Raw genomic sequence first — 72089 nt, 5'->3', positions numbered from 1 at the left:
TCAAATTTCTTCTATAACTATAGCTGACTTGTATTAAAACAATCGTTTGCATGATGACGTAATTAATTAGCTAGAATAAAAAATATAATATATTATAACTATATTTGTATATAAGAATGATAAATATTTTTAGTGAAGCCTGAATATATATAAATTTCCTTTTGCTAATATCCTCTTGGGATGGCGTGTGTCGTATATGACACGCAATTTTCCTTCCAAAGAATGAGATGCAGCTCTGCTTTTTTGCTTGCTAAACAATTATATTAGTGATACATTTTGTCATTAGAGTTTAGTGAAGCTTATTAGACCAAATGCATTCCACTGTGACAGAAACAAAGGAAAATATAAGTGATTGTCTGAGCATGTTTTTAAAAATGATCATAAGTATGACTGCTTGATGTCATTATTCAGTTTTTCTCTATTTCTATTGATTATAATTTTACAATTTATACATGTTTTTGTTGAGAAGACTTCTAAGATTATATAAGAGTATTTTTTAAAAACTATATTAATAACAATATTTTATGAGCAATGTTCTCTCTAAGCTGCGCGGCCGCGCACTGCTCAAATTATTCCCGCGCACGAGAATTTATGTGCCACATAGGCGAGCATGCACACCGATTTGAATTGTTGTTTACTTATTTCTCACTCTGTCTGCAACATGATTATTGCTACGTATATTTCAATTATATACATTAAATCATTGACAAGAGATAATAATTTGTATAAAAGTATGTTTTAAAATGAATTTTAATTTCTACTTTATAATTAATCATTTTAATTTTTATAGAATAAAATAAGATTTTATATATGTATATGCTCAGAAAAATTGTTTTCTCAGAATCTGCTCAGCAAAAATTTTTTTTTGCTCAGAGAAGTATATGTTCCGCTCATCGACAAAAAAAAATTAGAGGGAACATTGTTCATGAGATCAGCTAACTTTTCAACGTGTCGTATATGACACATTGGGTCTCTATGTTACAATAATTACATTACAGTGTATGAACTGTTTTCGTATTTGCGAGTTATTTACTTTTATAGATATTTGGTTATTATGACCTCAATATGTATTCTATTATTTATTATCCTTTCTTATTCAATTTTGTATCTGGACTGCTGTATGTTACTATGTATATAATTCGTCTCTGTAATTTAAAAGGTTTTTGGTAGACGGACTCACAGCAAAACTTTTAGTTAGGAACTCACTTTTATTCTTTAAAATATGTCATTTTTTAAAGAATAAAAGTGAGTTCCTAACTTAAAGTTTTGCTGTGAGACCGTCTACCAAAAACCTTTCGGATTACAGAGACGAATTATATACATAATTTCTTATTCAATTAATTTATTAATAAAAATAATAATTTTTTTTATTCATCACAAATTTCTGTGATTTGTTTTTGTCTACTTATTTTTTTTTTGGTCTGCAAGATTTTTTTTATTAAAAACTTATAAATTATTAATATCATAAATCACATATTTATAATAAATGTCAATGATTTAGTTTTAATTTATCATTGTCAACAGTGAAAATAAAAAAGAAACATGATAGGACACATGATATTGATAGAAATTTGTCTGAACTGAAATGCTGGTTCAGTGATAAAGAAATGACCAAACACTTGTTCTTTGAGCAGACTGTCCTGGAGAGTTTAAGTCATTAGTCTGCTCAAAGAACAAATTAAAAAAGTGTCAAAATCGCTATCACATTCAGATAGTACAGGCAATAAGAAAAAAGGGATCAATAAAAATGACTAAAAAAAGAAAATCATACAAAAATACTTCAACTTTGCATCCCAATGAATTACAATGCAAAAGTGAAGCAAAACACATGCCAGAAACCATAGTAAATTGCAAAAATTAACTTGGCCCAATGGAAGAATGTAAAAGTGTATGAGCTACAGTGTACTGTATCAACTCCAAAATACATCTGTGCCTTGGTAAAATAAAGTTTGTTTCAAAGCATATCATATGTAAATACAGTATAAAATGTCAAATAATGTACAAAAACAGTTAAATAAACCATTTTTACATGAATGGAAAAGTTTACATTTTGTATAGGTAGAGAACCATTGTGTCAAATATGACACGTACCATTTCTTAATGACCAGAACAAAAAAATTTTAGAAAAATGACAATTTGCTAATAAGTGACACCTAAAGGTCAAAAGCATAACAAAACTTCAATAAAAAAATAGTTTTTTTCAGTAGTGGATCTCAAGAGGATATGTAGGAAGGTCAAACGATGGGCGATGATGAATTAGCGAATGAGTGAGTGAGTCATTCAGTCAGTCAGGACAAGCAATTTTATATATTTAGATAAGTCAATGAACTTTACTAAACATAAACTTGTAAATTTTTCGAAGATTTACTCTTATCTAGAGCTAAATCAAAGTCAAACTTTTTGTCAAAAACAAACTTTTAAATAAAAATACTTACTTTCTAAAGATGATGATCTTGTATAAAAGGTTCTTGCAAAAGATCTCGGCGAGGTATCAAACCAGTCTCTTATATGCAGTATTTATACCATTTCTTGACTCAAAAACAGAGGAAAAGGGATATTTCAAATTAGCAACTATGAAAAACAAAAGTTATATATATAAATACAAAAACGAAATTCTTATATATATAGTACAAAAATTAAAAAAGTTTCTTATCGCATAGTAAAGTAAATAAAAAGTATAGAAATATTTAACACTTTTATGTATTACTCAACAGATATGATGATAACTGTTGATATTGGCATGTAACTCCACTACATCAACTTTAAAAACTCCATAATTATTCTGTAAAGTCAAATAAATGCTGAATAAAACTGCCTTCTATTTATTCAATTTGAAGTATTTTTTAAATTTTTCACGGAAGTAGATTTATACTTTTCTTTAAACTAGTAAAATGCTTTATAATTTCACATTTATTCTGTGATATTTCTGTGCCAGCTTCTGTATTTCAGTTCAAATTTCTTCTATAACTATAGCTGACTTGTATTAAAACAATCGTTTGCATGATGACGTAATTAATTAGCTAGAATAAAAAATATAATATATTATAACTATATTTGTATATAAGAATGATAAATATTTTTAGTGAAGCCTGAATATATATAAATTTCCTTTTGCTAATATCCTCTTGGGATGGCGTGTGTCGTATATGACACGCAATTTTCCTTCCAAAGAATGAGATGCAGCTCTGCTTTTTTGCTTGCTAAACAATTATATTAGTGATACATTTTGTCATTAGAGTTTAGTGAAGCTTATTAGACCAAATGCATTCCACTGTGACAGAAACAAAGGAAAATATAAGTGATTGTCTGAGCATGTTTTTAAAAATGATCATAAGTATGACTGCTTGATGTCATTATTCAGTTTTTCTCTATTTCTATTGATTATAATTTTACAATTTATACATGTTTTTGTTGAGAAGACTTCTAAGATTATATAAGAGTATTTTTTAAAAACTATATTAATAACAATATTTTATGAGCAATGTTCTCTCTAAGCTGCGCGGCCGCGCACTGCTCAAATTATTCCCGCGCACGAGAATTTATGTGCCACATAGGCGAGCATGCACACCGATTTGAATTGTTGTTTACTTATTTCTCACTCTGTCTGCAACATGATTATTGCTACGTATATTTCAATTATATACATTAAATCATTGACAAGAGATAATAATTTGTATAAAAGTATGTTTTAAAATGAATTTTAATTTCTACTTTATAATTAATCATTTTAATTTTTATAGAATAAAATAAGATTTTATATATGTATATGCTCAGAAAAATTGTTTTCTCAGAATCTGCTCAGCAAAAATTTTTTTTTGCTCAGAGAAGTATATGTTCCGCTCATCGACAAAAAAAAATTAGAGGGAACATTGTTCATGAGATCAGCTAACTTTTCAACGTGTCGTATATGACACATTGGGTCTCTATGTTACAATAATTACATTACAGTGTATGAACTGTTTTCGTATTTGCGAGTTATTTACTTTTATAGATATTTGGTTATTATGACCTCAATATGTATTCTATTATTTATTATCCTTTCTTATTCAATTTTGTATCTGGACTGCTGTATGTTACTATGTATATAATTCGTCTCTGTAATTTAAAAGGTTTTTGGTAGACGGACTCACAGCAAAACTTTTAGTTAGGAACTCACTTTTATTCTTTAAAATATGTCATTTTTTAAAGAATAAAAGTGAGTTCCTAACTTAAAGTTTTGCTGTGAGACCGTCTACCAAAAACCTTTCGGATTACAGAGACGAATTATATACATAATTTCTTATTCAATTAATTTATTAATAAAAATAATAATTTTTTTTATTCATCACAAATTTCTGTGATTTGTTTTTGTCTACTTATTTTTTTTTTTGGTCTGCAAGATTTTTTTTATTAAAAACTTATAAATTATTAATATCATAAATCACATATTTATAATAAATGTCAATGATTTAGTTTTAATTTATCATTGTCAACAGTGAAAATAAAAAAGAAACATGATAGGACACATGATATTGATAGAAATTTGTCTGAACTGAAATGCTGGTTCAGTGATAAAGAAATGACCAAACACTTGTTCTTTGAGCAGACTGTCCTGGAGAGTTTAAGTCATTAGTCTGCTCAAAGAACAAATTAAAAAAGTGTCAAAATCGCTATCACATTCAGATAGTACAGGCAATAAGAAAAAAGGGATCAATAAAAATGACTAAAAAAAGAAAATCATACAAAAATACTTCAACTTTGCATCCCAATGAATTACAATGCAAAAGTGAAGCAAAACACATGCCAGAAACCATAGTAAATTGCAAAAATTAACTTGGCCCAATGGAAGAATGTAAAAGTGTATGAGCTACAGTGTACTGTATCAACTCCAAAATACATCTGTGCCTTGGTAAAATAAAGTTTGTTTCAAAGCATATCATATGTAAATACAGTATAAAATGTCAAATAATGTACAAAAACAGTTAAATAAACCATTTTTACATGAATGGAAAAGTTTACATTTTGTATAGGTAGAGAACCATTGTGTCAAATATGACACGTACCATTTCTTAATGACCAGAACAAAAAAATTTTAGAAAAATGACAATTTGCTAATAAGTGACACCTAAAGGTCAAAAGCATAACAAAACTTCAATAAAAAAATAGTTTTTTTCAGTAGTGGATCTCAAGAGGATATGTAGGAAGGTCAAACGATGGGCGATGATGAATTAGCGAATGAGTGAGTGAGTCATTCAGTCAGTCAGGACAAGCAATTTTATATATTTAGATAAGTCAATGAACTTTACTAAACATAAACTTGTAAATTTTTCGAAGATTTACTCTTATCTAGAGCTAAATCAAAGTCAAACTTTTTGTCAAAAACAAACTTTTAAATAAAAATACTTACTTTCTAAAGATGATGATCTTGTATAAAAGGTTCTTGCAAAAGATCTCGGCGAGGTATCAAACCAGTCTCTTATATGCAGTATTTATACCATTTCTTGACTCAAAAACAGAGGAAAAGGGATATTTCAAATTAGCAACTATGAAAAACAAAAGTTATATATATAAATACAAAAACGAAATTCTTATATATATATTAATATCTTTAGACCGTACCTTGAATAATAGGATATTTAAAAATGAATCGAAAACAGTTAATTTCCGATAATATATTAATATCTTTAGACCGTACCTTCAATAACAAAATATTTAAAAATGAATTGAAAACAGTTAATTTTCAATAATAATTTAAAAATATAAGAATTTCGTTTTTGTACTTATTGCTAATTTGAAATATTATTTTTCCTCTGTTGTTGAGTCAAGAGATGGTATAAATACTGCGTATAAGAGACTGGTTTGATACCTCGCCGAGAACTTCTTTTGCAAGAACCTCTTATAGAAGATCATCATCTTCAGAAAGTAAGTATTTTTATTTAAAAGTTCGCCTTTGACAAAAAGTTTGACTTAAACGTAACTCTAGATAAGAGTAAATCTTCGAAAAATTTACAAGTTTAACATCAAATTATTATTCTAATATATACGTAACTTTTTTCATATAACTTTTTTTAAAAGTATTTATTATATTAAAAATGATCTTGAAATATTACTGAATTAGTTTCATATGATATAGAATTCTGTTTCAATAAATTTTGATGGTAAGTATTTATTATTAGTATTACTTTAATATGAGTGATTATTAATTTTGAGGCATTTGCAATGCAATACAATAAAAATCTCTGCTTAACACACTATTCAGGGGACTTAGGTTTGTAGCAGAACATTCGAAAGAGTTTGGTAAACTGATTTTTATAATGAATCTATTTTTTTTTAATTTAACAGTTAGACATAAAAAATCAACAAGACTTGACAATTATTTGCATGGTTTATATCTATCATATGAAATACAAATTTTAAGGAATTACAGAGTTTCGTTTTCTTGGAGTTTAATATTCTTTAAACTCTTCCTTAATTATATTTAAATAAATACTCAGTAATATAAATTTAAATGTATAGAAATTAATTAAAATGATAATATTATTGATAGTGTTCAATTTTATTATGTTTTTAGTTAACTTAATTAAATAAGTTATTTTTAAAATAAATTACCTTACTGTTGTAAAATTTATTCTTAAAGTTTATTGATATCTCACCTCGATTTAAATTATTATATGAGTTCATAATTAAAAAAAACGAAAATGTATATAATCAGAGTTTCATTTTATAAATTTAATATCTTTAATTATAGTTTATTAGTTAAACCATATAGTAATTCAAAGATTAATGAGTTTGTTTGATCACACAGTTTAAATTTGATTCGAAGAAAGACACTTCTTTAATATTATTATTATTGCTACTGTACAATTTGAGTTAAATTCTTATACTTTATAATTTTTTTACTTTCATTTCATTTTAGTAACAAAATTTTTTTAATTTTAAAAACATAAGTTTCATTTCAATTCAATTACAATATAAATTTTAAGAATTATATTTTTACAGATTTCACATTAACAATGATAAAATGGATGAAATAATTGAATATAATCGTGTTATAATATCAAAAATAGGAAGACAAGACGTTTGGTATATCAATAAACATTCAATATGATTAGTAAAAATAATTATGTATGAAATCTTTTCGTTATTTTCTTATTAAATATAAAATAAAACTAATCCTAATTTTTATTGATATAAAATTGCAGAATGCGATTCTAATAGATTTTGAAGCATTTCAAATGAAAGAGCATGAAATTATTTACCGACAGTTGGCCATAAAAGCATGACACAGTCTTATAGAAGCTGTAATAGACATTTATATAGATTCTGCTAAAATATATCAATTATAGGCGAAAGATAAATGGCAAGTCAATTTTACTAGCAAAAAATTCATGGATTAAATTTTGTAGATGGAAAACGTCAGATATAACTGGTTGGATTAAACATAGTAATTTACAAAAAGTTATTAAACCATTTCACAATGTATAACGAATTATTTTTATTTATAGGTGGATAAATAGGAAAAAGAAATCTTTTTAAAAACTGGAGCTACAGTTATTTAGACATCGAACTTCTTCGGTGTCAAACTACAGATAATATTTAAAAAATTGTTATTGCCACAAATATTATAAAAAGCATTGTTCTCTTTGCGATATTTAATAAATAAGTAACAAATATAATTTAAACGATTGATTCGTTGTTACTGATAGACAAATTTGATAACTTAAATTACTAATTTACGTTCAAATACTCTTTTCACCTCAGAATTTTCAACATTTCAGCCACTTTTCTGGAATCGTTAGTACAGACCTATCTTTATAAAAAGATTTTTGCTAAATTACACTTANAATATTTTTAGTGAAGCCTGAATATATATAAATTTTCTTTTGCTAATATGTAGGAAGGTCAAACGTAATTATATAATTTATTTGCCTAATTTTCAAGCAAATTATAATAATTGTACGTAATATATTTTTCATATATTAATAGTTACTATATATTTTTCACATTTTATAAGATTCGCAAGCTTTCTATATAGATTATTTGTTTTCTTATATTTCAACAACAATAAAACGATTGAGTCGTTGTTACTGATAGACAAATTTGATAACTTAAATTACTAATTTACGTTCAAATACTCTTTTCACATCAGAATTTTCAACATTTCAGCCACTTTTCTGGAATCGTTAGTTCAGACCTATCTTTATAGAAAGATTTTTGCTAAATTACACTTATCAAACTACAATTGGACAGTTGCATTTTAAGTTAAGAGAGGATTCGTCAGCATAAAAACAATGCAAAATTCTAATATCAATAACATATTAAAACATTATCATAGCCTATTATATTTTTGTTTATATATGAATAATGTACTTAATTAATAAACTTTGTAAATAAGAAATACATCAGCTTGTCCGTCATCAAACAAGTTATATACAGACAATACTATATAATATATATCTTATATTAATAACATATCGGTTTAATTAAACTTACCTTTATAATGAACATCTTATTTAAAATAAAGAACTTGTTACAACTCATTCCATCTTTCGAATTAATCTGCATTTGAAGCATGTTTAACACCTATATTAAAGTTTCAAATTTTAAACTCATTTAATTTAATGTCATTAATTTTAACATACAAAACCAATCTAACCGTTAATTCTGAATTACTATCGAAAACTTTAAAATAGAGTGACATCAACAAATTCCACATCGTCGATAACTGTACAAACAATAATATTGTATCAATATATTGTATCAAATATTTATAAGTTCAATAAATTATAGAAATATTAATACTTACTTCCACTGATAAAGGAACAAAGAGTGAGATAAAAAACACTAATGAGAAAAACAATGTAAGAAAAATAATACAACCAACAAATAAAGCGTAATTGGGTACATGCATAAAAAGAACTGCGTATAAAATAATAATAGCTTCTGTTGAAATAGCCAGTGGTACTTCCATGATAATAATACCGCTCGTACGATCAACAGTTTTGATTAGATTATATAACATTATTCCTTTCTTGTGTATAATGCAGACATCTCTGGTTGTTGTTAATTTTCTTTCTTGTATTTCAGTTAAAAAGGAATGTTTAATTTGCATAAGACAACAAATTATCGTGTATCCGATATAGGCCAGTATCACTATAATGCCCAAACCATATCCAATAATAACAGCGATGTAACAGCAACAAAAAATATCAAAATCTTCCCATATCTGTTTATTTTTGTATCTTAAATATATATACGCATTTAATAGAAGCAAGTAAACAGTTATATAACTGAATAAGCAATAGTATATTGCTCTTTTATGATATTTCGGATCATCTAATTTTATGTTAGGTGATGAACGAGCAAACAATTTCAGTGTGTTTAAACATATAATGAAATTTTGAACGAAGTCGCCGGAATTAAAGAGATATAGGGAAATCAATACAGTAATTATCATGCGAAAAACGAGTAAATGCAGAACTTTTGATATATTTTGAGGAAAAGAAACTACACAATAATGAATTTCGTTTTCTGATTTATCCATCACTGTCTGTATAGTTTGATATAGAAATGAACTTAACGTTATATATATTATAAGGCTATATAATTTTTTATATACGATTCTTGCAGAATTTTTTGTTATGTTAATTCCGAACAATTGAGCCGTATTGAAAATTTCTAATGAATAGTTACCAAAGATATCTCTTATTTTTTCTCGATTCATTTCTGTAGATGACATTCTATGAAATAGCTGTTGTACTTATCAATGCGATTACTTCCAGAGACAGAAAAGCTCTTACCACTATTAGGATTGATATCTTATTTTTTTTACGACTACAAACTTACGAATGTAAACAATTCATTAGATTACATTTACTTAATGAATTTCAGACTGATTTATGATTATGTAAATATCGTTTAAAAGCACTCTATGTAATAGCTTTAAATATCTCTTAATTCTTGTCGTATCATTTCAAAGTACGAAACTGATCTATGTCATCGTATTATTATATATTCCATTAAAGCTGACATACTTTGTTTTAAATTATGGCTGTAAGAGAGTAAACAATCCATTAACTTGAAAGACATAACAATAAATTTTTCAGTACTTGGATTACTTTGCAATAATTAGGAAAATATCTTTTAAATGCATTTTATGTAATTGACAGCTGTATAAAGATATACAGCAAGTATATGTAGATAATTCACTCACGGATACTAGCGAGGTTGAGACCGAAGTTTTAAACGCAAAAACGTGTACGTCGGACGTTCAGCTCTGCTTTCCTGTATGCCTAGGAATTTGACAATGGTGTTCGGAATGTCGAGCATGATTCCACTGACTATCCACTTTATTATAGCTTGACATATCAAAAAATACAAAAATGGTTTCTTTTGTATTTTTGAATGTGTCTGTGGAGAGCATAGTATTTTTACACAATGTGAAGCGTAATAATTGTCTTTTCTTTATGTCAAAAATTTTTAAAATTTTATTGGCAGAATAATTTAATTTAATAGAAATACTAAACGATTGAAAAAGAAATTGTAATAAAAATAACCGCGACGCAAATGTAAACAATCGAGTCCGAGTGCGACTTCCACTCATGTTAAAAGTTATCGAACTTTGTCGAGCCAGAGGGTTCGAGCTTTGACACTCGTACAGTATATCATAAACGATGTTAAATCGAATAGGGAAAAAAGTTTGAGGAGAAAGTAAAAATATCGCAATAAATCGTAAACCTTCATAAATGTCAAGAAAAAAGAAATAACGTTTTAAATTATGAGCGCAGGTTTCATGGTTTTATGAACATTTCCGACTGTATTTTAGGATAATTTCGGGTAGATCGTCTCAGATAGACTTTCTCGGGACTCGAGCCCGTCCTATTTCACCTGGAAAAACGGGAACGAAACAACCGGGGAAAGAAAGGAATTCAGAATTAATTAGAAAGAGAGATTTGAGGAAAAACTCTATATAATGCTCGGACTTTAAAAACATGGCGAACAGAGGAAGAGCAACCACATCAACGCAGATTTTACTGATTGTACTGTCGGATCGAGTCTGCTTCACCCTTTTCCTAAAACGACATCGAAATCGCTTCAGAGTCTAGACCTCCTGACGCTTCATCTCCGTTTATTTGACATATGTGTATGTTTATCTATCCACCGAACCTCACTTCGTCACTACTCCGGGATTATCTTCACAACTTCCTCCGAGAAGTGGAACATCTACTTTAACGAACTTTTTGACGATTGTTGCCGTTTGTGAAAAGATATGTTTTTCATATTAATGTAAACATATTCTTTATTTCTCAATTATCTCAAATAAACGGGATTTTTTGTAATGGCGCCTCGTGTCACTGTCTCCGCTGCCACCATCCACTTTCGAAAAACACCCTTATCCATCCTGACGAGGGACTAACGATTCCCTACCTCTAGTCAGCAGCTCGAAAAACTCTCATAACAGCAAGAAAAGTTATGCAACTGGTTGCTAGATTTTTAATTGTTGAAAATAAATTTACTACATTAAAGTTTCAATTCAAAATGAAAACAATAGAAGTAATTAATAGGAACATCGGGACACTTTAACGAAATTTGCAGAAAAACTCTTTCCACTATGGACAAATCATAAACATCTACGAAAAAATTAATATTTCGATAATATTTCCTACATGATATAATTAAGCTGAAATTTCAGTAAAAACAAAACTTTCTCCAATAATCAAATATTATTTTCAGAAGATATTATTGTAAAATATTAAAAATCTCAAATAATCTTAACTTATATATCACAAACTGGAACTGCTAAGGCTTAATCCACAAAACAAAAACTCAAGATTTCTTTTAACTACTATATAACATTAATATCTTGGGTATAACTGAAATCTGGCTAGTCACACCAGTTAATGAAATTATAAAAAAATAGAATGGAATATACAATTATATCTTCTGACGCACAGAAACCAATAGGACCTGGGAGACCGCATGGAGGACTTTGTCTAATAGTAAAAAAAACCTTTGGTTCCGTAAAATTTATACAAAAAGCAACTAATTATATTCTAATCTTATTACAAATTGATAATACTGTAATAAAATATTTATACAAAAAGTTAATTATTATGGTGTACGTTCAGCCTGACCAGATAGACTTACTAAATGAAATATTCAAAAATCTCGAAAAATGGAAAAATATCTTTCCATACGTATTATTATTTGGTGATTTTAACTCCAGAGACTATTCTTTGAACCATTTACTATGAGATTGTGAAGGACTAAAGAAATATCATAAAAAAATATGAAATTAAAGAAATAACATGTACGAAGCAAAATCAAGACTTTAGAACTAAATTAAACAATTTTCTTTTTGAAACCGTGTCCTGTTTTATATTTGTGGCGTAGTAAACACTAGTATTGTGTTTTATTCCAAAGACACATGGCAAATTTTCATCAAATTCCTTTATTAGTTGATACGGTACATTGTTTTTTACTCGTTTCGGGCTTGGCCCCTCTTCAGTCAACTAAAATACAATATATATATTTAACTTATTACAGGAGAGTGTTTACATAAGACAGTGAGTACATGAACGATATATAGACATACCTTTTGGTTACACTTTGTATAATTTAAAACATGTAAAATCTGCTTTAATCTTTGTAAAACTAGTATATATTATAAATTAAAAGGTTAAAATATTCTAAAATCTTCTATTATAAACATGGTTCGATACAACACAACTGTAGAAAAATTTTTGCTGTTTCCTCCCCCTTTCCACCTTCCACCCCTTTTTATTTTTTCTTATGCGCTGGTATCTTAAGTGTTGCCACGAGAGAAAGAAATTATATTAACTTTAAAATTTTCAGAGCAGCGATACAATACATATATGTAAAAATTAGAAGATTAAAACGAGCCCTGAAAAAATATAAGACAAACACCAAGATAGGATCGTTAGAAAATAAGGAAGAAATAAAATACAATCAACAATATGAAGAGAACAAATATAAAAAATTAATTAAAAAAATTTCAATACCCAACTAAAATAGAACTTACAAGTTGGAAAGAAACTCTTATACTAAACAAAACAGAAATAAACCTACCAATAAACATCAAGGAAATACTATATAGAGGATTAGATTTCAACGGCCCCAATAAATGGGACGTCTTAAATATAATACCAAATCTAGACAAAATGTGTAATGATCTACCTGAAACAGAATCAACTATAATGAAAAGTAAACTAAGTAATAAAATTAAACCATATATAACTAAAGAAAGAAACAAAACAATAATAAAAGAACCAAGCTATCTTCAATACAAGACCCAAATCCAAGAGATGAATAACTTCCTAAGAGATAACGCATTACAAATTATTAAAGCTGGCAAATCAAAACAAACAGTAATAGTTAAACAAGAGTGGACAAGAAATAAAAAACAAGAAATTGTAACCAATAATAAATTTAAAAAGCTACCTATAAACTCTATACATGTAATATATTTAGAACTTAAGAAAAGAATTAATAAACTCGAAAAACTTAACAAGATTACTAAATCAGAAAAATGGTTCATACTAAACGAAGAAAATAACCGTATACCAAAACTAAATATAAAACTTAAAACGCACAAGACAGGAGAAAAAGTAAGACCAATAATAGATTTTAAATATTCAACGTTATATAATCTGGAAAAATTTCTAAAACAAAAGCTTAAAAAATACAAGAACTCACACCTTGCAATTAAAAACGCAGACGAACTCATAAAAGAACTAAACAGAATCAATATAGAAGAAAAGTATAGAATAGCAAGCCTCGACATAGTTGATATGTACCCGTCAATAACTTGGGATCTAATAGAAGAAAAGCTTAATAAGCTAGACGTCAACAAAGAAATAATAGAATTAATAGAATTTACATATAGAAGTAACTATTTCGAAACCAACGAAGAATACTATACTCAGACAGATGGGATAAGTATGGGATCCGTAATCGGCCCGAAACTTGCCGAATTAATTATGATAGACATCGATAATATAATATGTAACATACCAGGAATAAAATTCTACAGAAGATACGTAGACGACATTTTAATAATATATGACGAAACAGAAATTAAGATAGAAGATATTAACAAGCAGACAAATAGTATACATAAAGCAATAAAATTTAAAATAGAGACCGAAGATATAACAAGACAAAGCATTAACTACCTAGATATTACAATAACAAGATTAAAACATCATCTCGAATATAGAACATTCAAGAAACCGAGCTCTAACCAAGTAACAACAAGATATCAATCAAAAATTCCGTCATACATTAAATACAATATATATAAAATGGAATATGACAAAATCATAAACCGGACAAGCCAAGAAGCACATATAAACGAAGATCTAATGAAATTAAGGAAGAAGTTTCTCTTAGCAGGATTTCCGCAAAGATTACTAAAACAATGGGAAACCAGAATTAAAGATCCCAGAAACCCATGTAAAAATAAAGATAAACAAGCAAATAAAACAAAATATATTAACTTTCCATATATCAAAGGTTTATACGAACAAATCAGCAAAGAAATAGAAAAAATAAACTACAAACTAGCACCATCATATCAAAAAATGGAAAGCAGACTGTTAACCACGAACCAGAAGAAAAACCAGCAAATACCGACTGAAAACCAAGGTGTAGTATACAAAATTCCATGTACCCGTGCAAACAAAAAAAACATTACATAGGAGAAACAAAAAGAAAAGTAAAAACTAGACTGAAAGAACACATCGCAGACCTTAAATACAATAGAATAAATTCTGCATTTTACGAACATTGTACTATAAACAACTGTAATATAGATAAAGATAACGTAGAAATACTGCATAGAGAAAAATTAACGTACAACAGGAAGTTTAAAGAAACCATAGAAATTATGAAAAGTAAAGACAGTATAAATAAAAACTTAAGTCTTAAAATAAACGAAAACTGGATTAGTATATTATAAATCATTATTTATTTATTTATTTATTTTATTTATTTATTTATTTATTATTATTATAATAATATTTTTTCCTTTTTTCTATCGAACGTCATACATGGCAACACTTAAGATACCAGCGCATAAGAAAAAATAAAAAGGGGGTGGAAGGTGGAAAGGGGGAGGAAACAGCAAAAATTTTTCTACAGTTGTGTTGTATCGAACCATGTTTATAATAGAAGATTTTAGAATATTTTAACCTTTTAATTTATAATATATACTAGTTTTACAAAGATTAAAGCAGATTTTACATGTTTTAAATTATACAAAGTGTAACCAAAAGGTATGTCTATATATCGTTCATGTACTCACTATCTTATGTAAACACTCTCCTGTAATAAGTTAAATATATATATTGTATTTTAGTTGACTGAAGAGGGGCCAAGCCCGAAACGAGTAAAAAACAATGTACCGTATCAACTAATAAAGGAATTTGATGAAAATTTGCCGTGTCTTTGGAATAAAACACAATACTAGTGTTTACTACGCCACAAAAATAAATTAAACAACCTTACGTTAAATCAAATGTAAAGAATAAATGATCGTTTAACATGGCAATTCCCATGACGCAGCTAAAAGAAAAAGAAAGCAATAGAATTGGGCGTATTCAGAATCTCAACATCAATCCAGTGAAATTGTGCCGAAAGTAACGCAACTACTGCCGTTTTCTAAAGCAATGGTGCACAAGGTATTTTCATTTCCGACCCCCTTCTATTTTGTGTAAAATTTTGTCGTGACCCTTGGATAGACAGTAGACGTTATTTTAATCGTCAACGTAATTATAGAGAAATCCTTTCCGGGCTTTGCGCTTGTTTTTGCCTTATTAAAGGTCTGAATATAACAAATAATTTTACTGATACCTGATAATTGTTGAAGAAAAGCCTTATATTTTTTTATTGTGAAATAAAGTTATTTGAATTTGACGACCCGAAACATTTTTTCAAACCACGGTTCACCAATGTTCTAGAGAACACAAACGCTGACTCTGGCGATATCGGGGGGAAAACAATAAAAATGGCGAATGATGTGGACTTCTACGTTACGTTAAATTTATTTTTAAACTTATTTAATCAGAACAGCTTATTCGAAAATGAACATTTCGAAAAGAGAAATAAGAAAGAAAACTGTTTTAATTTTCATAGTTTTAAATAATTAATTCAATCCTAAGATTACAATTTAATTAACTATTTAAAAAATTATGTGATGTCTTAAGTAAATATATTAGTATATTAAAATATTCTATTAATGTACTAACCAAATATTTCTTTATTCAAGGTGTTATTCATCAACAAATAAATTAAATTCAAAACTGTAAACGCAAAATAGAGCTCTTACGAGCCTCATGGTATCTGACATTTTGTTTGCTGGTGTTTTGAGCACCTAAAAAACGCTTGCAGTTTGCTGAAGCACTCTGGCAGCAACTGGAAGTCATCTGAGATATTGAACAGATATTCTGAAAAATGGTGGCTACACGCTGAGTTTTTGAATACGCTCATTGTTTGGCTAGACAGGCGGTGTAATGCTGCTTACACTACGAAAAACAACGCCACACTGAGCAGAAAAATGCGAGATGTCTCAAAATTAGCAGGGAGGTCATGTGAGCACGTCAATGAAATTTGAGGCAACTGACCAGAACCGAGATAAATTTTTCGTGAAAAAAATCAACGAAAACCGAAAGAGACGACAGCCGAAGTCAATGAAAACCGACATATTACTCCATTTCTTTTTTTTTAAATTTTTGCAATAGTTTTGTTTATTTCAATTCTTTTTCCTTTATCAGTAGAAGTAAGTATTAATATATACGTGTGCACGGCTTTCCTCGGTTTTTCATAGAATGTGAAATTAAAAGAAGTTGACAAGAACAACGCCTTTGTTTTTTTATGCAAATATTACTTTCTCGTACATCCATTTGTAGCCTATGTAGTAAGTGTTATCAAGTTAGTATTCAGATCTATGAATTCGCTATCAGCGAAAGACAGAAAAGATCTTGAGCAAAATTCTCTGCCAATCTATCTTCCAAAAGATGGAATCTCGTCTAAAGGAAGAACTTTTTACCTAATTTCACAGCGATGATGTCTTGTCTTTAGGCAGGCATTAAGCTTGTTGGCAAGTGAGAATATTTATATTCTTTTTATATAAATAGTATCAAGCGCTAGTTATGCAGACAAATTTCATTTGCCTAATAACTGAAACATTTCAGGAGGCGATACAAACGTTTTCAACTTTTCAATTATAGTCGTGATTTTATCATGTAAAACTCATTAGAAGATCATCATGTGACAATTCATAACGCCACGACTGTCTCATAATTCAAAAAAGTAGATGTAGAATTTCAAAGGAGGGAGACTTTTCTGACCTACAATGACAAATCAGTTGTGAGGAAATAAACCTAAATTTGTTGGTATTCCCATTATATATTACTTTTTCAATCTATGGGAAACACATAAAATATAGAATATTTCTTTGCTTTAGTAAAACTGAAAATAAAATGTTTTATACTAGAGACACTTGTATTATAGATGGGGTCGAGCCGCATGAAAAAGCGAAGTAACACCATTATTTCAAAGATTTTTCAAAACCCTCTCGAAGCGTAAGACCATATAATTTTTTTTTTATGACGACTTCACCTATTGAATATACTTTTATTTATCTACTAAATGAAATAGGAACAAAAAATTTCTCAAATTCCTATACATTTTTTTTAGTTCTGTTAATACTTTATATGAATATTTTATTTAAATATGTGGACTGTAAGAAACTACGTACGTAAAATGGGCAATTAAACGTGTTGACACAACCGTTTAATTGCCCATTAAACGGTTGTGTCAACATACGTGAGCTCTTCATCCGTTACATAACATTTCACAATATCTTTAAAACCCTCATATAAAGACTCTTACATAGAGTGTTTTTAAATGATATTTACCTAATCTTTGCTAAGTAAATAAATCAGTCTGAAATTCATTAAGTGAATGTAAGCTAATGAATTGTTTACATTCATAAGTCTGTAATCGTAAAAGAAATAGGATATCAATCCTAATAGTGGTAAGAGCTTTTCTGTCTCTGGAAGTAATCGCATCGATAAGTACGACAACTATTTCATAGAATGTCATCTACAGAAATGAATCGAGAAAAAATAAGAGATATCTTTGGTAACTATTCATTAGAAATTTTCAATACGGCTCAATTGTTTGGAATTAACATATCAAAAAATTCTGCAGGAATCATATACAGTCGACCCCCTATAACACTGTTGATAATTCCGTTTTATATGAATTCCATGTTGTACGAGTCACTTAGATTTTACAAATACGTAAGCCGTTCACAGCCCGGCACACGTATTTGTAAAATTTGTATAACATAAAATAAAAATATAAAAATGTACATAGAAGTATTAAGAAATACAATTACTAACTCATCCAATAAAATTATTATTTTGACTGGTTAGAGCTTTTATTAAATTCCTTAACTATAAACTTCCATGCAGAGGAAAGACTTTCTGCATCCCTCGCATTTAAACAGCATTCCTGTATTTTACTCCTATAAATCTGCAACTTTTCAGCTTTCAACGCCAAAGATGGGAAAGATAAAGTTTCTATGATGGCTGGCTCATTCCATTTGACTACAGATTCTGGTGCTTGTGCCATTTGAGACAAAATTGTTGCATTAGACTCCTTTCTGATATTATAACTATATTCCTTGATTCTAAGTCCCAAACTCCTGGTGGTTACTCCAATACATTATTTTTTAACGCCCAATTGCATATTCTCATAAGGAATTCTATAAACCCCTGCTTTCTCCTCTGACATTATAGCATCCTTTTTGAGGATTTTGTATATATTACGGGCCCTTTTTATAAGCATTCTCGAAGTTTTTCTGCGAGCAATCTCTTTCATAACGCTATTCATACTTTAATAATATTGTGAGATTAGCCAAGGACGCAGAGCTCAATCTACGCCACTTACGGGCACTAGTCGGTAAGACCAGTTCTCTAGCTTTGATAGGAGAGCGTAAACAAAGATGATCTGAACCACGAAGTTCAGACGTTCGTCAGGATTCCTTGACACCAGTTAATCAAACTTATTATACGCGGATTAACACGCGTTTGCGATCTGATTCGGAATAAATTGAGGAGACATTCTTATAAAATAAAACAAGAGTAAATTTAATAAATCTCAAACAAACGAATACAAAAATTCGATTACAACCATTTAGCGACAAACTAGAGGCTACGACTAAATCTATGCTAATGCGCGTTCGAGAGAGAGAGCTCACAAAATGATTCTAAACATACGACCTGTTAGTTGTCGTCGTCTTCGTTTCTGTAGATATCGGACACCTTGTAAATAGGGTTCCTATTACTTTCATACGGGAGATCAATTCGTGCACAAAATATAAAGATATCACTTCTTCTAAGTGTCGACTCGGGACTTCGTCTATCGGACTCCGTTTTGGGCGTTGGCCATCAGGAGGAAAACTGCGTGGAGTTTAGATGCTTCGGATCTGTCGAAGAACTCCTCGAATTCTGACTAATTTCTCCTTTTATTTTCAAAATTTTCGTCCAATTATCGGCTTGAACTTCGTTCATGTGAGCGGATGAAAGGGGAATCGAAGAGGGGTCGAAAGTTCCCATCTAAGCGAGATTTTTAACGGATAAGGGAAAAATAGAGGATGTACGGACTTCCTTTAACGGAAGTAGCATCTGTTATCTATCTTTTCCCACGTCCAAAACACTAATTTTTCACAAAAATGAAGTAATATTTCGTGTCTATAATTTAAACATTATAAATAAAAATTCATAAATTAGACCCAGGGCCTTTCGGATCTCACACCTAGAAAAATCACTTCGGCATGAGACTTGGTATATAGATAGTACTCCTTTTGGGTGTTCAACCCTCAAAACAAGAAAGCCAATTTTGAGAAAAAGACTTTTAAAAATTCGAGCTCAGCTTAAGTACTAAGTTTCGCTAGGACGGCAGCTGCTGAGCAGCTCAGTCAATAGCGTTCTTGGCTACTTTAATATATAATAATAAGTATTTTTAATATATAAATATTAAAATTTTATTATAATAAATAATTTCATTAAAAAATCTTTAACACATATTACATGTCATTTTAATTATAATAATACAAAATAATTACACTACTTATTGTAAAGTTCTTAAAGAGCACTGAGGGAAGGACTGGGAAGTGAAAGCAGTTCGAAATGCATATGAATTGAAAATACAATAAAAGAGTTTATTGGCCTGAATTGCTGTACCGAGAGAAATATTTTCGGATTAAAGAGACAAACATTCACTTAACGAATATACAGCTACAATTATTACATTCTAAAATTTTAAAATTTAAATGATACAGGTCAGTCTCAAAGTCTTATTAAAATATAGGAAAAAGTAGTGTTTGGACTATAATGCCTGAACGAAATGATCAAATTCAAACTTTAAATACACTCAAAATTTAGTTCAGGTTGTATGTGCGGTTTTCAAGTTATCATTGAAACAATGCTGTAAGGAATAACGTGCTGGTACATAATTAAAGCAATCTAATTGATTGAATCCAGCTAATATTAAGAGTTTCTTAATTGATTTCAATAATAAATCTCCATAAAATAAACAGAATGCCTTTCTTAAATACGGCATTATAAAAATTAAATAATCGATTATTTCCTTTAGTGTATTTTCAGTAATAGGTATAGCAGTTATTTCATAGAAGATCACTTACAGAACAATGTATCCGCAAACAATACAAGGGATTTTTGGTAGCTATTTTTATAAAACTTTGGACATAGGCAAATATTTCGGAATTTTAATATCGTGAAAAATATATTAGAAAACAAATTTAAAACGCTTTATAGATTTATAATATATATAATATTCAGTTCATTTCTATATCAAACTATACTGGCAGTGATGGATAAATCAGAGAACGAAATTCATTATTGTGTAGTTTCTTTTCCTCAAAATATATCAAAAGTTCTGCATTTAATCGTTTTTCGCCTGATAATTACTGTATTGATTTCCCTATATCTCTTTAATTCCGGCGACTTCATTCAAAATTTCATTATATGTTTAAACACACTGAAATTGTTTGCTCGCTCATCACCTAAAATAAAATTAGATGATCCGAAATATCATAAAAGAGCAATATACTATTGCTTATTCAGTTATATAACTGTTTACTTGCTTCTATTAAATGCGTATATATATTTAAGATACAGAAATAAACAGATATGGGATGATTTTGTTATTTTTTGTTGCTGTTACATCGCTGTTATTATTGGATACGGTTTGGGCATTATAGTGATACTGGCCTATATCGGATACACGATAATTCGTTGTCTTATGCAAATTAAACATTCCTTTTTAACTGAAATACAAGAAAGAAAATTAACAACAACCAGAGATGTCTGCATTATACACAAGAAAGGAATAATGTTATATCATCTAATCAAAATTGTTGATCGTACGAGCGGTATTATTATCATGGAAGTACCACTGGCTATTTCAACAGAAGCTATTATTATTTTATACGCAGTTCTTTTTATGCATGTACCCAATTACGTTTTATTTGTTGGTTGTATTATTTTTCTTACATTGTTTTTCTCATTAGTGTTTTTTATCTCACTCTTTGTTCCTTTATCAGTGGAGGTAAGTATTAATATTTCTATAATTTATTGAACTTATAAATATCAATATGTATTGATACAATATTATTGTTTGTACAGTTATCGACGATGTGGAATTTGTTGATGTCACTCTATTTTAGATGCTTCGATATTAATTCAGAAATAATGGTTAGATTAATTTTGTATGTTTAAATTAATGACTTTAAATTAAATGAGTTTGAAATTTGAAACTTTAATATAGGTGTTAAACATGCTTCAAATGCAGATAAATTCGAAAGATGGAATGAGTTGTAACAAGTTCTTTATTATAAATAAGATGTTCATTATAAAGGTAAGTTTAATTAAACCGATATGTTATTAATGTAAGCAAATTATATAATCAAGTTTGAATTTCCTACACATCAGCAAAAGAAAATATATAAATTCAGACGTTATTAATATTATTTATTTTTATTTGCACATAATAATGGTATATTGTTTTTTATTGTAGCTAATTAACTACGTTATTATCCAGACAATTGCTTTAGTACAAATCAGTTATAGTCATGGAAGAAATTCGAATTGAAATGCCAGAAGCTAGGAAAGAAATATCACCGAATAAATGTAAAAATATAAAACTATTTTTTTAATTAAAATAGAATAAATATAACGCTATTTCTATGAGTAAAAGATAAAAATATAGCTTAAATCAAATAAATGGAAAAGTAGAAAGATAAATTCATCTAGCATATACTTGACTTTACAGAATAATTATTGACGTTTTTTAACTGTTTTACTGTAAAAGTGTGTGTGAAAATTAGCAATTATCATCACATATGTTGCATAATACATAATACTGTTAAATATTTTTATAATTTTAATTTATATTTCATGTACAAAACTTTTATTATTGTTATTGAATAATAATTTGTTCTACACATAGGCTAAAAAGTATTAAAATCTTCACAAGTGTTTGTCCATCCGGATTAAAAGGAAATGGGAGAAATGGCGGCACCGGAATTGACAAATTTTCATAAATTTTTTGATAAGTAGGCAAAGCTAGTGGAGGATGAAGCATCCTTCTATTAATATATACAAATATTAATACACGGATATGTAAAACGAAAGAAGAGGAAGCATATGTAGGAAACCGTTTTGTATTTAATAATATTGAACTCATTGAAAAATAAATTATACTAGGACATTGTTGATCTCTTTAGAAACAATGTTAATTTTAAAATGATGATAATTTAAAATTAGGTATTTTATGACGAAGAAACACTTAATTTTTATATTTTTAACGAGTGATGTAGATACTATTTATAATTTATTTTGTATACTAGTACATTCTATATATTAACAGGACTTATTATACTGGAATTATGGATGCAGATATTTAGTCTTACAGTTTAAAAATAATGTTCTTTATTAAGTTCACCTGAACAGGTGAACTGAATAAAGAACATTATTTTTAAACTGTAAGACTAAATATCTGTATCTGTAACTGTAAGACTAAATATCTGATGTAGATGTTGCACAAAAAATAAATAATAATAAATTCCCAAAAATATGTTCATTTTCAGTTATTAATCTAAATAAAATAGTATTCAATGTTTATACGTGTTACATAATATAAATTAGTGTGTCTGAATCATGAAAATTACTTTAAAGTTTTTTTTTTTATTTCTAATATGCAAAGCACGAAAATGTGTGTATTGCGAAAACGTTTTATTCATGGCACCATGTTAATTTATACTTTGAAATAAGTGTGATTTTCATCGAGTCTGAGAATAAATTTTAAAACATTTTGTACATTTATCTTTATTATATTGTACACAATAACCTTCTCCTTGATTTTATTATAATGATGATTGTAACTCCAATCGCTTTCTTGCTTAGTGATTCTTTTTGTTTATTCACTCTGTTCATTTTTTTCAAGTTTTTTGTATTAATTACAGAATTAGGAAAATATTTGAAGTATACACTCTCTATAATTATCTTAAAATATATACGATATCAGCGTCATCTCTCCCCCTTTATAACAACCCATCTCTTCTAAATAGAGAAAAGTACAATGTACTGTACGAAATACATTGGTATAAATATATAGGAGATTTTAATAGTTATTTCAGTCACTGAAAAACTGTTGTTCTTCTAGAACAACATTTAAGAAAAAAAATGTGTGAAGATAAATACCATATTTTTAATTTTTAATATTTTCATTAACCTGTTAATTGTGTGTTTTAAATATCTCTCAGGTTAGTAAATTACTTTATTCAAAAAACGAATAAAATTTATTTATTTTATAACAGATCGCCCTGTTCTGTTCTCACATCATCTTACATATGTACCATACAGTGCTTGCTGCCTGTGCCCAGCACATGATGAGCAAATAGTTATTGTTTAAAAAAGAAAAACTGCAATAGATTAAAATGGAGAAATCATTTTCTGCGAACAAATAACACTTTCAAAAATTTTTACAGCAAATAAATTGAATGATTACTTTCCAGGTTATATTTATGGTTTTTTCTATAAATGATGGACACTTTCAATTATGTTAAGTGAAGTAATAAAAAAAAGGTAAATCATATACGTTTTTAAAATTTTAATAATGTATTATTGAATTGCGTTTCGAATATAAACCGAGTCTTTCGTGATTTAGTTTTTGTTTTGTCATGAAAGCTGGCAGTATTTTAAGAAGTCGCGAAATAATTCAATAGAATTAGATTTGAGTGTCAAGTTTCAAGAAGTATCTACAGATAACATCTAAAGAAAGTATTTGACAATGAAAGAAGTATGTTATTTTGGTAAGTTGTATAATTAATGCATTAAATTAAGCTTATATTTGTACTTTTCATTTACCAATAGCTACACTATCAGCAATAAACCAATAGTTATAAGCAGCATAAGAAGACCGTTTTATGATAATATTCGTTGTTCTACAATAAATATTTTTCTAAAACATTTTAAAACAATATAATCGCGAAGAAGACAATTCAGATCGAAAAATATTTCAATTGCTTACAAAAATCTGGAATGCAGAAAATTATTCACTTGACACGCGATATTCACAAGTAAAGAAAACTATTCACGCCACTGAAGAACATTTAAATATTTTTTGCAATTTTGTACATGATTTATTGCACATTTCATTTTTATCTCAGTTCATTAAATATCTTTATTTTTAATGGGCTAAAAAGTAGAAATGACACGAGCAAATCATGTAGAAAATTGAAAAAATATAAATAAATGGAGAAAGTAACATTATGATATACAGTCGACCTCCTATAACACTGTCGATTTTTCCGTTTTATATGATTCCATGTTGTACGAGTCACTTAGATTTTACAAATACGTGTGCCAGGCTGTGAATGGCTCACGTATTTGTAAAATCTAAGTGACTCGTACAACATGGAATTTATATAAAACAAAAAAATCAACAGGGTTATAGGGGGGGTCGACTGTATTCTATTTTGAAAATCGTAAATATTTTATTTATTAATATTATTATCCCGTTTTATTTTAAAGGCTGTGTCATTCAGGAATAATTTGATGTAATGTAAAATATTAAAATTAGAAGTAAGAAACGACATGCTAGGAATTATGTATTTTGAATTAGTAATTTTGTATAAGTAATTTATATGTAAGTAAGACGAATGTAATTATATATACGAGAAGGTTATGATGGACACACAGAAGAAAAATTTCACTTTCGAAAAGTATAATGTGATGTAAAAAATTTTCAATAATTGCTATAATTTTAAATTTATTTATATTTTTAAGATTGTTTATATGGAAAATAATTATGAATGAAACAAATTTTGCTTATCTCACACTTGCAATTAAATTTTTTTATACTTTCAAAAATTACAGCACGATTTGATTTTACCATGGATACAAAAATACAAAAATAAATTTGAGTCGTTTGTGCATTTTACAAATCATAATTTATTCGTGTTTTTAATAGAAATCGTATTTCAGGATAATTATGTTGGTAACGAAGTAACCAGACACGAAAATATGAGACTAATATTAAAATATATGAAAATATGAATGAGTAAATCTTTGTGCACCACTAAGCCCTACCGTGTTTCCGCGTAAATCCTCAATAATTTTCGGTGAGTCAGCTCTGGCCCCAACTATCCCAAAGCAAATTTCAGATTCGATCTCCCAAAATGTAAATTATGATCACGGACATAAATAATTAAAGAATATCTTAAAACAATTAAAATCATTTTAAATTAGATTTGAAAGCGTGTAAATATATGACGTGTAAACAATCGCTTGTATTTTTTAGAGAGATTCAAATATTAATTTAAAATAAATAATTAATTTTAGATTAATTATTAAATATAAATTTATACGAGTGTTATTTTCATATATTTCTATATATAATTTCAATATAAAACTACAAAACAAAAGTGTTGTATGAAATATCAGGTGTTCGTGACTAGATGACATGCTTTACACACGAAAATCAATTCCTTAAAAAGTTTAGAATTATCTTTTACTCAATATAAAAAAATATATTTACACATTCTTTTTTAAATTATATTTAATTAAGTAAATGGAAAATTGTAAACACTTTAGGAAAATTCATTTTCATATAAATGCATATCACCAGCTTTCAAAAACTCGATATTTCATAAAACACTTTTATATTTCTTGTAAAATTGTTTTTTTTTTAATTTTTTACAATTTAAAAGCATCTTAAGCTATATTAAAGTTTATCGAGTGGATATAAATGCAGTAAAATAATTTAATTTGCATACAAATTAATTGTTTACATTGAATTGTGAGAAAGAAAAATGTTTCATGTACAGTACGTAATCAAGAGGAAAAGATTTAGATTCTACCGATTTTCAGAGAAAAAATAAGTATTCAATTTTTTCACTAAAATTGAATACTTATTAATTATTAATTTTTATGTGTAAAATATCAATTAATTTATAATTTTTTCAAATACATTCTTTACGTCTATCATAGTTTATTTTTCGTTCCGAATTAATAACAACTTTTTTTCCCAACATATCAGTGTTGAGAAATTACGGCCACTTCTCTGTTTCATTTTTTATCTTCATTTTTCAATCCCTTCTTATACGAAGTCATTTTTCATTTTATTCGCCGTGATTTTATCATAAATTTTTCTAAGAATATTACTTAGCTACGTAAATATGATCTGAATTTTTTTTCTATAATGATAGCTTTGTACGTTTCGTCGTTTGTACATTTGTACATTTTTAAATTTATTTTTTTCGTGTCCGTTATTCGTCTCACTCCATATTTGTTCTTAGTATAATTCACTCCACTATTTGCCACAATGTCCAATTACATAAAAAAATTTACAAATGTTATTCTAATATTTTTTTATTTTTAACTAGCTGCAAGGACCCACTTTGCTGGGTTTTTATTTGTGGGCAAAAAGTAACGATAGTGAAGATTAAGATAATTACATTATAGCCAATCTTACCCGTTTTCACAGAATGCAAGAAATAGGTTCCCCGTTTCCAGACTAATTAGAGAATTTTTACATGAGTCTAAAAATATGTTCGATTTCCCGCAAAAACGCAAAAAACCGCATGTAAATGCATGCCGCTTTATATTAACACTTCCTTTGTTACTCAACACTTCCATTGTTAACATTTGCATTCTTAACACTTCCATTGTTAACACTTCTATTGTTAACACTTGCATTGTTGACTCTTCCATTGTTAACACTTCTATTGTTAACACTTCCATTGTTGACACTTCCATTGTTACACATTTTCGAAGTTAACCATTTTCAACCCCATATCTCCCGCACCCTTATAGCTATCGAGACGCAACCACCATAGTGCACGAATGGAGAGACTTGGGGCTACTACCACATACAAACACCATTCATGTGCGATGTGTAGTTTTGGCTGAAAAGTGAAATATCAGGGACACACACGTCCATTTATATATATATATTAATATTACTCTTGAACATTATTAAATAGATGTCACATTTTGTTTATAAATTTAAAATTTATAATAGAATTTTAATTATTACAGAATATTTATTTGTATATTTCAGATCGGATGGAAAATAAAAACAAATTAATTCTGTTTATACTGGTCATAAGTAAGGCGTATCTAATCTTTGGAAATGAAGGTAAATATTTAATACTTTTTGTGAATTCTTCTTACATTATAAATACAAAATTTCAACTCTATTTCAAATATTTGGTGTAATTGTAATAAAAACAATAGCTTTTGCCTTCTTTTTCTTAATTTATTGTATTTTATAATAATTTTATGATTTATAATTTTATATTTACAGAAAAACATTAGTTTCTAAATTTACAAAAAAAAATTCTTTGATTTCATTGAGAAATTTTATTTCAGTACTCATTACTGTAAGGATGCGAATCTATGTTGGTTCTGGTCGAAGGCAACACAAAGAATGAATGTAGGAATGCCACGTGCTACTTAACAGTGTTTTCACTAATTCGAACATGGCGCGGACTGGACTGTAGAGTAGAGGGTGCGACGATACTAAGTTCTAAAGGTTACATTTACAACTTCTCAACATATCTCTATCGGTATGCCCGGAGTCTGCACATATAGTAGGTTATAATTAAATGTTCGACAATTTTTCTACAGTTTTTAACACATATATATCATACATATTGTATTAACTATTTCCACTAACACAAACAGTTATTGGTAGTTCTGTCTAGGCCTTTGCTCAGTCCAAGTAGCTTGACATTCACTTCATGTTTACTTCTCGGAAGAGCCTTCGTTAGCATATCCGCTCTCATCTCTGTGATTGGGATGTATTATATTTTAATTTCCTTTCTTCTTGAGCTTCACGAGAGAAGTGATACCTGATGTAAATGTGTTTGCTTCTGCTATGGTGAACGGCATTCTTGCTTAGCTGAATAGCGCTCTGGCTATGGCAGTGAACTATTATTGGTGTATCCACATAACTCTCAAATCCCATTTCTTTCGGCATCCTTCTCATGTGACATTCCTTGGTCATGTTGGATAAGGTCATGTATTTTACTTCCATCGTTGAAAGCGCAACAGATTTTTGTTTTTTTGATTCCCAACTAACAGGTCCTTTAACTAGAATTAGCATGTTACCTGATGAAGTCTTCCGGTCGTCAACATCAGTGATCCCCAACCCCCGGGTACCGGTCCGTGTATCAAATGGTACCGGGCCGCCCAAGGAACATTAAATTATTTCCATTTTATTTACTATGGTTTATTTGTCTCGGGTTTGTGCGACTTTTAATAGACAACAGAACAACGAAATAAAGTGGACATAAGAAACACACTTCGAGTTTCATTGTCTTCTATTACCCCCAGATGGAACTGTCTCGTTGCAAAGAAACAAGCTCAGGGCTCTCATTGATTTAGCGTTCTAGCGAGTTAAAATGTTAAATCACATTATATTCATTTTTTGGTGTAATTGTATTTTATTCTGAAGGCATGTTTAAATACAGTTAAAATAAAATTATTAAATTAAATCAATCTAAAATATGAACAATCAACGTCCCCTCTCAGTGGGCCGCGGTAAAGTTATCAAACGTTGAACGGTCCGCGGCGTTGGGGACCGCTGGTCAACATCACCAGCCCAATCTGAGTCAACATATGTAAACAGCTTCTTGTCGTATTTCTCGTACTTTAGTTGCTTAATAGTTCGGAATTAATAGTTGCTTAATGTATCGGAGTACTCTCTTGGCCATTCTCCAATGAATGATGCCTGGATTGGTGCAAAAAACAGCTTAACATGCTAGCCGCAAACACCGGATCTGGACGTGTCGAGTTCGCCAGATAAAGGAGTCCGCCGACATGCTCCTCTGTATTGTCTTCCTTTCATTTCATTCATTTCGATCTCTGATTGTGAGCCATTTATTTTGTCGATTTCTGATTTGATTCGATCGGTGTTGAAACGGGTTTACATGCTTGCATGTTAATTTTTTTAAAGAGGTCTTTAGCGTACTTTTTTGAGTAAGTCTTATCTTTCCCGTAGCCTCTTCTCTTTCTATTCAATGTTCAACATAGGATTTATTTCCAGTCTACGGCTCGAATGGAGTTTCTTCTAAAGCATTAGTGGACAAAGATTTCTTATGTTGATGGCTTCTGCCCATAAACTCTGAGGTACCTTGGATTGAATCATCATGCATCTCGTCGTCTCAAATAGAGTTCTGTTTGCTCGTTCTGCTATCACATTTTGTTGAGAGTATACTCGACTGTTAATTGCCTCCTTATTTCTGTTTCTTCAAAATAGCTGGTAAATTCTTGTGATAAGTATTCTTTTGAGTTATCCGTATGGAGCCTTTTGATTCTCTGACCAGTTTCATTTTCGACTCGTTCCTTTTTTTTGTAGCGTTTAAATGCGTGAAGTACTTCAGATCGGTGTCTGAGCATTGCTAACTCAATGTAGCCTGTCTTGTCGTCAATGAATTTCACAAAATATATAACCGTCTAGGGATTCCATACTCATCGGACCAAATATGTCAGAATGGATTAATCCCAGTATGTATTTCTCTCTCATATCGGAGGATTTAAAGGGTAATTGGTAAATCTTTCCTTTGTAGAGTATCTTACAATCAATTCTACCTTAGGTTTGTTCCAATGTTATTCTGGTTACCATTTCTTTCTTTTAAATTTTCGCTGAATGATAAAATTTTCTTTAAAAAATAAAGATGTAGTCGTTTCCAAAATATTTTTGAGTGATCATCATATTTCTTTTAAATGTTCCTTATTAAAAACTTCAGACGACCCGACCTAAGGAACATTTAACCGCTTGATTCCCGATCAATTTTTAATTAATTATAATTAAACATAAAAAATACTTAAAACTGAAAAAAACGAAAGAAATGTGTTAATTTTGAAGAAAAAGCTTCAAAGTTTAACTTCCTTTGTCTCGCATTTCTGTGAAATTTGACACTGATGAGTCATTGTGTTTACAGCTGGGTGACCTTGAGAACATTGGTGTCGCATTTCCCGAGACATTCTCATAGACATCTCGGGAGGACAAGGGTTTAAAGTAGGGTGAATACTAGCTACACCTATATTTTTAAATATTTTTAAAAAATTAAAATTTTAATTGCGATTTCCGACCCCCCCCCGATTTAATTAAACTTATATATAATAAAATACATTAATTTAAAAAATTAAAAAACTATTGGAGGTCGTTTTTGACATCAGAAAGTAGCTTTAAATAACTTTACCTAAGTCAAATCTGTGCACTACAACTTTAGAACGATTAATTAGTTTTGGTAAAAAAATCGCATTAAAAACAATTAAGCGTTAATCGCGCGTCATTAAAGGTTGATTAAAATCGCGATAAAATTTTTTTGCGCGGGTAAAAATTTTTAAAAAATTTGGAGACAAAAAACATTCCAAAAATCCAAAAACAAATTTGGGGGGCCTAAAGGACCAAGTTGTTTGTAATGCTATGTAAACTTGACGAGTTAACTCGTCAATGGAGAGGAAGGTGAAGAAATATGATGATCACCCAAGAATTTTTTGGAAACGACTATGTCTTTATTTTTAAAAGAACATTTTTTTTGTTTCATAGTTTCTTTAGATTCGTTGACGTTTAGATGACCGAGTCGTTGGTGCCATCTCAAAATATTATCACTTGCTCTTTCTTCCGCATTTAATGCTGCGTCAGGTTTAACTACGTATAGTTGGTCTCTTTTCTTTGTTATCATAGCGATGGAACCATCTTGGCGAGTAACAATTGCTGATTCTCTTTTGAATGTGACGGAATATCCATGTTCTGTTATTTTAGGGACAGATATCAAATTATTTCTTAAATCTGGAACGGCTAAGACGTCTTTCAGCTTAATTGTATTTTTCGTGTTGTTGACAGGCACGTTTACATTAATTAATCCAGTTCCAATGGATTTTAATGCATCTTTTTGCAGTTTGTATTTCTATGTGGAGATCTCGATTTATCTCTATAAATTTCGTACAGTCATTACACACACGCTATCACAACACCAGTCTGTTGACTTTAGAGTTTGGACAGCTTGTACTGTGATTGCCATAGCATCACCCTTTTTTCGTGTACTGTTTCTTTGCGAATATCTGTTATTATTTCTACATTCATTTCATTCACAGGGACATGTTACATTTGCCACAAATGTAACATGTCCCTGTGAATTGCGAAGAAAGACGATTATTTCCTTTTGAGTAGTTTTGTCGGGAAGGAGTTTTCCTTTGTTTCGATTCTGTGTATAGTGCACACTCTGTTCGACTGCAAACTTTTTCTTTTCTTGTCGTCTTGTTTCGTCTTCAATTAGTTTTATTTTTAACGATTCAGGCTTAGATATATCGTCTCTGGACTCAATGGCAATTCGAAATGTTTTGTTTTCGTCAGACAATGAATTTAATAACATTATAGATAGTAACTCACTTGGAATCGGGATAACTTCTTAATCCAATTGTTTAGATTTTTCCATAAATTCAGTTACATGTCTGGACATTGATTTTTCGGTTTCCTTTTTTCATCTGATCAAGTTGACTGTATAGAACTGTTTTAATTGGATCTTTCGATTTATGTATCCTTTATATCTCATCTCATGCTTCTTTGAAAGTTTCTGCCCTTTTTATGTGGCTCAACTGGTTCTGCTTATCACCTAGTAAAATTAATGCTAAAGCCTTTTCATTGTTTCTTTGCCAATCTATTCCACCGGGATCAGCGTTTGGTTTTTCTATAGATTCATTTACAAACGGCCAAAATTCATTACAAATAAGTATGCTACGTATCTGTAACTTCCACGGATCGTAGTTACCATTATCGAGTTTGTCTATGTGCTGTCCCCACACTATTCGTGGCATTGTTCAAACAGGTTATCCCTTCGTTAGCAAACAGTAATATATCACTTACTCGATTCTCCAGTTACGTTTTCTTCATATGGTATACCTCGATTATTAAACCTAATCACGCTCTGCTACCATGAAAGAATGCAAATATATGCTGGTTTGGGTCGAAAACAACACAAAGAATGAATGCACTGATTTTCTCATTTCTGGCAAATATGAGGGAAAATAGATCTACATCTCAAAATCCTGTAAAACTCAACTTGGCAAATAGCCTATCTGGCAGGTTACAGATATTTTTTCTAAAGAAGTTGCAGGTTTTATGCCTGTCGAGTAAAAATGCAACAGAGTTTATAACTGCCATTACTCTAGGATTCAATATAATGCATGCTATTGCTACACAATCTAGCAATACATTGTTTGTTGTTGTCTTTTTACAGATGGAGATTAGTTTGAATGTGATTCGTTACAAATATCGGGTTAATTAGGATTGTGTAATGAATGGCACGAGACACAATGTAGGGATATACAATTATGTTGCTAAAGCCTAATATTGGAACTACTAGTGTTGAAAGTTGCTCAGTGCCGTCTTTAGAACGTAAGGGGCCCTGGGTCAAGACCAAGATGGGGACCCCTTAATGAAACAGAAACAATAGTATATTACAGACCTAGGGATGCATTATTTGTTTCCCTAGGTCTGTATTATTTGTTCCCCAAATAATACAGACCTAGGGATGCATTATTTGTTTCCTCCCATGGAGTATATACGATTTTTCACCTCCCTCGGCCAGGAAGTGGAATTTTCTTTATGCGCAGCAGGAAGAAAGTACCGTTTTCTGCCGAGGTGTGGTGAATAAAAGGTATCAAAAATTTTGTAAGTTTGCTTAGTTTTAAGATTATTTTTAACTACGTATAAGAGAAATAAATTATTTGACATTTTTAATAATTTGTTTATTTTAATTAACCCATTTTTTATTTGTAACTTTATTACTTTCGGATTAGGGGCCCCCTACAGTCTGGGGTCCTGGGGCAGGGCCCTAAAGATGACACTGAAATTTCTGATGACTATTTCATATTATGCTCTGAAACATTTCAATAAACTGCGCTTAGAAAGTAAATCTATATTTTAAATGATAAAATAGATTTCATTAAAAAAACGAGCTGTATATGAACCCATGTCAGGCACCTCAAAAAACTTACGTTTTTGGTACCATGGCCCCGTGCAAATTGAATAGCAATTATTGTATATTCTAAAATAATTTACTTTGATTTTGACTTTCAACATTTCTTTTTGATATGCATGTATAGGCCTACTGTGTATAATTAAAAAACATATTTGTTTGTGGAATATTGTTAAAATTTCAAATGAAATTCAAAACGATAACATACTTTTACTTAATATATTGAAGTAATTCCTAGATAAAATATTAATTTATCTTTATAAACCTTGGAGATGATTTTACTGTGATCTAATTATTTCATTTATTGCACTGGCTACTTCTCTTGATGTATTTATTGCAGAGACACAGGTAACATTTTTATTTCTTAATCTTCTTTTGTGTTTGTGTAACTACTTACTTAATGAAAGTCCACGGGCATAAACAAAGTGTTTGGCCGGCGAAATAAGTGGGGAAAGAGGGAAAGTAAAGAATGATGAGCAGATAGAAAGAAGAAAAAGAATGAATATCTCTGAGCGGCAAACATAAGATTACTACACCTGCTTTGTTTAATGCTGATATATAGATTTTAGGCTGCAAGGCCGTGGGCCTAGAAAAAAACTTGGGTTGAAACGTACACCAATAATTAATGCAGCTGTCGTGGCCCGGACAGGCTGGCCACGCGGAGTTTTCCAGGTTGCCTCTACGCCTGTAACGCCTGAATAGGATTCAGTTATCTTTAGAAAGACCTCCCAGAAGGCATTCCCCTAGACAGATTGCTTAAGTGTTGTGTTGCCTAATTAACTAACGTGTTACTTAGTTAGGCAACGCAGGCAACGCAATGGCCTAACTAACTAACCTATCTGGATGAGTTGCTGTGGTGCGCAAAGTCAGTTGTATTCCTCCAAAATTGCCATTCTCATTAAGCTATATCTAATGTTCATGTGTACCTATGGCAATGAAAAATTAAACGAGATAGATAGACGTTTGATTATAATGTATTCAACCTATTGCAGATATTGGTTAAATTTGCCATGGCTTGTAAGAAGCTGAACGAGGGTAAAGCTAGTGGAAAAGTGACTAATAATCGCAATTGTAGTCACAATAATCGCTGCCATCCCAGGGACATAAAGTGTACGCAAACTTATCGGTAGCAATGTTGCCAGAGAATGGTAATTTGTTTCTTGACGTGCATGTCAATATAATAAGTAGGAATATAACTGAAAGTGTAAGTGACTCTGGACTTTGTAGCGGAGTTGGCAAGATGATGGGCAGCCACGTTTCCGAGGATCATCATATGATCCGGTATCCATTGAAAATCTCCTAAAATGTTGTTATTTAAGTTCCCGAGAATGTCATATATGAGATGTACAAATTTAAGTTGGCTTTCAGACCTGGCTATTCTGTGTACAGCCCGAGTAGTAGTGTATCCGTAGTGTATAAAGTGTAAAGTGTATCCAGTAGTGTATAAAGTGTATTTTCTCCTTACAAAAATCTTTAAAAAAGATTCCTCAAAAACAATACATAAAATGTGTCTTTATTCCAATACAGTCCATTCAAACACACATTTAAGGAATTAACAATTTCACGGCTGAGTCGACTTTTTAGGCTGCAAGGCCTAAACGTAAAACAGTTAAAATATCGCTCTGGTGGTTGCACTTCATATAAAATTAAAAATACATTTGATATAAAAATACGGCAAAAAAAAAATTAATTATTACAAAATATTTTATATCAATTCTTACAGTCCTTAATAATTTTGGCAACATCCAAGTTGCTATTATCTTGCCAACTTTCTTTGGCTAGATTCACATTCTAAATGATTCTCTTAATTTTTATATTTATCGGGGTAACATCTGATATCACCAATACGCCTTGCAAATGTGAGGAGCATCAATTCTCTTGTCAAAGAGCAATTTTCGTCTGTTGTGTACTTTAAAGTCCACATCACCTGTACAGCATAAAGGAGGATAAGCTGAATGATCACCTTGTAAATAAATTTGATAGCGCAGTGACCTTTGTTTCAAGTGTTCCTAGAAAGTCTAGCGAGGGCGTTGGTCATCTTTTTAGCTTTGTCTGTGACATATTTGATGTGGAAAGTGACGTTAAGATTTTTCATCATGAATAACACCTAAATTTTCCTTTGTCTGCTGTATAAAGTGTGCACCTAATTCGCTGCCAACACTTTATTATCACATAAAAGGAATTATTTTCGCATTTTGATAAGATTATTTTTTATAATCTTGTCAAAATCTCTTCATATAAAACTTGTATAAAGTTTTATATAAAGACTTTTGGAAGTTAAAGTTAGCAACAGTAATCACATGTAGGGCCATCAGAATTTCTCTAACACAGATCACGTTTCACGTATTAATTAATTTAATCGTATACCTGTATTAATTAGTAGTGGTTGAGCATGCTCTCTGCTGAGAAGAGGTAAACGACTACTTTTAATTGAATTTCAAACCCCTTTCACAACAGTCCCTTATTTCTATTAGGACAGACAGTGGCATTGGAATAGGAAAATTACTTAATACGTGATTACCGGGCTGCACAAAATATGTTTTAATCAGTTTTCGAATGTGCCGAATTTAAATATTTATTCCGATTTCTCCAAATTTCATTGGTTGGCAAATTACCGTTTGTTATTTGACTGTGAATGTTGATTTCGTGGAGTTAACATTAAGAAAAAATATGATAAACAGTCGACCCCCTATAACACTGTTGATTTTTCCGTTTTATATGAATTTCATGTTGTACGAGTCACTTAGATTTTATAAATACGTGACCTGTTCACAGCCCGGCACACGTATTTGTAATATCTAAGTGACTGGTACAACATGGAATTCATATAAAACGGAAAAATCAACAGTGTTATAGGGAGGTCTACTGTACTGTATTAAAAAATTTAAAATATCATATTTTCAATTGATGTTTACTTCAGCAAAGAAATTGTGCCATTTCATACCAATACGAGTATCACGATAAACGTGATGATGGTAAGCTGAAATAACCAAACTATTTATATGGTTTTCGTTTTTTAGTGTTTGTTATATCATAGTATTTGATTTATATAACAAAAAAGGTTATTTTACGTAAGGGTTTATCACACCTAGTGATCAATCTAACACATTATTAGAAATATTTATTCATCTACTGTACACAGTTCAAAGAATTTTTAAAATGTATTAGATTAGTCACTTGATGTGAGAAACTCATACATAGGATAACCTTTCTAAAATTAAATAAATACTATAATATAATATAGTAAGAGGGTTAGAAGTACGAAATAATCTAATAATTTTAATCTTTACTGTTATTTTTTGTCCGAGCAACACCAGGCTCATCTTCTAGTTGCATATAAAGAGAATACATGAAACGAAAACTTAGAAAATTAATCTTCTATAAAATTCAAACGAAAAAATAAATTAATTTCTTTTACTTTGTTTTGATAAATTGCATTTAAATGAACATTAATTTGAAATTAATAAGAAATTAATTATTTAAACGTAAGAAATGTACGCTTTGGAATGATAATGTTTTTTAAATCATTTTAGTCGAAAAAGGAGAAAGACATGGAAGATGGAAAATTGCAATTAGAAAGGTAAAATCTTTTCCATTTTCTTTTTAAGTAACCATTCTACTAAATGAAATGCATTTTCATTAAATTCCTTTTCAGTCGATCAATCTAGCAGACAAAAATTCAGCAGAGTTTACAGACTTTCTTCTAGCTGCAGAAAGGAAGCTAAATATTAGGTGAGTAATTTTATTATTGATTTTTCTCTACCCGTTACTTATTCGATAAAGATATAGGCTACTCGCAATGATATAACTCATTTTAAACAATAGCATGACGTCAAACAGGATTTTACTACTGTATATACAATTAGACTCTTGATAAATCTACTTGGGCAGGACATGTGAAAATTCTCGACTTACAGGGACTACATTATTTTCTGAGACTGTAAATATCACAATATCATATAACATGTTATATAATATGTATATACAAATTAAGTATTATCATTTTCTTTTTTTTAAATTCTCACTTTCAGTCAGAAAAATCTGTCACATTTCTACGATTCATTACTGCTTTCTCAACAATTTTTTCGGTGCTCTCCACGTATCGAAAGCAGATCGTTTTATGAATGCAGTTAATTATGAAGTGCCTAGAAACCTTTAACAGTTGACAGCTTTTCTGATTTCTCTACGTGTGAAGCAGAAAAATTCTCTTTGATTGTATTTCATTCTTTTTTTCATCTTTAATCTTTCCTTTTTGTATTTTTGCAAGAATGATGTCGTTTTGAAATAAATGTCCGACACACAGCTTCGTCATTGTTAACGTTGACAAAAACCATCGAAAGTTAGTTTTCGTCACTTGCCGCTATAATGATGTCGGCCAACACTTCTTTCATACTTATGGTGGATTCTGATGGATATTGTCGATTTATTCAAAGCGCCTAGAAATTCTTGAATGAAACGTCCAAGAATTTCTTGATGCTTCTTTGCGTAAAGCAATTTTCAATAGTGCTTTATAGTATTTCATTCCAAAACTTGTAAATCTTTCGAACTGCATTTAACGGGTTCTCTCCAAACTCACGTGATACAATTTCTATAACATGCAGCATTTTGGGGCAACAATTTGTAAAGATTGTAGACCTATAAATTGCCACTATCCTCTGTCTGTCTGTTTGTCTGTTCTTCCTTAATCTGTAAAACGTTGTTAGATAGCTAAACGTTAAGACTACATATAAAAATTTTCATGACAGATAACCTTGATTAAGTTTATACATACATACATTTGTCTTTAATTCAAATTTTTTCCCCAGAATGGACTTACATAGGTGACTGGCATGGATCTGAAGTCATTAGGAAAGGTGTGTTAGTAGTAGAATAATACTAGTTCTAACAAAAGTTTTGGTGAATGAGAAAAAATCGAAAAATTGCGAAATCGCTAAAATATTATACTTTTTTTAAATTAAAATGTAATAAAACAGCCCATTATTAACTTAATGCTACAATTTTCTTAAAAGAGGCATCAATTTTCGGTCACCTATAAATTCTAGCTCACATTTTGGAAAGCTATAAATTCATGATATATCTATTAAATAAATCCAATATATTCATGATAAAAGCTCTTACCTGCAATTATATTATTTTACTCCAACAACATTTTCTTGCTATTTTTAATTCCTCATCTCGCATATTCCGACAATAATTGCATGTTTTTCTTCGGTACTGGAATTTAATAATTTCAAAACAATTTTGCAGTTTATCCTCTCAAAATTTTTAAACATCATTTTTTAAAGAAAATCGTCTATTTTAAGTAAAAATCGCATGAATTACGTAGTTCGCTTTCAGTCTGTCACCCCACCAACTTAAAAAGTTATTCATAGAGATCATAATCTTTAAGATGATATTAGAGGATTTTTGAAATAATTTGTTTATTTTTTAAAATACATTTATACATTGAACACCCAGTACTTAATATTTTTACACATTTAAGTACTTTTAGATCTAGATTTACATATGATATTGTTTCGAGTTTATCTAAAAGGTCTTTTTTCGTGATTCCTCTTTTATATGAAAATGTACAGTACCATCAAATAACTTTTCAATATAATTTAGAACTTCGTTATTTCACAGATTTTTCTGATTTGCAGACCTTTTTACTTTTACACCATAAACTTTTCATCTACATTTGTAAACTATAACTTTTCTGTGCGATCTTACATACAATTTGTTTCGAATAGCCTAAATTGTTTGATTAATCCACAAATTTAAACGTCACCAACTTATTTCGTTAATAATCAATATTAGAGGATCAACGTAACTATTTATTTATTACAAATTCTTGCTAACAATGTCACAACTATATTTTTATAATTTTTTAATCCGGATGGGTCAAAAATCCCCAAGAATTTTTTGGGGTTAGTCAGACTGGATATGTAGGTCTCCGTCCTTCACAACCCATTCGCCCCATTGTAGTCTTAACTATATCCCATTGTAGTCGCTTTGGTATAAATGCCTGGAATTTGAAGATACTCACTTGCAAATCAGGGAAAGATGGTTCAGACTGACCTTTAAGATTTCACACAGGAGAGGGTCGGTACGTTGGGATAGTTTGGGATCTGGCAGCATCTTACAAGTAGTTAATTTCTCAAAGCGGTAGTAAATTAAATTAAAGTCAGGACAGAATGTCTGTATGAAGATTCTCTCCAGTTGTGGTTCAGAATATTCCGTATGTGGAGGTGACGTTATTCTGAATCAGAGGCACAGAGTTAACTATCTCAGTTGAGGACTAAGCGGCCACTGACTCATTCGGTCAGTTCCGATATTAATATCAGTAATGCACGGCCTGGAGGTCAAGAGATAACGGGAAAGCATGTCTTTCGCCGTCGAGAGCATGTAAATTGAAATGTTTTCAGGTAGTAAATGACAACAGGTATGATGAAATCGTGTTATTTATTTTGTTGTATAGTCCAGGTTCTCACACAAACTTGTGAAGACAATTTTGAAATAGGCGGGGTAGGCGAGAAGGGTTCTTGAATCGGTGCTGTATACAGTGTGTGATATTACATTATGCACTTCTCCCCAATATGAAAATAGTGAGATATAAATATTTCAGATTATTTTATATTTTAAATCAATTAATTATGTAAATTTTTTTTATTTCTAGCTATGAAGCAGCCGAACCCATACCAGAACAGGGAATAGGAAAGAATGAACGTGGTGAATTTATTGGAAGTTTCGGTCAAGTAGTTAAATCGGTATACAAATGACACATGTTAATTACATTTAATTATTTTTTTGTTGCTTAAGCACTACAAGGGGCAATTAATCGAACACTAGGCATCCTTTTATCCTTTTATTTATTTACTAGCTGCAAGGACCCGCTTCGCTGGGTTTTTATTTGTATGTAATATAATTTTTTTATATATAAAAGACTGTTTTTCTAAGTAATCTAGAATCTAGCTGCAAGGACCCGCTTCGCTGGGCAAAAAGTAACGATAGTGAAGATTAAGATAATTACATTATAGCCAATCTTACCCGTTTTCACAGAATGCAAAAATTAGGTGTCCCGTTTCCAGACTAATTAGAGAATTTTTACATGAGTCTAAAAATATGTTCGATTTCCCGCAAAAACGCAAAAAACCACCTGTAAATCTTCCATGCCGCTTTATATTAACACTTCCTTTGTTACTCAACACTTCCACTGTTAACACTTCCACTGTTAACACTTCCATTGTTACACATCTTCGAAGTCAACCACATTCAACCCCATATATCCCACACCCTTATAGCACAAAATGCAAGAATTAGGTCCCCCGTTTCCAGACTAATTAGAGAATTTTTACGTCCAGTCAAACGAACTATTTTTAATTTGATCAATTTTCTGGAACGTTTACAATCGTTCTATAATCGAACCAATTCGAATTTAAATTCGAATTCGAAAATTTTTAAAGTCGAAATAGAAAATCTTTCACTTTCAAGCCCATATCTCCCGCACTCTTATAGCTATCGAGACGCAACCACCATAGTGCACGAATGGAGACTTGGGGCTACTATCACATACAAACACCATTCATGTGCGATGTGTAGTTTTGGCTGAAAAGTGAAATATAGGGACATACACGTCCATTTATATATATATATAGATAACGATAACGATAACTAGTGTATCAGTCTTATGTTTTAGGAATTTTTCAGGAAAAAATTAATCAAATTTAGAAGCGTGTTTTGCAAACTGTAAAGAAGTCTGTTGCTATCTAACTTTTGATTCGCTTTTTCGTATGTGTTTTTTAACCGTCCCAACTATTAAATTCCTTCTCTCAAACTCCGCGCCAAAAATATTTCAGTATATCCAATATTACACCCTCTAAAATTCTACAGAAACTAGAGGTAAAAATGCAGATTATTGGCAGATAACATCGATAGTAAACTTCTTTTACACTGTAATTTGTTAATTTGTTTGTCTGTTATTAGATCCACCTGTAAAAACAATTGCCGGAAAAATTCCCAGAAATGCTATGCCCAAGCCAACTACCACATCGAATTATGTAAACAATACAATCGCGTGTTTTAATCGTTTTTTCACTTCTTCTTCGCTAACGAGTTGTTGTTTGACAGTATTTAGACGAATAAACATGTTTTCAAAACTATTTAGCAATAAATATTCTCGAGAAAACTCTACCTTTAAAACTTTGAATGCTAAGTCTATGGGAGACCTTTTTGCCGTCAATTGGCTTTGAAAATCCTGTTTTTATATGCTCTAATTGGTCATTTCTATCATGACTGAATCGATATCAACTAGGGTTTCTCAAACGGGATTCCGGGATCCCGGTTGTTTTTTTAACCCGGGAAATGTTTCTTATCCCGGGAAATCCCGCAAATTTCTTAAAAATTCACTTTTTTTCTTATTTTGTGTTAAGGTTGAGGAATTTTGCAAATAAAAAGCATAATTAACTCATTTACTGTCAGAATACATTTGTATTTATTTATTTTAAACCTACCTATTAGTTTTTTTTAATTTTTTTAAATTTTATTTTTCATTTCTCCTTGTTTTGGAAAATTTACAATAAATCAAGACATAACAATAAGCATATTACATTTGAAATGGCATACCACTTTTGCGCTGTTAAAACCGTGTAAAACTTGTAAATCAATAAAGCAAAGTTGTATGCTATTTTAAGAATAACATGCTTATTGTTATCACTTGATTTATTACAATCGTTCGTAAAGATGAATCTTTGAAGGTATGTTTGTAAATTATTTGTATCATTTTTATCAATTTAATGTCAAGTAGTAATTATGTACATTTTTAAAAATTAGTTGACTGAAGAGGGGCAACATATGGCCCAAAACGTGTAAACTAAGTGTATCAACTAAATAAACAATTAAAAGAACTAAAGGATGCCTAGTGTTCGATTAATTGCACTTTATAATGTTAAGGAACAAAAACGTATTACGACATGGTTTCAAATTAACAAAAAAATAAATTTAATTATTGTTAAAATATAAATATTATTTTTTTTTCAATAATACAAGTATTCAATAATACAATTTTCTCGTATAAATTCGATTTATAAATACAAATTTTTTACGCAGTACTAGTGATATTAACAGTATGAAAATAGAATTTGTGTCCTATAGCCAAACCCCATCATACGTGCATATTCTACAGTTTCAAGTTTATTCTATTGGCGATGTGAAGAAATAAGTGAATTTTCTGACGCTGATGGAGTTCGGGGACTTAAAAATCGCTTTTCTGACACCAGTGTGAGTTTGCTGACTGTCAGAGAGGAAACATTATTTTCTTGTGTCAGGGATAGTCTTTTTTTTTAACTCTTTCCGCCCTGTGGGCACTAAGAGGGCCTCTTTGCAAGCCCATAATGGGTTCGGCCAGGCCCACAAATGGGGCTGCCGGGTGGTGAGGGACGGGGCCCGATATATCTGAACGGACTGCCCCCAAAAAATTCCTTGGGATTTTTCGACCCTTTCGGATTCGAACCCGGGTCCCCCAGAGCAGTAGGCTGTCACCTTGACCGCTCAGCCATCCGGCCGCCAAGGTCAGAGATAGTCTAGTGAGTTTGCAGAGATGATAAGTGTTTTACAAAGAAGCCGTTTATAATTTGCAGAAATGGTTTATATATATTGTAGCTAGTTTGTTACAGTTCACCAGTTATAAATCTTACCGATGTAGAGGAGCGATGTAACTCCAATCTTCTACTAGTTTCCTGTTGGCTGGTCGCAACCCTGTGGTAGACAAGAAGGACACCTGAATCGGCAATGTTGGCAGATAGATAATGTAGTGCTTGGCACAGTGGACAGTGCAAAGGGAGAATGGCTTTGACAATACATGATTATGAAATTTTTCTGAAGGGAGACTGTTTCTTTCAACGTGATGACACTCTGCGTTTTGTGTACAGAGTCCATTGATTCACCATGAGGTGAACAGTTTACGGAAAGTGATTTTGTCCTTGAAGATCAGGGATTATATCAATCTCTGTCTTTCGTTCAGCCATTCTGATTGGTTGATCTCCCTTATCCACGCTTTCCGAGTGGCTGTTCCTCATTACAAAGCATAACGGGACTCCAACCAGGAGTGTGGGAGAGGTTAAACGCGAAGTTGAATTCGATCTCCCAACCGATCATAGGACAACGCTCGTTCTACGTTTTATGATTTATGCGTCTCATTTTAACATGAACCAGTGGTTTCCAAACTTTTTTGATTCTCAGCACCCTTGCTAAATGCAGATTTTCCCAAGGTGCCCTATGTCAAAATCTAATAAATACTGTACATTAAATTCTAACATTATAAAAATTTTATAACATTTCGTGGCGCCCCTGTGAGGAAGCCGCGCCACACACTTTGGGAACCATTGACATAAACAAAAGGTGCCCAACTACAACTATTTTTTTCTTGCCACTTTAATCAATTGTATTGTTTTTCAATCAACTAAATTCTCGCAAATTTTGTGACAGTTCGGATCTGTCCAGAACCTCACACAAATGAAAAATACGTAAAATAAAAATTCTTGCAAAATCTCTGCCAGTTGTGCTGGAAAAACTCATTTTTTTAGTGGGTTCAGTATTCAAATTTTTAAGTTGTTTTTTGTTGTTATGGTGTAATTCTATTTATTGTTAACTAGTGTATTGTTTATTGTCTTACTTGTATAACAGTTTTGGATACGAATGCTTCTGTAGAAAAGGAAATACTTGATAATTAATAGACCCTTCATTTAACTTCTTGCTTTGACTTGTATTTAAATGTTATTTCAGCAACCTAATAGCGCTGTTTTATCAAACTTATGACAATGGCTTCTGTATATTATAACTAGAAACCGAATTTTTATGTTATAAAAAGTGCGTTTTAGGTGCATATTATATGCTCCAACAACCTCAAAATATGCATTTCCTTTTCTGAAACATATCCTTTATCACATCATCAATTCATCATGATTCATGATTACTTCATATACAGATACATGTATATGAAACTAAGTAACGATTTTATATGTTTTAAATGACTTAACTCGGGTTGAGAAAAATGGACACAACGCCTGTACTGACTTAACTCAAACAAACATGGCGCGTTTCCATTACAGTTCTATTATTTCACCCCCTATGCTTATAATTTTTTCAAATAAAGTTTACCCACTTTCCGTAAAATTACACAAGGAAATAGACTGCTATCTATTTCCTTATGTAACTTTTGTAGTAAACCAATTAGAAAATTTTCTGTCAAACAAGTTGGACTCTCCCCTAGAGACATAGTAGTAATGACCGAATACACTTGTTCTAATTTGTGTATTCCTGGAACTACCGCATGCTCTGATATAATCCGGATTCCCCTTGATGTTTACATGAGGACCGCCTACGATAGCTCACTGAACATCTGTGATCAAGTTCAAATAGTTGTAAATACTGGAGACTACAGGTGTCCCATTACAGCTTGTTTATAAAGCAATAAAATAACAAATAAAGCATCTCTAATATTTATTAATATTTATACTTATTAAATAAAAACATTTATTTTAAAATATTTCATAAACTTTTAGTTTTGCTACTATAAAATTACATTGGGGGTCGGGTTTCTCTCAGCTATTATTGCGTTCTAATTTTTCTTCTTGGGATATGCATTCACTGGGACTTGAACAAAAGTAATCAGTAATTTTAAAAAATAAGTTTTTAGTGCATTTTCAAAAATTAAAAGAGCATTAAGGGGATCAGTACTCGGATGTATTGTAATTGCAAAAGAGTTTGTATATTTGGCTTATTCTGTAACAGATTTATATATATAATCGAGACGAGTTGATAATAATAATAATAATAATAATAATAATAATAATAATGACTCACTAAACTCAACATAATAATAATAAGCGCAGAGCCCAAACAGTTAGGAGTTGAAAGTTGAAATTTGGTACACAGTTAGGGTACGTCACAAGAACGCACACTAAGAAGGGATTTTTCGAAATTCCTCCCCACGTGGGAGAGAGACAGGATGGAAGGCTTGACACTTCCATCAATAATGGAAGTGTCAAGTAACAATGGAAGTGTCAACAATGAAAGTGTCAATAATGGAAGTGTCAACAACGGAAGTGTTACGCAACAATGGAATTGTTAAGAGAAAGTGACGTGCCATATGCAGATGCAGTTTATTTTCGTTTTGCGAGAAATCAAACATATTTTTAGACCAATCTAAAAATTTTCAAATTAGTCTGGAAACAGGGGGACCCAATTCTTGAATTCTGTGAAAACGGGTAAGGTTGACTATAACGTAATAATCTTAATCTTCGCTATCGTTACTTTTGCCCGAGCAACACTGGGCCTACCTGCTAGTTTCTCATAATCAAGAAAAGTCTCTCTACCTCAACCAATGTCACAGGAGCAAACCGCATCGTAGAATAATCCAATGGAGAAAACTGAGTCAGCTTTTCTGCATCATCCATTGTTAGTTCAGACCCTTGCAATATTTCAGTAATTATGCATATTTTCTTGTACAGTATTTAGGGTTTTCTTAAAACGACGTTCAGTTTTTTCACAGTATCTCGTATTTTTCCACTGGATTAGATTTATAATTGCTCCAACATTTTTGAATGACATAAATACCCCCTTCCCTTCTTCACCCAAGTTATCTCCAGTTGCATGTGAGGATGAGTAGTAATTAGATAATTAATTGCTCTATTGTTTTTATGGGCGTTTTTATCAAATTTAAATCATTTTAAACTTCTATACTTTTTTTCGGTTCTTCCATATTTTAATAGCATAAAAATCGAAAATTCTGTGTTATATTTGAATAGATGTGGTAAGTTAGCTCTCCTCCTGCTTTATACCAATATTACCCTGAGGCATAGGTGACAAAGTCCTGGGAAAGCTGACACCAGCTGTTTTCAAGGTCAACCAGTTTGTAAACCATGTAGACTGCACATGTGAAATTTCACGCCTTGTTAAATGGAAGCATAACAATTGGTGCAGCTATATTTTTCAAATAACAGCATTATTTTTAATTTTTTATATAGTTTTTTTGTAAAAACACTTTTGGAGGTATTTCTTTTGTGGCAATTATTTCCCGGTAATTTTTTGGCTGTCAGATTCGCGTTTGAGTGGAAATAATTATTTAATATAAAAATCAATTAATTAGAAATTTTCTGAGCTGCATTCTGGCCGGAAAAGCCAAGGAGATATACTCATGCAGTTGAAGTCCTTGCTTCTCTAGTTGCATAATGCTGGTCTTTAGAAATACCAGAGATCTAAGGGCTGTTAGTTCTCAGCAAACTGATGCATCTTGCAAAAGAGATGCAGCACTCTATAGCCATACTCTTAGCTTCGCAATTATGTGATAAAAAGTTTTTGAGCTGGTCCAAATATTCTCCAAAGGAAAACAGAATCCAACCATGTTCCCCAGCATGTGACAACTGGCTCAGGGGAAAGGGAATCCAGTTGAGTCTTTCCATTACTTTTGTCTGTAAGGTGCCTTTACGAACACTTTCTTAACATATGCAACAAACTGCTCAACTTTAGGATAAGTATCTCTAATTTTTTCGGCTACTCTGCTTAATCTTGGGCTAAACATGTCACATGTAAAAATTTAGGAAATATTATGCTCAAATTCTGTCCTGCTTTGACCACATATGCTGTTGTATCTTACAACAGCAAATGTACAATACATTGTCATACTTTACACCAGTGATTCTCAAACTTTTTCGATCCACCTCCCCCTTTGTTCCATAAAGTTATACCCAACGCCCCCTAACCCATTTTCTCTTGTGTGAGAAAAGGATTGGAAATATTCTTAGGAAAACTTTTCTATGAATCTCACACTTTGTGCCCTTACTGTACATTGTTCTCATCATTTGGAAACCATTAAACGCAATGTTTCCTCTTATCAGCCCCAATTTTGCCTTTGGTCACCGTTCAATACCCTGCCTCTATCATAGATCTATTCATCGCGCCAGAAGGGGGCGTTATTGCTTACTTTGAGAAACGCTGAGCTAAAATAAAAGTCAATGTGTTAGAAATATTCAAGTTGTGACCTCCAATAAAAAATAAAAAATATATAAAATGTCAACATTTTATATATATTCCGTCGAATTTTTATATATAGAATTTGTCTGCCGTCGCCCCTCTATATTTCCTTAATGCCCCCCAATTCTCTTTGAGCCTTCTACTGCCCCCCTGAAAGCCTCCAGCGCCCACAAGGGGGCGTTATCGCCCACTTTGAGAAACGCTGCTTTACACCATCAGGCTATACAATCTGCAAAGAGTTAAGCACCAGCTAAATTATTCTAATATTGTTTACTTTTTTAAGTATTTCCATATTCAAGGGTTTAGGCCCCTTATATTTGTCTCCACAAAGAGGTCTAACTAGTATGACAGTAATCATATTTTGTTGATCATCTGTTGTTTTATCCACCACCAAGTATATATGTTCATTTTCAAGCTCATTTAGTAACTTTCCCAGCTTTGTGAGAAGCACGTCTTTCTTGTGGGACTTTCTGAACGTTGATTCATTGGTAATTCTCTTACACAGGTATCTCTCCAAAAATGATTTATGTTGGGCTTGATAGTTTGGAAAATGAAATTCCTGTTTCACACATCACCTTATACAGGGTGTATTTTTTACACCCTGTATAAGGTGAAATTTTATACAGGGTACATTGAAATAACTTAATTGGATCTCATTATTTTAGAAAAAGGTATAGACAAAAGTTGTAGGGTATCAACGGGGCCAATCATTGGTTACCTCATATCTGACCTTGACCGTGACCTTCAAGGTTATTTGGAGGTCAAGTCTGTATTTTTCAATGGAAACATATATTTTTGACCCCGGAAATGGAAGAGCAGGAAATTTCACAACTGGATGTACCTTTGACCTTATTGTCTAGGTCAAAGGTCAGGATTATTTTAAGATTAAAATTATAAGCTTTTTCTAATGCAAAAACCATACTTTTTATAACTGGAATAGTCAGGGAAGTAAAAGTTCATTTTTTCATGACCTTATTACTTTGAACTTTAAAAGCATTCACTATTTTTAGCACTACAGAAGAGTAATGATGTGATTGTAGTAGTTTTCTGCTCCCTTTGAGGTGCTTATTTTCAGCGAGTCCCCTTGCCTCTCATTATCGTAGTGCTTGTTTTCGGTGAGTCACTTTAATTCTCACCATTGTTTCAGATGTTGGTTTTGGGGAGAATTTTATAACAAATGTTCAAAATGATGTCCTTCAAGTTTAATGCATTTTGCTTTATACAGACAGAATAAAGTGATTTTTTCAAAATACTTAGCAGATTATTCATCTCTTTATTCAGTTTGTTCAGAAGGGCATCATTTTGAACATTTGTTCGAAATGATGCCCTTCAACTTTAATTATTTATTAATGCATTTATTGAGCTGCACTTACAATTATCACGCTTGAGATGGCCTTCAGAGGTCAAATTTCGGGTACTCAAGGTCATGCCTGATTGCGAAATTTCCCATCATTTCCATGTAAAATTGTAAATGTAACATTTACTTCCCAGCCTATTCCAGCAATAAAAAGTAATGGTTTTTCCCATTAGAAAAAGCTTATAATTTTAACCTTAAAATAATCTTGACTTTTGACCTAGACAATAAGGTCAAAGGTACATCCAGTTGTGAAATTTCCTGCTCTTCCATTTCCGGGGTCAAAAAATATATGTTCCCATTGAAAAATACAGACTTGACCTCCAAATAACCTTGAAGGTCAAGGTCAAGGTCAGATCTGAGGTAACTAATTGATTGGCCCCCTTGATACCCTACAACTTTTGTCTATACCTTTTTCCAAAATAATGAGATCCAATTAAGTTATTTCAATGTCTCAAGATAAAAAATACACCCTGTATAAGTCAAAATTGAAGTTATCATTTGGCACAGAATAAATCCCCATTTTTCTGCAACTCTGATATAAATAATTGTTACACTTACACTCAGCATTTCCAGGCAGTTTCACACTGTTCTCGTGTTTAGCTGTTTGCACGTGCTGTTGAATTTGAAATTTCCTGTCACAAACAATATGTGCATTGCAAGAATCACAATGCCCATCAGTGCTAAATATTTCAGGCCCAAAAAATTCAGCGATACAGGACCTCAACAAAGATGATTTCAATGACAATACTTTCAGCAGTTTAAATCTGTATCCAATAATGTAGACCTGACTCAAGTCTATAGCAGCTTGTCGCAAGCTAACAAAACGAAACGAACCCCATTGTATAAATAGCTTTTAGGAAAAAGTAGGAGAGATGTGGTCTAGATAACAAAGTTAGAAGTTGAATTCTTTCTGGTATTTTCCTGTCAAAGTGTCCAATGGGTAGAAACAGGTTGTTAATTATTCAATCATGAAACAAACCAATGAAAACCAGTTTGAAAAAGGCATCATCATCCAGAATATATATCCATATATTTTATACATATCCTATATTATATACATATCATATATTATATATACAGTCGACCACCCTATAACACGGGTTCCTATAGTTCTAATTCCTATATCACGGCGAAAAAATTGCAACAATAATCGTGCAAACATGCTAAAAAAACCTCCTATAATTCGGTCAAACGTCATCGCCGACTCGTGTCGCGACAGGATTGGTCAAATCTAGAACAATAGCGGATATTGCACAAACCGTTGAGTTTAAACAAGCAGCGGACCTACTAAAAACCATTTATTATTGAACGTACATAAAAATTATATTTATATTAATGATGTCTTGAAATAATTTATCAGGAAGCACGTGAGCGCCATTTGATAACAAGCTCCACGACGAAAAGAAGCTTAAGCAATGGCATAGTCGAACGGTTCACGCTCAGTAAGTAATCTTACAAATTTTTGTTTATAGCATAGTTTATATGGATTATTCCCAAAAAAATATACGTATTTTGGAAATGTTGAGTCAAATTAGTCTAGAATCAATTAATTTTATGGAAGAAACCTTTCAAATAGCCGTAGTCCGTAAACTGCATACATGCCGGGCTGTGATTGGCTGGACTCGTAGAAAATGGATTCATGAAAATCGGAACGTATCTATCGTGTTATAGGAGGTCGACTGTATAACCATATATTATACGTATCCATATATTATATATATATTTCCATATATCAGCCGGAATATATATACATATCTGACCAGAGAGTCGGCACCATACTGCTGATGTCTATGTCAGGATAAGCAATGGCGATTCGTTCGTTCACGCGCGAGCAATCGTGTGTATGAACGGTCAGATTCGAGAATTGGACGACCTGAGAGACAATGCTGCCAGAAGTGCACAATACAACTTAATTAAAAGTACCCATTTATTTTTTAATATAATTATATTATTTACATGTATAATAAGATAACATTACAGCGTTCTAGCATCATAAAATAAATAAAGTTTCGGTAGCGTAACATTTTGTATTGCTTTATACTAAGATTATACTAAGTTAGCCAAGAGAGAGAACTTACATTCTTACGCGCAATGCTAAATACCTTGATCGGTCGAATTCGCTTGATCGAAGTCTTGAAGTCGGAAAACACCCTGATGACATGGTGGAAAGGTTTCTTGGTTGGGAAGAGTTAGGCTGCATGATGATACACTTCACAATCAAAAGTTCGTTTTACGATATCTGCGACAAAGGGCAGTCTAAAGGATTGGCAATGAAACACTCACACAGCAAGGATGTCGGTTCTGATGTTTGTCTTTTATTTCAGGAGTTCAGGGGTCCTCCCTCTTGATTTGATGCTTTTTTATTCAATGTTACGTTTTTTTTTTACCAATAAGTGAATTTTGGATGAAAGTTCCTTGTGACAGATGCGTTCGGAAAATGTGTAACTTTTGGAAAGGAAAAGATCAGGGAAAAGATGCAATCATATCATTTCAGTTTTTTTTGTGTTGGGAAATTTTTTCTTTATATATGTGAAATTTAAACGTTATTTTAAACAAATTTGATATTTTCGTTGCAGTTAATTAAAATTCTACCTCATCAAGTCTCTCACAGATATATTATATATATATCCATCAGCCGAAATATATATCCATATATTATATGTATATATATATATCAATATATGTAATTTCTTTGGAATTGAAGAGGGGAAATTGGCTAGGAAAGTTTTTAGGAAATTGGTGAAATATGCCATATTTAGATTTAGGTCTTTTTAAACTAAAATTTTCTCAAATATGCATTTTACGCTTTATTTCCAAAATATACATTTGGAGGTTTTTATAATTGTGCTCCAGATAATCATGTCAATGAAATAATGGCAGATTTGGAACTTTCAATGCAAGGACATCGCGCAAAACACTTTGTGAAAAATCTAAAACTCCGGTTCCTAATTAGAAAACTTTTAAAATTCTTTTTAGTTCCATTTTAAGCTGTGATAAGTATGGAAAAACAGCACTATTCATTTGTTGAAATAACATTTTAGTAATTAATGGAGTTAGTTATTTTATACTAATTTCTACTTGCACAAGTGGTCTTCGAACATATCGCATTGCATACTGTACAGCCCTACTTATTTCATCCAACTGTATAATATATAGGCCTACATACTTGCATATATTTATTATTTATTGTATATTTTCACTTTTTAATAGTTGAAACTATTTTTATAGGAAGCGGACATTCTTTACGGATTCATGTACGTTACATATGATCGAGTACAAGTTGTAGATTTTTCTTCTACGATTTCAGCCTCACCTACAAATTTTCTTCTAATAATTCCAGAAAAAAAGTTTACTTGGTATGCTATATTTCAACCATTTTCTTTTCAGGTATGCAAATATACTTATAATTAAGCGATATTTTATTTACCAAACATTTACATTCATGTTTATATGACTAACTCTTTTTAAAGGTTTGGTTGCTGATTTTCACATTTCTCTTCATTTCTGCATTTGCCTTGTTTTTTATGATACAAACACACTACAAAAGAATTGGGAAGAACTTCCAATTCTCATATATACTTTGGAGTCTTCATATATATACTTTGGAGTCTATTTTCAACATTGATTAATCAAGGTAAAATTATTCTACTAATATATTCAATAACGACCTTCAAGTGTAATTTTTATTGTTTCTCGTTGCAGGAAGTAACATCTTCAATGAAGTCGAACATTTTTCTCTCAGATTATCATTTGGGATCTGGTTATTAGCCGCTTTTGTTTTATTGTCCAGTTTCAGTGGATGTTTGGTATCCTTTCTGACTGCTTCTGGAAAGCCTTTGATACCGAAGACATTTCATGACCTAGCATCTGCTGTCAAAAGAGGAGAATATGAATGTGGAATATTTCAAAACGTTGCTATCAAAAGTTTTATAATGGTAATAATGATAAAGCCAATAAGCCAGTGATGACAAATGCACTGTTAAATCCACTCGTGCATAAATCATATAATTCCAATATATTATAGTCTAGATAGTCAGAAATCAGGAACCACTTTCTATGTAAGGGTCACATTTCAAACTGACACGAGCGGTACACAAGAGAAAAATTGTGGGTATATCACAAAAGTGTATTTACATATGATTATGAATTAACATTTGTGTTTTTAATGTGACTTCTAGAGCTCATATGAACATAACGAATCTGATAGATTTGATTAAATATTAGTCATTGCTAGTTTTGAGATGCGACTGTCAGGCAATATCTTGTTTTACTTTTTACTAAATTTATTGCCGAAAAACTGTTCAAATATAATACATTAGTTTTAGGAAGTGAGGATAGAATTTTTATTGATACTTAACTAAATTGGGAAATTGAATTTCTTTGATAAATCTTTTATAAAAATCTATCAGATTTGTTTCTTCAAAAGTTTCTTTCAAATAAAAATTTCTTTTTTATAAAACGAAATTTAAAAATACAAAGTATTAAAGACCTATACAAATAAATGCCTTTTTGCAGTTTTCCTTGTCATCCTTTTCACAATCACATTATTTACAGGAACATGATCTACATTAGCAAAGTCAAATTTTTTTTGTGATTATGAAAAGGGGGACAAGGAAGACTGCAAGAATACGTATAAGTCTTTAATATTTTGTATTTTTACAATTGCATTATATAATATACATAATTGATTATATACAGTCGACCCCCCTATAAGATAGAGATACGTTCCATTCTCTAGGAATCCGCTTTCTTACGAATCCTTCCAATCACAACCCGACACGTATCAAGTTTACGGACTACGGCTGTTTGAAAGATTTTCTTCCATAAAATTAATCGATTCTAGACTAATCCGACTCAACATTTCCAAAATACGTATATATTTTTTGGGAATAATCCGTATAAACTACGCTATAAACAAAAAATTGTAGGATTACTTACCGAGTGTCACCATTCGACATTGCCATTGCTCAACATTGTTTTCGTCGCGGAACAGCTCAGCAAAGAGCGGCCGATTTCTAACAACTTATTTTTCTGTGAAAACTTCGTAGAACTTCGGAGACATCATTAATATAAATAATTTTAATCGCCGTTGAATAAGAAATGTTTCTTTCACAAGAAATGTATAAAATTACAGTACTGTATTAGACTTACGGTACCTAATTTACATACTGACAGACGATAGTTAGCGTAAAAATCTCCGTAGCGTGGCGCCACGCTAGACGGCGGAAATTATATATTTAATTATAACAAAGTTACAATAAGTTAATATATAATTATATATACAGTACCTAATTTATATATAATTAATATATAATTATATGTACAGTACCTAATTTATATATAATTTATATAATACTGTCCAGACGATAGAAATCTCTCCGTAGCGTGGCGCTACGGACGGCGGGAAAGTAGTTCGGCTTCCCGATGACGTTTGAGGTGTTTATAGGGAACTTTTACTATTTTTTACGGATACCGGTAGCAATTTTTTCGTAGTTTTATAGGAATCGTAACTATAGGGACCGTAATTATAGGGGGGTCGACTGTATTACTTTATAGATATGCAAACAGTAGTTCTACTTGGCTAATCCAGGTTCTACTGTTTATGTGTCTCAGCCGAATTGTTAATTTATCTGCTTCACAAAGCATCTAGCTGTTCGATTACGAAGTTGAGGTGTTTCTGTGTCTAACAATCATTTTAGCTTCAATAGAATCCAAGTGTGAAAATACAGTTGACCCCCCATAATGCGGTACATACGTTCCACTTTATAAGAATTTCGTGTTGTAGAAATCCTTAAATATATAAGCCAATCACAGCCTGGCACGTGTGCAGTTTACGGACTATGGCTGTTTGAAAGGTTTTCTTCCATAAAATTAATCGATTCTAGACTAAGTTGACTCAACATTTCCAAAACACATAAATTTTGGTAATAATGTGTAAAAAGTATGCTATAAACAAAAAATTGTAGGATTACTTACCGAGTGTGCACCGTTCGACGTCGCCATTGCTTAAGCTTGTTTTCGTCGCGGAGCAGCTCACCAAACGGCGGGAGCGTTTTCTGATAAGTTACTTTTCTGTGAAAAATTCGTTGAACTTTGCAGACATCATTAATAGAAATAATTTTTATGACCGTTGAATAAGAAATTTTTTTCACAAGTAATGTATAAAATTACAGTACTGTATTAGATTTACAGTACCTAATTTAGGCCTATATACTGTACAGACGATAGTAAACTCAACTTACCCGCCTAAACTCTCCGTAGCGTGTAAGTAGTTCAGCTGCTCATCCACTATTGGTCCAGATTCGACCAATCCTGTCGCGACACGAGTCGGCGATGACGTTTTACCGCATTTTATGAGTCTTTTTTAGCGTCTTTATACGAATACGGTCGCAATTTTTTCGCCACGATATACGAATCCGCATTATATGAACCCGCGTTATAGGGGAGTCTACTGTACGAGGGCACAGGGTCAGTACTCTAATATCCACTTACACGTCGAGTTGGTAAAACTCGCCCACGTTGTCGTTTCAGATGGGTTTTTATGAGTGGCGAGGAAGGTGAGCAAGTCGGCAGGCGTCCTTTCAGAGACAGGAGACAGGTTAAACAAAATAAAGCATTTATTAAAATCTAAAGTTAACAAAGTCAGTTAAATGCGATTAAATATTAGATAAATATACAAAGGGGGAGCTCGCTGCATCTAAGACTATTCTCAGAGAGAGAGAAAGAGAGAGTTCACAATGCTCTATTAAATACCTCTACAAGGGAACGAATGGTAGCGTTGAATGGTTCGTAGGAATATTAGTCCGGCGTAGGAACTTTAGTATGACGATAAGTATATAAGTTCAAACCCGTGGTCTGTCTTCTACCGATAACTTTTTCTTTCATCTATTCGAGTCCGTTGTATGGAGGTCTGGGAGACGAGATGCACACACTGACAAATATAACTTCCTTCGGATCGCCCTGCTTTCCAGGGTTCTAGCTTTTATTCGATTGTCGTGGGAAAGGAGCCACATGATCGTCAAATGTTGACAATAACGGTGCATTCTTGACACCTTGGTGTCAAGTTTCCCATCTAATTGTTATCACAAACGGTGATCTCCGATCTAATTCTCACTAAGGAAGTTTTTTCTATCAGAGTTGTTTACATTTTTTTACCGGACAACTGCGTCAGATTTGCGGATTTCACACCAAGATGCTTACTTTCAAAGTTGTAATTTAGGACAGCAGAGTGTCAAGTAACACCAGCTGACGTGGTGTCCTCTTCACTGTGTGATGCGCGTTATTTATTTTTTATTATTTTCAAATATTTAAACAGCCCCGTTTTATAATAAAGCCAACCAAACTTTACACAAATTGTTGGTAGGCCTAACTCACGTTTTACAATGTCACAGGCTATGTGTAGCTGTATTGTAAATTCGCGGGAATGTCAGTTGCTTTACTAAAATATATTATTCAGTATAATTAGAGATGAAAATGTCAGGAAGAATAAAAGAACATACATCGTATAATCGAGATTATTTATTTATAAATTAGAAAAGTATAAAACATCACTAGTGTTTCAATTGCTTCTTGCTTTTAAGAGATAACATAATAATTTATAATAACTAATCAATCCAACTGATTATTAAACATTTAATATTTTTAAAAATATGTAATGCTATTAAGTAGACTTAATATTTAGGTACTTTATTATAATTAAAAATTAATTTTGAAAATCACATAAATAACGATAGGTAGTTTGACATATTAAACAGTGCAAAATTAGATCATAAAAATGAGAGAACACTTTAAAACCTTTAAATATTTTCAATAGCTAAAAAATAGCACGATGTATTATTTATAAATGAAAAATAAACTCAAATGACAATTCGATCTGCAAAGAACTTTCCTAAATTAATTAATGTTTATTGAGCCGTAAGACTTGTATTGTAGAGAAGTTTTACTACACATTTTAATGTTACTTAAAATATTCCGATGCAAAATATTCCGATAAAAGCAAAATGATACCTATTATCTCTTTGATCTTACATTGAAATAACATATATATATATATATATATAATACGCATAAAATTTTAAAGTAAATTTTCATATTTAAAAACCAATATTAATTAAAATTTATATTTCAGACGTCAAAGACCGAAGATTTATTAATATTAAAAGAATATTTAACCTTAAATAATAATTACTTCGATGAGATCCAAGTAGACAATGTGATCAAACTTTTCCATAATCGTAACTTTGCTATTATATCCGGTTATCAATCATTAATAATTTTAAAAAACAAGATTGAAGGAAATGTATTTATTTCTGATGATGCACTTCTAAGTTTTAATATTGCATTTGTAATGAGAAAAGGTTTTCCATATAGAAGAGAAGTAAACGAAATGTAAGATTCTTCTTGTAATTTTAATCATCGAAATAATTATAATTTATGTCTTTTTTATAATTTACAAATATTTTATGTTATATTTAGATTATCGTATTGGCTTGCAGCTGGAATTATTGGAAAAGTGTTTAAATTTCTTGGTGAAGATAATGTTGGTAATGAAATTGCAGCTCAGGAAAACAAGCCGTTGAAATTAAACGAAGTTGGTGGTGCTTTCATTCTACTGTTTATTGGATATATATTATCTTTTTCGTCCCTTCTTTCGGAGCTTCTGATTGCCAAAATCATAAAAAGAAATCGTCCTGCACTGACACTCTAATGAAGATGAATTTACGAACTGAAACTCTCTTTTCTCCTGAAATGCACTTATTCTAGTTTAAATTGAGCTTTAAAATAGTAACTATTTTCACATCCCTATTGCACATTTATCGCGAAATAATTCAAGTTTTTTAAAACAAATTTAAAAATTCTACTCGTGATCAGAAAGTATCAGGAATGTTTTTATAAAACGCATGATTTGAATTTATTCTTCAAAATTTATTTTGTCTCCTACAAAGGAATCCCCCTCCTCTCCAATGCACTAATGCTAACGTTTTTTCGCTAATTCATTCGGAACAGCAAATTTTGTTTTATGGCATCGATTGACTCAAAACGGTACCACAGAAGTCGAGGAAACGGAAAAACGTCAAACTGTGTCACATCGGGTAAATATCGGAACCGACTATGTTGAATGTTTGGCCAAGATGTTCACCAAAAACAATAGCAATGCGACCGGTTGCCTTTTTGTGGTGAAAATTCTACTAGTCTTTTCGCCACAAATTGGATTGTTTTCTGCAAATTGCTTCGCGCAAACTAAGCAAAACGCTCAGATAATATTCCTTGTCGATTTTTTGGCTGATCGGAAAGAATTCGTGATGGATGACATCGCGACAATAAAAAAAAACAGTCAAGAAGACATTCCTTTTTTGACGAACTTTGACGTGGACTTTCCGGTATGGCTTCACTTTTCGAGTGCCATCCATTCGATTGTCGACCTGTTTCCGTGTCAAATCGTTCATCTATGTTTATTCACCCGACATTTCGAAGAATATCAGGCTCAACACTTTTTCCCCACACAAAACAAAAATCGATTTTGCTAACGATAACAGACGATGACGTACTGAGTGCTGTTGCAAGTCGATGATAGTCGTAGGAAGACTCGACAAAAACCACGATAGTGCCGGATCGTAAGTGAACAGTTTAAATAAACCATTCTGTAATCATGACCAGAGTAGAATATTATATATTATGTAAAAAAATAATAATATAATCTTTATATATAAAGCAAATAATTGCTGTGAATGAGTGTTTTGCACAGATGATTTTGCAAGTATAAATTCACGACCTTTACACTTTAAAAAATAATAACTATCGGAAACTGAAACTATTTTTCGACTGAAGATGTAATACTGTACAAGATATTCTCTGCTACAGCAAATTGGTTCTCACAATGAAATAAACCCAATTTTGATATAATTCATTATGTATTACCAGTTCATTATATATATATTTATTTATTTATATGGGGAACTATAATTTATACGGGGAAGGTCGGAAAGATGGGGTATTGGCTGCATTGCTGGTAATAATTTCTGCAGTCACTTATTAGTAAATATTGTAAATCAAGATTTTAAACTGCTGTTTGTTGTTTTGTGCAATTCTGCTATGAAGACTATAACACGTTTTACACTTGGATAGTTAAATGTTAGTATAATTTGTTACGTTTTTAAAAACATTGACATGTAAATGGAGCAAAATGTTTTCTTTGATTCTTTAAACTCTCTTCTGTAGAGAATTTTTAGCATTACATGGGTATACAAATTACTTTTAAAAAATATTGATTACAAAACACTTTCAGCAAGAATACAGTACAGAGATGATATTTACTATTTTTGTGCCTTTGTCTTTAAAAAAATAAAATAAAATGAACTTACTATAATATAATAAATAAAATAATACTTATTATAAAAATGCTTATAATAGACTCTAAATGTTGCTTTATTTGATATAATTCTGCTGGTTTGATATAATATTAATAATTATAAAAAGTAAATTTAATTTCAGAGAGCTATTATTTATTGTTACATCGTCACAATGTCGGGTTGCAATTTTTAATCATATTTTTAATTTATTTCATTTAAAATATATGCTGGTTGGTTGGTTGGTACGAGTTTTCTGGCACAAGGGCCATTCAGGCCTTGCTGCGCCATGGCAAAAGGTAAAAAAAAATAAATAAATAAACAAAATATATATAACAAAATATAGATACAACACAGAAACATGAATAAGTTCAATTAAACAAAACAACAAAACAAGTATAAATATATAAGATATAAATAAGTATATGAATACTTGATTAAATCTCTTTATAAATATTTACAACTTCTAAAAAGTTCAGTATCTTATCAAGATTTAGCCTCTGTCCCAAAATCTCACTCAAACTTGCATTTCCGAAAAGCTATATACGACATTGATCAAGAGCAATGCAATTGCCAAGTATGTGTTTAACACTTACAGTACAATTGCAATACTGACATACCGGTTGATCATCACCTTTCAAAAGGTATTGATGAGTCAGTCGAGTGTGTCCAATTCTCAACAGAGTAAGGACTACCTCAGATCTCCTATCATACTGCCAATTATGTGTCCAATTTGCTATTATCGATTTGATCTCATGTAGTTTATTGTAGATTTGTGCATTCCACATAACTTGCCATCTCTCTGCTAGTCGTTTTTTAACGACTAGTTTCAAATCCCCTCCTTCAGTATGCATTGTATGCTGTGGAAGACTAGCTGACTTTGCAGCTGCGTCAGCATCTTCATTTCCTTTTATACCTACATGGCCTGGGACCCAACAAAATTTTACAATGAAATCATTCGCAGTAAGATAGCAAAACAATTTACGAATTTTAATCACTATAGAGTGAGAACTAGGTTCACATGAGATCAAAGCCTGAAGTGCACTAACTGAATCAGTGTAAATCACGCAGCAACGATGACCTTTTCTAATTTCATACTTTAAGGCTAAGTGAATAGCGTGCAGCTCTGCAGTAAAGATAGATGAATTCGATGTAATTTGCTCCGCCACGATTTCATCCTGGCAGACAAAGGCTGAGCCAACGTAATCATCCGATTTAGAACCGTCAGTGTAAATAGGAATCAAATTCCTGTCATTGTGTTGGATTTCTAAAAAGTGCTGTCTGTAAATGTAGTCTGGAGTAGATTCCTTCGAAAACTGCTTTAAGCAGAAGTCAACATTTATCACAGTAGTTGACCAATGTGGTATACTATCAACCTCGGCCTGTAAAATGTTACTTGTGTTCAGGTCAATCGTGCTGCTTACATTCTCCATTCTTATGGCAAATGCAGGGACACTACTTGGATGAGCTTCAAATAGCCTTTTCAGCTGAGTATCTGATACTGTACAATCAACTGAAGGTTTCGTATGAGATTTCTGTTTTATATAATAAAAAAAAAGACAACTGTTTTCTCCTAAGAGATAGTGGAGGCTCATAAGCCTCCACATACAGACTTTGTACAGGAGAGGTGTGAAAGGCATTAGTGCACAAATGTAGAGCTTGATGATGGATTGGATCCAGCATCCGAAGGGTAGATTCTCGTGCAGAGCCATAAAAAAATGCATCCATAGTCCAACTTCGAGCAGACAAGGGCCCTATAAATCCTGAGCATGGAACATTTGTCTGCTCCCCAGGATGAGCAGCATAATACCTTTAGAAGGTTCAGAGATTTTAAGCATCTACTCTTCAGCTTGCGCAAGTGTGGCAAGAATGTCAGTTTTTGGTCGAAAGAAACACCTAAAAACTTAGCCTCATTCACCATTGGAATTTTATCCCCATTTAAATAAATTTCAGGATCCGTGTGCAGTCCACGCCTTTGGCAAAAGTGGATGCACCAGGTCTTTGTTGCATTAAATGTAAAACCATTGGTCTTGGACCAATCGTATATGCGATTTAGGGAGGTTTGCAGTTCTCTCTCAATGAAACTCATATTACTAGACTGGCAGGAGATCTGAAAGTCATCCACATACAGAGAGTGTTTCACACTGGGAGAAAGACAGTTAGCTATGCTGTTGATTTTGATTAGGAACAGAGTCACACTCAAAATACAACCTTGAGGAACACCTTCTTCTTGTGTGAAAGGCCTAGATAAAGTGTTGCCCATCCTGACATGGAATCTTCGATTCTGCAGGAAGTTTTTTATAAAAATTGGCAAGTTACCTCGTAATCCGAATTGGTACAGATCACGAAGTATTCCGTATCGCCAGCAGCGATCGTAGGCCTTCTCTATATCAAAGAATACAGACACTAAGTGCTGTTTTCGAACAAACGCTTCGCGAATAGATGTTTCAAGGTTTACTAAATTGTCTGTGGTACTTCTGTTCCTACGAAATACACTCTGTTGAGGTGAAAAGTAGTTCTTTTCCTCTAGGAGGAACATCAGGCGTCTATTTACCATCCTCTCAAAGAGTTTACACAGGCAACTTCTCAGAGAGATTGGTCTGTAATTAGAGGGATTCTTGTGGTCTTTACCTGGTTTGGGAATGGGAATAATGATAGATAGCCTCCAAGAGTCAGGAAAAGTATGTTCTGTCCATATTCTGTTAAACAGATGCAGGAGATTAAAAAGGGAATTGTTCGAAAGATTTTTAATCATGCTGTAGTGGATTTTATCCGGGCCTACAGCACTATTCCCTGAGCGAGAGATCGCTGTATGTAATTCAATTCTAGTGAATGGCACATTATACTCTTCATTAGATGAGGAATGAAAGTTGAAACACTGTTTTTCTCTTTGGGCTTTATAAACCTGAAAATTCCTTGAATACATAATATTGCTGGATGAAGCAGAAAATGTTTCACCCAACGTATCAGCGATATCCTGTATGCCACTCATTATTGTGCCATTATTTTCTAGCATGGACAGAGAGTGGGAAGCATATTTCCCATTAATTTTATGGATTTTATCCCAGACTGCTTTTGAGCTAGTGGGGAATATTATGCTAGAGACATACTTCTTCCAAGAATCCCTTTGGCTTTGCCTTCTTGTTCTTCTGGCATTTGCCTTTGCTTTTTGAAAAGCAACCAAATTGTTAGCAGTGGGGTACCTTCTGAAAATCCCCCATGTTTTCTTTTGTGCTTTAAATGCTGCCTCGCAATTCTGGTTCCACCATGGTTTTGGATGCTTTGGATATCTAGTTGAGGTTTTTCCCATAGTTTTTTCAGCTGCCTGAATAATACTAGAAGTGACAACTTCAACTGCATCATTGATATCAGCAGTATTGACCATTTCCTCAGTTATGTCAGCCAAAGAGGAGAATGCAGGCCAATCTTCCGTTTCAAGTTTTCAGTGTGGTGGATGGGCTGTTTCACAGCTTTCTCTGCTTTGATATTTTAGAAATATTGGGAAGTGGTCGCTAGAGAGTGGATTAGATTCAACCTCCCATATAAATAGTGAAAACAGGTTTGGACTTGCTAAGGATAGATCAATAGCAATGAATGTTCTTGTTGGGGCATGGAAGTATGTCACTTTTGTATAAAACAAATATAGTTGCTGATTGTCTAGGAATCTTTCAATGGTCCTTACCTCGACGGGTTAATGTCGGGACTGCCCCACAGAGGATTGTGACAATTGAAATCACTTAGTAAAAGAAATGGAGTTGGCAGCTGTACAACCAGTGCATCCAATTCATCCTCACTGACTCTGACATCTGGTGGCAAGTATATAAAACAAACTGTGACAGTTACTCCAATAAAAATCCTAACTGCCACAGCTTGCAAAGCAGTGGTTATTTGTACCGGTAAGGATGGAATGCGATTTGAAACCAGAATAGCCACACCGCCACTGGCACAGTTGTGGCTATCATCATCCTTGCGGTAGAGATCAAATCCTTTTAAAGAGATTCTTTCTCCAGGGTTTAGGTGGGTTTCCTGGAGTGCCACACAGAGAGATTGGGTAGATAATGTCAAGTGTTTAATGTCAGAGAGGTTGTTGCGGAAACCACGACAGTTCCATTGGATTATTTTATAATCCATTATGTGTTTGAGGCAGCATTCTTTGTGAAGGTATTACTCTTTAATTTCACGGGAGTTTTTTTTTTGGAGGTGACGTTGGTTGTGTCACCACCATATTATTTTCTTCATCAGAAAAGTCAGAGAACTCACTTAGACTGAGTCTCTGATTTTTTAGTTGATCTGGAGATAGCTGCTTTCACCTTTTGCTTGTTAAGTGGGTTTTTATTTGCCTTTTTTGAACCCACATTTCTTGTTGTTACCCCTGTTTTTGGTAGGGGTGTTTTGACCTTCTTGGTCTCCTTTTCTGATGTTTGGATAGAAGGAAGAATTAAACATTTTGCATGGCGGGTAAGTGATTCACTTGGAGAGACAGAAATATCTGTTTGAACCCCACATGTGTTTGTGGATTTCAAAACAACAGCAAATGTTTTCTGTCTCAAAGGTGCAGTTGAAGTGACCACACGATGAGCCTCTGGGTAGGGAATGTTATTTACTGTTTTTACCCGTTGTATCTCTTTTTCTGTTTGCCATGCAGGGCATTTTCTGGAGTAAGAAGGGTGGGCATCTTTGCAGTTAACACAGCATGGGGTACTGGTACACTCAGTACACTCGTGACCTTCAGTCCCACACTGTGCACATACGCTCTTGCCACGGCAGGATGTCTGTGAATGTCCAAACCGCTGGCATTTGAAAGAACGCAGTGGATTTGGAATGTACGGACAGACAGGGCAGCGCAGATAACCTGCTGTAATAAAAGATGGCAATGTCGGCTTGTTTAAGGTGAGAATTAAATGTTTGGTTGGTATTAACTTGCTATCCTGATGAATGGAGATACGTTGGACAGCAGTGACACCTTAGTCTTTAAGGTTCATCTGAATATCTGATTCATCTTCAGACATCAGATCAAACTCAGATATCACACCACGTGATGAGTTCAAACTTCCATGTGGTGTGACTGTGACTTCAATGTCTCCCAACTTTTTTGCAGCTAGAAGTTTTGCCGACTGTTGAGGTGAGGCAGTTTCTACAAGTAGGTCTCCTGACCTCAATTTTTGTGTTTTTTTTTTTTCAGCTGTCCGATCGTTGATTCAAATAACTTCTGAATCAAGAAAGGGGAGCATTTTGACAAAGTTTTTTTCTCCAGTAGCATGCACTATTAAGTAGGATGGCTGACTGGCAGTGTTTTCTGGCTTGTCTTTATTTTTTAAAGTTTTAGGATCCATGATTAAATAATAATATTTCAGCTCCTATTGACCTCTTTCATCATGGGCCCAACAAGGGGATGCCGTCACATGGGAGACTCCTATAGACTGTCACACCAGGGTTTCTCAGGAGCTATACCCTCACAATGCAGTCAAGAAGAGCACATCTTGTCTGACGTGTTTGCCCGGTCTGCATTGATCGGTTGACTCCAAGCCGAGGTCAAGAATGACTCAACGACCAGCCGATTGACTCAAACTGAGCCTGATTTGAGCCTCCCGTTTATCCGAAGCAGAGGCCAAAGCAGTGTGTTGGGGACGTTATGTTGCCCCTCAGCTACCAGGATCTCCGTTTCCGGCATACGGGACACCACACACGGCAAACACGTGGGTGGGCGTTCAGATCCCAGGGATGGTGAAGAAAAGTTACTAAACCATCTCTGGGAGGTCCCTTCACCACAGACAGGAACCCACATCTAGGGGTAAAATATATGCTGTCCACCTCAAATTAGTATTGGCTTTCCCCAGTACATTATACTTTTCCTTTAGCAATACAGTTGTGACAGACATCTATATAACACTTATCAGGAGAAATTTTAAACTACAATAACGGGACTCTCGGTTTGCGTCAGAAAATCTTGTAAGGTAATTTAGGCTTGCTGTGCTTATATTTTCCACACATAGTCCCATCTTTCATCCACCTAACTCCGTTCTCGAGATTAAGGAAAAACAGACAGGCGGATGGACAGACAACAGTGGAAATTTATAGGTCTACAAATTTTTAAATTGCAGCCTAATCACTTTAAAACACATCCCATATTACTCCAACTGTGGGTAAAACAGAGTATTTGACATAATTTCATAAATTTCTAAAAAAGGAAAAAGTTAATAACACTCGTTTTCAGTTCATTGTGTTTCGGTGCTTTTCTTACTTTGCATAATTTTTATGTGTTATAATACCACACTTGACATTACAAATAAGAAAGGAAAGATCGATTGGTGTGACAAATTTGGTTGAAAGCCTGGCATTCTATATATATATAAACAGTTGAATTTATCGTCTCACGATTGTGCTGAAATGATCACATATAGACGAAAAATCATAATCTTTAAAAAAATTTAAATTATGTTGAGAGATATATTTTGTATTGGAATTTCGTCGGATGATATTATTTTTTGAGTTAATTGAAGACACAGACTGTCCGAAAAAAATTTTTGGTAGACACCGTTTATTCACTTCCTGTGTTCCAGAACAAACTTCTTGACCACCTGACCTTCTTTTTTTTAGGCTACTTAAACGTCAAGTTAACAAACATTCCTTTAAAAAACACAGAAAAATATTTAATTAAAATTATAAATTTCAACTTAGAGTTTATGGGTCTTACAGCCATCTTCACGTTCTTGCTTTCCGTTCGGAGATTTTCGGGATGCTCTAAGTTGAAATTTATAATTTTAGTTAGATATTTTTCTGTGTTTTTTAAAGGAATGTTTGTGAGTATCAAAGTAAGTATTGCTTAAGCTATCATCTTACAGCCAATCGATTTATCATATAAACCTAACCTTTTTATGTTGCAAAGTTTTTCTAATTACATCGCAGTGTGATAAACCAGTATGCATGAAGTTGGTAAAATATGCCTTTTGGTTCTACACACTATCTGTTGCTAGTTTATATTATCTTATTTTTTAAATCGGAGAATATGTGGATACTCTTAAAGAACAACGAATGGACGATCTTAGTCAAAATCTAGGATGAAAGGAGCTATTCACGTGATAATCTAGGTTATCTGAAGGCATTTAAGCAGTTTAATGCTCCTAGGGGATACAAGAGTCACGAGTATAGATAGAACTAAAATCGGACGTATCCAGATTTGATTAATTGAGCCAGACTTAAAAGTGAAGGTGAAACCTAAATTTGGGATTTTTCATCTAAAATTTATTAAATTTAAAATAAAAACATTTCTTTTTATATTTACGAAAATATATTTATTGCATGAGATTTCAGAAATATTTACATTTAAGTTTAATGCGAGAAGTATTCATTCTTGTTGCAATATTACAGATAATTTTTCGNAATACGTGAGCCGTTCACAGCCCGGTACACGTATCTGTAAAATCTAAGTGACTCGTACAACATGGAATTCATATAAAACGGAAAAATCAACAGTGTTATAGGGGGGTCGATTTGTATTAGCAAAAGCATTTTGACGGTGGATAAAATAGTTTTTTTTAAGTTGCATTAAAAACTAATTTTCTAGTTTGTTTTTCTGCGCATGCAATTTTATCATAGCTGTTTATTAGAAATTGGTATGTAATATTTTTAAAACTTGTTTAAAATAAAAAGGAAAAATGCATAGTACATGTTATATGTTTCATATGTGATATAGAACCAATAATGAAAAATATCAGCATTACGTAGGTAAAAAATTGCATTTGTTTTGCAAGTTTTCAACTAATTACCACATCTTATCAGATTCTTTCCTATAGATTATTTTTTTATGATTATTAATTGAGGACTCGATCTAAACTGCAAGATCGGCTAAACAATGACAAATGGATACGTTTATGCTTTGTAAATATATGAGTTTTCTCTTCAGAATCCAAACTCGATTTTAAAATGGATTTTCCACAGAGAAAGAAATGTTTTAAACTGTCGTTAAACTTTATAACTCTGTATAGAAGAGTGAACGATAAAAAATACTACAAGACCACTTAGGTGAATGGTGGGTAAGATTTTAAAAAACCACATAGTTATGATAGATAATGAGATAAAACGAATTAAAAATTTTTTTTTTAAAAATTATATACCGCATTTAATAATACAATAGAGTCGTATATAACAAACTTTTACACTTTTGCAAAAGAATATTCATGGGAACTCCTGACAAAATATCATTTTATGACAAAGTTTTAGTTTAAACTTTCATTTTTCTCAGTTAGCAGTAATGAAACTTCTACCATTTTCACTTCGCAGTTTTGTTCAACTTCTTTTCCCCCTTTTCACTATCGTCTTTTAATTGGTAAACAACTAAGAGATAGGAGCTTGGAAGTAACTAATGAATTTTGCAAATGAACTGACTCCAATAACGACCACGAGCTGTCACAAACACAATGGTAAGGATGACATATATTTCCTTTAATTTTCTCATTTACTTTACTTTTCACTTAACAATCGTGGGTAAGATGAAGCCAAGGGATATTCGAGTTGATAAACCTCGTCATGCTCCTGGTATAGGAAACCAAAGTGTAAAAAGTGTGTGCAAGGGAACATAAATTAAATTCGTAACTTCAACATTAAACTTTTTTATTTCCACGGAATATAAATAAAACTGTATTATTAACTAATTTTATGTAATATGTTTCGATTGTGTACTTTCTGTATTTAACTTTCTTGATAGTTTATGTTTATTTATCATTACAGAAAACTTTCAATATAACAAACATTTTTGAGGGTTTTCATAAGTTCGTTATAACTAGACGTCACTGTATATTGATATTTTTTATTCAGTCCATTAAATGAAAAACTGTATTTAAACAAACTAGATGATAATAATACGTTACGTTAATAATGTTTAATATAAAATTATTTATACATAAAGTCATAAAAATAGTTATAAATTGGGAACATTGGAGGAAGGAATCAACATATCGGAAATTTTGACAAAATTAGTGAAAATGGAGCAACTGTAGCTCGAATTGAAGAAACATTGAAGCCAGTATGGAAAACGTGTAACTCGTTGGCATTAAAACTATATTTCAACCGTAGCTGGTGTTGTTAAATTTTACTTCCTCTACTATATTTTTAATTCAGTAGCATTAGGTACTATTTTTTTAAAAGATGGCATTAAAATCTTTACTGTGTTTCGAGAGGTGAAGCTAGAGGAAAGTTTAAACTTCACCTAAAATAGCAGACATGGTTTATGAACGAACCCTATTCTTCTAGACAACAATACCGAACAATACAACATAAAAATTATCACAGTAGTTAAAGAATAAGATAACAAAAAATATTTTTCAATATTCCTAAAATAAAATCAAACAAAACTAAACGTAACAGGAAAAATAAAACAATTAATTCAAGGCCAATCAAAATACTTTCTAAGACATGTATTCAGAGTCATAACCTACGCTTTAGTTAATAGAAGCAACCCTATTTTTCAGCACTGAAATGTAATAGGTTTAAAATTATAATTAGTTTTACAAATCTCGAAACTTCCCCCGTAATCCGAATTATATTATTCGTAAAATATATTTTATTTAAAAAATCCTGATTAACCTCTCTGGTACAGATGTTGATTAATCAGGAAATTAAGAAATTAGTATTCAAAATTTAAATGTATTTAAGAAAACAATTTGTGTTTACATGCTACGGGTTTAAACATAAATAAATCGGTAGTGCAAACACAATTAAGAAGTAATGCAAATATAGTTTAAAGAACAAACTATTATTATCGAAATGAAAATATGACGGCCATGTTATTTTTATAAAATTGGCCAGGAATCAAACGAGAATTAACAAAATACATACATACATACATACATTCATGCAGTTATAGATAATTACGAAGATAATTTGTACAAAAATATATTTAACTGGTAAGAGGCAAAAGAAAATTTATCAAAGGATTAACAATGTCGATTAATAAGTTAAATTATAGTGATGTCCTGAGTTTGAATTTTGCCGTTTGAAATATAATCCGCAATCAAAAATATCAACATTTTCATATATTAAATATATCAAATTAATTTCTTGTTCAAAAAACTAAAGCAAAAATAGTGCTAATAGAACGAATGCATTATTAAAATTATTGTGAATAATTTATTACAATTAATTAGTTTTATGTCATATATTAACTCTTGAAAATAATGTAACTTCTACAATTACTAAATTTTTTAATATACAATTTTGAAATGCTAAAATGTTTCTTAAATATTTTACAGTATGTGATTTTACAACATTAAATACAGATTAATGGTGTCAATTTTTCTTAAAATATTTCTAACATCACAATATCTGTTAATTGTTTTTATCATTGAAATTATGTAAGAAACACAATATTACTTTTAAAATGTCAACGTGCTTTTCTTAAGTATTATCTTTGATATACACTGTGTATGTAAAACTAATGCCGTACATATACTCTTACATTAATATATAATAAGAAACCTCTATATATAAATGCTATACATGTGCTAATATATTTATATATTACTTACATTAATCAATAATAATCATAACGAACATTTTTTATTCTGACAGCGTTACAATATCGGGCTGAAAATTTTCGTCACAATTCTATCGATTTTAGTAGTCTTCACTACTAAAATCGAGAGCATTGTGACAAAAAATTGCAGCCGGACGTCTTATTCCTATACATCATATTTTTCATTATAACAACAGTGTCGTCCAGTCCTCTATATAATTCCGTTCACGAGAGAAATTATTTTAATTCAAGTAACATCACTTCTGGTCCAAATCAATAGTTTATATATACAATAGTTAATCGGTGCGTCTTTTCCCTAAATTTTCAATATCTGGTTGAGGCTTTCATCTATATAACTCTGTTTTCTAGAGTAAAAATTTATTTTTGCAATTTTGAAAATTGCAGCCCAATAATAATACCGTGTAACGTAAAATATTTAACGTAGAAAGGAAATATTCCACGTTATTATGCACTAAACGAAGCTATCTTTTTGCTTTTTTCTTTTTATTAGAATTTGATAAACTTTTAATATATATTTTTTTGAAAGATTATTTTAATTTAAATTAGAAAATATTTTTATTATTTCACATTTATTCTGTAATATTTCTGTACGAGCTTGGAGAATTTAATTTGAAAGGTCTTCTGTAACTATAACTGGTTTGTATTAATACTGTCGTCTGGATAATAACGTAATTAATTACCTGAAATAAAAAAAAAACAAAATATAAATAATTCATATGTATATTAAAATAATACATAAAATTATAAAATGGTACTCTTTGTAATTTGTAGAAAATTCATACTTCTGTATTTGACTTCCATTTATTTCTGGTGCTATTTACGCTTATTTTATGTAACATTTTAATCTTATTTTAATTGTTACTATATATTTTCTATATTTTGTCACATTAGGCATATTTTAATGTAGTATAAGAACATCATCAGGGTGCTGATTGTTAGTTAATAACAGTCGCAAGGATTTTAAAAGTAAAATTTCTAATCAGAGGTTAAGTTTAAGTAATCTTTTACAATACTGAATTTTCTGCAGCATCATGCATTTTGAAAGTTCTTTGTTAAAATATATATATATATATATACTTTTCGTCTTAGACTAACTACATGACGAAAAATAGGGTAAGATTTATTTCAATTAAATTAACCGTAGACTACAAGAATAGAAGTCAAGAACGTGTTCTTATGTAATTTACCTTTAAGATTAACATCACTTCGTTTTTCTAAATTTTAATTTCAGTCTCGGCACAAGTCATTTTTATTTTAACAAAATTTGTTAAAATAAAAATGAGAATTTCGTAATTATATGTTTTAATTGTTTATCATATACTGTTATATTCCAGGTATTTGAAGAAATTATCATACAAAAAGACTCGAGATCGTTGTGTTATTGTAAAACTATCTAGGAATATACATTATTCAACACTGACATCTAAAATGCATTTCAGCACTTTTTTCTATGTCCTTTTACATTTCTTATTGGTTTTACACAATACATCCAGACTGAATACAATATTCTCGCGATATCTGTAGAATTACATATTTATTAATTAATATTTATAGACTATGGTTTGTGTGATAATTCCCAAAATAACTGGAATATAACAGTATATGAGAACTAATTAATAAAAACGGGGATAAAAAGCTATTCCGTAGATATGTAGGTGTATTTGTTCTAATTGCTGAAAATAAACAATAACGTTGGTGCCTCCATTAATATATATGAAAAATCTTTACAATTATGACATCTGTCGCTATTTATTATTAAAGACTTTGCACTGTCGCCAGAAACAATGCTCTCTGTTTAATGCATTATTTCTAATTCAAAATAATTTTACATTGACGTTCATTGAACTCCGTTTACCTATTTAACATACGTCTATTTAACATATTTTTCTTGGCTTTCCTCTTTCTTTCTTTCTGGAAATTTTGTAAGTAAATAGTTTAGGAAATTGTTGTGTTTAATAGAAAATCTATAAATTGAAGTTTTCTTTTTCCACGTTCTGTATTACCTTCCTTTGTTCTTGCAGGTCATCCTTTTCCATTCTAGTGTCCAGCATTCCATATAGCAAATGCTTTAGCCTCCATGTTGTAGTAAATGTTTTTGCTTCCAGGTGTTTTGAGGTTAGCAGAATTTTTTTTTTTTTGTTTTTATTTATAAAGCTTGATTCATCATTTTTTTGTCTTCTTTACACATCTGTTTTCCACAGTTCCTAAATAGGTAAATATCTTAATTGTTCTACATCCTTCCTATCAATCGTGATGTTAATTTTT

General features: G+C 31.5%; 1 protein-coding gene across 1 annotated transcript; it reads left to right on the top strand.

Annotated features, from left to right (window-relative positions):
- Positions 1–27653: 27653 nt before the first annotated feature.
- Positions 27654–57091, top strand: LOC111622674. Its single transcript, XM_023365095.1, has 7 exons — positions 27654–27732; positions 27966–28186; positions 37117–37163; positions 37239–37315; positions 40239–40329; positions 52650–52882; positions 57076–57091. Exons 2-6 carry the CDS (start codon positions 28165–28167, stop codon positions 52713–52715), a joined length of 303 nt encoding a protein of 100 aa, XP_023220863.1. The 5' UTR covers positions 27654–27732; positions 27966–28164; the 3' UTR covers positions 52716–52882; positions 57076–57091.
- Positions 57092–72089: the final 14998 nt, after the last annotated feature.

Source organism: Centruroides sculpturatus, unplaced genomic scaffold, assembly GCF_000671375.1.
Source record: "Centruroides sculpturatus isolate CEXI.00-Female unplaced genomic scaffold, Cexi_2.0 scaffold168, whole genome shotgun sequence".
NCBI classification, from domain to species: Eukaryota; Metazoa; Arthropoda; class Arachnida; order Scorpiones; family Buthidae; genus Centruroides; species Centruroides sculpturatus.
Note: the sequence above shows the minus strand (reverse complement) of the source record. Positions and strands in the feature narration are given on the sequence as shown.

Excerpts from the sequence above, each read along its gene's own strand:
- LOC111622674 (XM_023365095.1), top strand. The coding sequence starts at position 28,165 with ATGCCCGGAGTCTGCACATATA. Across the intron at positions 37,164-37,238 it reads GGAAAATTGCAATTAGAAAG|TCGATCAATCTAGCAGACAA; the intron begins GTAAAATCTTTT and ends ATTCCTTTTCAG. Across the intron at positions 40,330-52,649 it reads TCGGTCAAGTAGTTAAATCG|GAAGTAACATCTTCAATGAA; the intron begins GTATACAAATGA and ends TTCTCGTTGCAG.